The 72,089-nt window shown below is 44.2% G+C and overlaps 1 protein-coding gene across 1 annotated transcript; it reads right to left on the reverse strand.

Annotated features, from left to right (window-relative positions):
- Positions 1-1,938: 1,938 nt before the first annotated feature.
- On the reverse strand, positions 1,939-55,485 carry PLPP6 (phospholipid phosphatase 6). Its single transcript, XM_088482230.1, has 4 exons — positions 55,394-55,485; positions 10,392-10,539; positions 9,178-9,661; positions 1,939-4,636 (listed from the first exon to the last, which is right to left on the reverse strand). Exons 3-4 carry the CDS (start codon positions 9,620-9,622, stop codon positions 4,275-4,277), a joined length of 807 nt encoding a protein of 268 aa, XP_088338356.1. The 5' UTR covers positions 9,623-9,661; positions 10,392-10,539; positions 55,394-55,485; the 3' UTR covers positions 1,939-4,274.
- Between the last annotated feature and the right edge of the window lie 16,604 nt (positions 55,486-72,089).

The following is a 72,089-nucleotide window of genomic DNA, read 5'->3' on the forward strand; positions in this document are numbered from 1 at the left end:
GGAGGCTGCACCATGGATTCATTGGGAAAAGGAAAACAATCCACACAAATATGTCACTATAATCCTCAGACACAGGCTTGTTCAAATGCTCCACAAACATGACAATGAGACTTCATTAACTTTCAGCAGGCTCGGCAAGAGTACTGAGAAGGAAAGAATCACTAACTAACCATTAAACTTTAAGAAACCACCCCAAATATGGATTTAACTAGAATTGGTGCTCTTCAGCTTTTTGGGGGAGAGTCCAGAATCCATGATGGTAATCAGTGAAATAAATCCTTATCGGTACTCCTGAATGATGCAGATATGACAGAGCAACTTCAGATTTCCCATGTGGTAATTAGCTTCAAAACGGGACAGACGAGCGTTTGCGCCCAGAAGTGACATCATGTACATGCCAGTGGCTGATATACACATGCACGAGGAGGGGTCCAATCGCCATTCAACTACAGTCCCTGGGAAGCCACTCTAACCTATTCTGCACTCCTGGATGTCACAAGTACCATGCAGATAACCAGCTTACAGATAACTGTCAGCTAAGAGAAGGGAAAGAGGGACCAGTGGAAGGAGTCACACTATACCTTCTAGAGGTGTTTCCTTTGGGAAGTATTTGAGACCAGAGGTCGCGACAATGGACTGAAGATAGGCAATCTTAACCCCGGCGCCATAATCCAGAAGGACGCCAGCACGAACGAGGTATGTCCGGGGCGTCCTTAGTGTTAACCGCAGGCTTGGAGGTTGGTTAGGTTTAGGCAGCATAGCGGTTTTAGCATTAGGTTTTTCTTTTTTCTGGGGGGGGGGGTTAGGTTAGGCACTAATGGGTAGGGTTAGGGTGCGGAGGGTTAGGCTACAAAAAGGGAGGGTTAGGGAGAGAAGGGGGAAGGGTAAGTATACCGATTCAGTTTCCTTTTCCTGTCTATACTCAGATAATAAGGGAATTAATGTACCTGCTTGAATGATAGACTGAACAAGGCTCAGAAGATGCCCTTGTAAGACATTCAACAACTCATCCCATCATATGGGATCAACTTACTTCATAACTACAGCTTCCAACACAAGCTTTATCACTTGTACTCTCTTCCTATGGATTATAAATCCTTGCAAGTAGGGACATATCTACAATTTTGTAGGCCTGCATTTGGGTAATATTATAAACTCTCCATCTTTGTACAGCAGTATATCAGCTATGTATAATCATTCTAAAGAAAATTGTGTATTGAAGAAACCTAATAAAATAAATGTAGACTGAATGCAATATGTATATACATTTGCTGTACAAAGAAACATATTTGCATTCTTTTTACATCTATTCCACAAAGGGATATTTACAATGTAAATTTAATAGGCACCATAGACAGTATCCACTTTATCCTTGGGGAGTAGAATGTAGTGTTCAACAATATAAAAACAACACAAACTATATAGATAATTCTTTAAAACTCAAAATGATTTCCCCCGTAAACTTAATGCATAAAATGAACACCCTCTAAATATATGGCATAATAAATCACACGCCTATACATACAGCTATACCATAAACCTACAGATAAACTTAAGAAAAATAATATATTTGGTTGTTCGGATTTCTTTGGAACATTAGAATGTTTTGTTTGTTGTTTTGTTAACTTAAATACAGACCAGTGAAATATTATTAACAGTCTTTGACTATTGTCCAAGTAAAGAATACTAGTTTTAGTCATATCTGTATATTTTACTTTTTTGAACATTTCAGAACACCATGGTCTTACTATAATTGCAAAATAAAAATAAATCAATGTTTCAGGCAAATGCAGACAAATACTATCAGGTAAAGTAGAAAGGCTTTTTCAGTACTAATGTCTCAGATGTGGTCAGAGGCGTTTTAAGAGAGGAGGGGGCCCATGTGCAGCCTCCTTTTGGGCCCCCTCCTCTCTGTCAGCGCAGTAGATACTGGCTTCATGGTAAAACTCAGGGGCCCTGCACCCATTATAAATACACCCCCGGATATGGTGCCGTATGCAATAGAAATAAGAATAAAGGTAGTGGGTATATGCAATCACAAGTTACATTTCATAACTGGTACCTTATTACCTTGTGTGTACATACCCACAACATGTTTTCTATCTCCTTCCCAATTCAGAAACAGGACTGGAGCTATAATTTGATTCAAGAATGAGTCACCAGAGTTAGTTTTAGATCTACTGACATGGTTTGCAATGGGATGTAGTCGACATCCGTGCGGTCAGGATGTCGGTGGTCAGAATCCCCGCTCCAGAATCCAGACCACTGACATCCTGATGGAAAGTATTAGGGTTAGGCTGCGGCAGATGCAGCAATCTCACTTTAAATACCCCATTTTATAGAGTCATCACCATGGAGATATAATTTTTCATGCACGATGGAGTCACCTAAATTAGGCAGGAAATAAAATAAAAGATACAATGCAAAAGGTAAATAAACAAAAGAAAAAAAAAATAGATTTACCACTACATTATAAAATACTATTAAATGGGGACATTTGTATTTTAATCAAGATAGAAATAACTAGTCCCCTATTTCCAACAATCAAAAAATATTACTATATGGGCCGAATTCAATTCAGTGCGATGAAGAATAGCCGCAGGAGGGAGCTCCCGAAGCTATTCAATACACCGCACTATTTGGGCAGCTAAAGGATTTCTTCTCGCACCCCCCTGGGGATGCGAGGAGAAATACGACAAAAGTGCCAGGGTGTGCAGCTGTTTGCCGGCTCAGCGTGGCGCTAAAAGATGCATGTCCGGCACTAAAAGCCACGTGCCCGCCACTTTAGTCAGAGAATGCCGCTTACCGCGCCTTAACACCCAGGTTAAGTTGTGAGAACCGGCATTCTCTAGGCGGGTATCCATTACCCGACAGTGAAAAGACTGAACGATATCGTTATCGTTCACTACACTGCAGGGTTCCCACACGGAACGATATGTCGTTCAGTGCAGGCACAATCATCTGCAAACATGCTGAACCTGACGATATCGTCAGGTTGACCAGCATGTTTGTACGATGATAGATGTCTAAAACATGTCTAAAAGACCAAATATTCAAACGATATCATTATCGTTCAATCGCTCATTTTAATCGTCTAGTGGATAGGCACCTTCTGTCTTAACCAATTCCCGACCAGTCAAATTGCGTGTTGTATTGAATAGCTGTGGGAGCTCCCTCCCACTGCTATACATCATCGCATGGAATTGAATTCGGCCCTATGTGACAAATAAAATATAAAAAACTTAGACAATGGAATGATATATTACCAACAATAAAAAGTTGCTTTCATTTCCTAAATTGCACTCAGTGGATCATAGCTAATTGTTGATTGGTTGCTATGGGTTAGTGCATATTAGCATATTGTTAATATTTAACCCCGTTTATGTACACTGTTCCGGTATAGTTTCTGCACTAGAACATCTCATGCATGTCATCATTAAGGCTAACTGGCAATAGTGTGGCAAAAATTCAAGTTATGCTGGTGGAATAAACGTGGTGCAATCATGTATATTAGGAGAGGAGGGGGCCTGTGTACCAGGGGAAGGGGTTTCCTTTCTCCCAAAGAAGCAGAAATACATATATTGGTCTCTCAGACAATACTAATTAAAGTTCACTATTATGTTAGATTGTCATTTTCTCAAAAACACCACCCATAAAAGGAACATATAACAATATAGACATTTTGTTTTTTTTGCTTAGGCCTGAGTGAATGAAAAAATAACTTTAAAACACAAATTTTGATATTTGACATGAAACAAACCATTCAAATCAGCACAGTGATGTTCGACTAATATAGGATACAATTTCTTTTGAATAAAGACTATCACATTGTCTGAGGGTAATTTCAAAATATACTGGAATTAAACATAGAATCAAAACAAAGTGATTTTTATAAAATACAAAATAATTTACCAAAAAACACCAGCTGAAGAAAAAGTAGAGCATATAATTAATATTTCCCTCCTCACCACTTGGATTTTTCTGCAAAAATGTGTGATATCCATGGATCGAAGACCAACACTGCAACAGAAAGAATGCTGGATTGGAGTGCAATGCTTCGTGCAGCTAGTGCAGTCTACTAATCTGGTCTTATATCTGTTAGCCACTTTTTTGCCTAGGCGCAGTATTTGTCTGACCCCTCAGAGATATAGTTGGAGGTCCATGTACAAAAAGCTTCAAGATGTGGTGGGTGGGCAATCAGGTTGTATCCATTGGCAATGAGAATGAGGCTTAGGTGAAGCCACCCAAAAACAAAAATACCACCTCCTGTTACTTCACATATTGAATAGGGCAGGTAAAGTATTTGGTGAGAGCCAGAGGTATTCAACCAAACTATATTGCATATGCCCCATGAAAAATCCAAATAACACATCAGTTACATTGTGTCTCCCCAGCATGATTCTGGACAAACTAACCACAATAGCCCAAAGCATCACAAGGATCCTGACTGGCACAGCCAGTACCAAATGGTTAAGCATGAACCGAGACACCATTGCCGCTCTTGTAGCATGGCCTGAAGGGAAGGAATACTTGTCTACCGAGAAGGTAGCGAACATGTCCATGCGATTTTGTGTAGGTCGTCGACGCTTCACTATTCCTTTCACTATCCCTACAAGAATGATATCCAGCAGTAGTGCTGTGGGAAAGAAAATGTGTTTAGTAAATTAAACAGAAATCATTCATGAAGTACACATTAGTTACCATAGAAGCTTGTTAAAGTATTTGACCCATTGCTCAATTTACAGGACTAATATTACTACTTCTGGATCTCAAAATACAGTTTTTTTTATTTTATTTAGAAAATAGGTAAAAAGAAGACACAGAATTGTTATGTTTCTTATTATCTCCTAGATACTGAAAGATGTATGTCATTACAGAATGCAAGAATTATTACAACTTAAAGAATACAAATTGTTTTACAATTTAATAGCAATTACGTCACAGATTAGCAGAGACAACAGTAGGCTAGGCCCAGGTGAGAAATGACAGGCTTTATAAAAGCTTTTAGTGATATAGACACCTTGCAATAGACATGTTCATGTAGTAGCATCTGCTTGGCAATAGATTTACGCACTGGTGGGGTGAAATAAATGTAAAGTGTATTTAGGCAGAAAACCAAAGCTCAATACAGCCCCTCCCAGGTTCATTCCAGGTAGAAGGGGGCTTACAGGTTATTTCTTTATTTTTAATTACATGGCTGAGCAGTTCCCATAGCTACACAGAATATCAGCAGGAGGTTAGTAAGAGGACCACTTTGTTGGGGTATTGAGCGGTGTCTCACCATTTGTTGCTATGTAAGTATTAAATTTTTTATGTTTGCTTATGAATGTAAATCACATACACTCATGGGGCTGGGTTGGAGAGAGCAGAAAACATTTACAGACTCCGATAAGTGTAAATGACCTCAATCCAGGTGCAAAATGAGGAAATGCACAGCAGCAAACTAGAGAATTTCATGAGAGGAATGCTGCTTCCTATTTGGTAGACTAATCCAAGCTGGAATTCAATTCACATCACGGGCATGTAGCTCCAGGGTTAAGTGCCCATAACTATATGTATAACTATGACAGCATCACGCCCGGCACTTAACCCAGGAGATTTACCTTACTGCCACTAATTTATTACCCGTTATTTATATAGCACACACATATTCTGCAGCGCTTTACAGAGACTATTTGGCCATTCACATCAGTCCCTGCCCCAGTGGAGCTTACAGTCTATATTCCCTATCACATGCAGTGTTCTCCCCAGGCTGTTTTATTGCGGGTGCACCACCCGGCACTTGGGGAGCCTGCAATCGGGGACAGTATCTGGGAGCTGTATAAAAAGTACCAGATCCTACAGACTTTGCAGCTTTTTTGTAATCAGACGACTGGGCCTCTAATAAGAAGAGGAAAATTAATATATACAATGTTATTTAAGTTTAAATCATTATAAGGTCAGGGTTTAAAACATTTTATTATTGCTATTATTAAGGCCCCCATCCGGCTACTTTTTGATGCTACCCAGCTGGAAAAATTTTCTGGGGAGAACACCGACATGCTTACACGATACACACTAGGGTTAATTTTTGTTTGGAGCCAATTAACCTACCAGAATATTTTTGGAGTGTGGCAGGAAACTGGAGTACCCGGAGGAATCCCACACAAGCTCAGGGAAAATATACAAACATCACACAGTTACTAATGCCGAGGCATAGTCGCTGTAAAAGGCATCTAACAGGTTAAATGCCAGACAAGATGCTGTTAGCGCATGTGATAACACAAGGACTAGCCCCAAAGGCTAGCACCCTCAGAAGGTGCAAATTAAATACCACTAGTCCAGGGTTTACCACGTGACCAATTGAATTCCCGCCTTGGTTTCTAGATTCCATTTTATAAAATGTACTAGATAAATAATAGTTGAATCTGATTGGTTGCTATGGCAACACATCCATTTGTTATCTCTAGGTTTAATACATTTCCCCCTAAGTTCCCTGTGTTATTTGCTTTGTTCTTTCAGTTTGCAATTAAGCTAAAGTGACAGGACTGTTGCATGCACTGTCTATCTTCTTGTAGTTCATAACCACAGACAATTATGGGTGCCCTCCTCCACTCCGATTGGCAGAGCAAAGCCAGGTGATCATAACGACTAAAAACTGTGTTGAAGTTCTCCCCTTCCATCAATCGCCACCTAAAGTCTCAGAAGCCTGACAGTGGCAATGTTTTGTTTTTTTTCTTTAATTATCTTAGAATTGCGACCAATTTAATTTCATTAAAAGGAAAATAAAATAAACAGTGACTGGAAAAATTGGTTAGGAGCTATAAGGTCCTTGGCCAACCAGTTATGGGAGGAAGGGACAGGACTATCAGATTCTCTAAAAACCCAATCCTTCCTCATATGTGGCTGATCTTCACCCTAGTGATGGCCATCAAAGTCTGTACCATTGACAGTCGATGGTTTTAAAACATCGGTAAGAAACCATGGAATGAATATTTGCAGACACGGCGATTGGACCGTTGCCGAAGCATTATTGAACACGGCCACCACCATCGATGGTGCGGCAACTGAGACGTGCCATCGATGGCAAAACACTTGCCATAGACCTGAAAACCGAGGAGGGGGTGTGTTATTGTAACATGTCCCCAACATGTCATACTTGGGGCGTGCCAGCACTTAGAGGTGCTGGACTTTCCCCACAGTGAATTGATGCCAGTTAATTGATCAGTCACTGCAACTTTTTCCACCCACGGGACACTGAAGCCCGCGGGTGGGGAAGGCACAGGGCAGGCTGTTTTAGGGAGACACCACTAAAAAGACAGGGCGCATTTTAAAATCAGGCATGGCGCCCCACTAAAACAGCCTAGTGGGAACACTAATTACCTATTGAAAACCAAAGACATACTCTTGCAGCCATTTTACATGTATGGGTGTCCTAGAAGCCACTGAGGGCAGCCATAGGTACGCAACTAACTTCCAATGTCGCAGAACCAGCTCAAAGGATAATAAACAAATAAATCCATAGCAATATGTCAACATACTATCAGCTATATATAAATTCACAGACTGTCAGCCATCCCATGTAGAGGTAACAATAGAAATATAATTAGTGCCATGTCCTCAGACACCTATGATGCAAACTAGAGCTGAACATTATAGAAAAAAATATAATATAGAAGAAAGGAAACAAAACAAATCTTGAATGGACTAAAAATGTTGGCTGCGTTTTTATGGGCGCACCTAGTTATAGGATAGTATGACATGAAGGGATATTTTCCTAACTTGTTGACTAGCAAGCCATCTCTGCTATCTTCTGCAAATTGAAGGAATGTTTTCACTTAGTCTATATTAGGAGTAAGCAAAGTTTTTCTTTTTGGGTGCCAGAGTGTTCAATGTTACAAGCCCCCAAAAATTCCAGAGTGCCACCACTACAGGGGATATGCCAGATGGGCCGTTCCGGCTGCAAACCCCGGCCGAGCAGCTCCGCCTCCCGGCGCTCTGCTCGGCCGGGACACTGAAAGATGGGGGCGGGCAGCGAGGCCACGCCCCAGTGACTTACAGTACGCCCCCGTGAAACATGATCACACCCCTTTTGCGGCGAGGCCATGCTCCTTTTCCAGGTGCATGCATTAGGGGGACTGCCAGGGCTGCTGAGCAGCGCTAGTCCATCCCTGCACCACCATAACAACATATACAAACATTTACAAAACAGATGAACATTAAAAATGTTAGCGGTTTTCACTGTCCTTCCATATTTGAAGCTAGATTGCTCAGATTAAGTTGATCATCATTTGTAGTCTAGACACAAAGACGTACCTCAGAATATTATACTGTTCTATGACGGTGAACAGCTCTAATTGTGGAAGAGTTCACTTACCAAGGGCCCAGGGTACGCTGGATATGCAGGGCACAATTGGATTGTCCAGTTTGTAGAAGGTCTAGTGGGCTGAAACGGTCTCCTCTGTGAGGCAAGAAGGTGGAGCAGATGGGGAGGAGTAACGCAGTGCGCAAAGTAGGAGAGAGATGGACCCCATGGGTGTCAGTCAAACAACCCGAGTGCTATCTAGTTGCACTAGTGCCAAGGGTTGTCTACATTGGCCCTATATCTACAATTATTAATTCATGTAAACTAAATAATTTCCCTACTGTTTTGGCAGTAAGCTCATATAACCTGAATTTGTTTGTGTCGTAATATGCTCATTGTGCTGAATATTCCAGGCAAGGATTTAACAGTAGGTAGCTCTGCTAATATATGTGACTTGGTACTATAGCTTTAGATGTAAATATATTGTAAACTGGTTAGCTATCCCGTGGTCATAATACCAACAGTCAGGATGCCGACGCTGGCATCCCGACGGTAAATACTGGGGTTAGGGGGAGGGTTTAGGGTTAAGCACTAGGGGGTGGATTACGGTTAGGTTTAGGGGCCGGAGAGGGCGGTTAGCTTTAGGCACTAGGGGAGAGTTAGGTTTATGCAGCGGGGAGGGAGGGTTAAGAGTTGGGAAAGGAGGAGGGTTATGATACTGACCAACAGGTGTCAGTATAATAACCCTGTCGGGGTGCCGGCATCGGGATTTTGACTGCCGGCATCCAGTACCCAAACCTAGCTATGCAAATAAAGTAAATATTTTAGCATCTAATTACTTTGCAAACCCCTAGTATGCCTACATAATAATATACTATTCAAATTTCACTTACCAAACAGCAGGTTAAGTATAACCTCTCGTCCAGCCGAGCTGTCACTTTTGTACAGGCAATAGAATGTACCAAAAATCCAGGGTATGCCATGGCCAGAAATCTCCACTAACTTCATCATAGGACGGGCACTGCCCCATGACGAGCCATCCCTTGCACATACTCCCATTTTCTTGGACAACCAAAGGTCAATAGCCAGCAGTGACCTCAGGGCAATTCCAACAAAAGATGGGTTTAATTTCATGCAATCTTCCTCTGGAAGCTGCTGTTGAGATGAATTAGAGCAGTTTGAGTCCTTGCGGTGAACTGGACTGTCCGATGTGCGAAGTCGAGTTAAGGATGGTTCTGAAACACTTGTCCTGTTGGTCAGTAGGGACATGAACTCAAATCTTCCATTGGGATTAGAACTGTTAGGGTTGGCTGCTCTCGTGACTCTTGGACTAGGCATCTCTACACTTTGTACCACTATTGGCCTGTACACTGAAGCCTATAGAAACACAGAATATTTGTGTCATTATTCTTGTCTATGTGACAATACTAGTCCTGTACAGGGTACAGTATGATTAAGGTACACATTAAAATACATTGATAGTATCTAAATGTATATAATCTATAACCTATATATTTAATATGAATTAAAGATACTAATTATACAAAAGCTGGGGTTCACGTGATAGACATAATGGGAGAAAAGCAATATATGGGGGGAATTCAAACTGCGCACATATCGGCCATTTATGGTAGTGCCAACATTGCAAGTTATCCTTCCATCCTTATAGAGTGGTACATTGCACCCCATTGCTTAGAATTAAATTCCCCCATTAGAGTAAAAAATTAAATAAATAAGTGTATTGAAGTCATAAAATTAGATATTAAGCATAATGGTGGCATTAAGTGGATACTACTGGCAGTACAGCCAGGAGATACTCATAATACAAAAATGTGTACTTAGCTCAAGGAGGTGGGGGTGGTAGTGACGCATTATGGGTCAAAAGGAGGTTATCACTAGTAAAATGAATGGAAAGATCATTCATGACACAGAGTGTAAATGATAAGATAAATATGCGTATAGTGGTAGGAGAGACTGTATACAATGAATAACATATAGCAGTATGAATGAGGGGCCGCCTGCACAGTGACGTGACGGGAAATGAATATAACACGATCACAGCCCTCAGTGGGTGACACCGCCGATCGTTCTTGCACACTCCACTGACCTCGGGACCAGCGCCGACACCCGCCGCAAGCACAGTATCCGGCAACAGCTGCAGCCACTCATACACACACCCACGTCTCCGTCTGATGTCACCGGGCGCAGCAGCCACGTCTCACTCACGTAATTCCCTCTGTTGGTGCAGCGAGAGCCTGTACACATGCAAAAAAGAGATTGTAACCATAGTTCGATGGGGATTCGTGTGCAGACACCGGGATATGAGGCACGTAAATCAGCCTGGAGCAAAGAGACACATTGCGGCTGGCATAATCTGCTGCAGCTGTGCTGCGCTGCTCTAATTGGCCCGCAGCCGCCATCTTGTGGATGGCAACAGTGGGCATATCCCCTCTACATAGTCATTTTAGGTGATAATGATATCCCATAAGTTTACGGATAGAGGGGACCGACATTGGCGGAGGCCATAATCATAATTACATAATTACAATAATGACATACCAATTTCAGTAAGCTTGTTTGAAAGCGGATTTCTTCTGATTTCTGCTTAATAAATCTGTTTGTTTTTAAATAAATGAAACATATTTGTACACGGTTAATACATTTTGTAAATTGTTTCCCCAAACATTTCACACTTGTATCACTTTCAGTTTCGAAATTTCCTGGCTTCAAACTGAATTCCTCAAAATTCTTGGTAAAAAAAATCTACACTTTTGATAATGTTCCATATCAAGAAAAAGCTGGGGTGCATATGTCAGAATCTAAGGGGTCTATTTACTAAGCAGTGTTAGGAGACAGAGTGAAAATTGATAAGAAAGTGATAAGGTGCCAGCCAATCAGCTCCCAACTCTCATCTCACAGGTTGTGTTTGAAAAATGGCAGTTGGGAGCTGATTGGCTGGCACCTTATCACTTTTCACTCTGTCTCCTAACACTGCTTAGTAAATAGACCCCTAAATGTAACACGAAAGCTAACAAAACCAATTCTGTGTGTTATTTTCTTTGTTTTTTCAGTCCGCAATGAAAAAACAGCATACAGTACAGTAGCATTTCATGGACAGGCTTGGACAGCTCCAGCCCTGCCGCCGATAGCAGCTCTCTACAGCGCTTGGGATGTCCATTGGATGGTCAACCATCGATGTTCTCCATTGATGGTGACTAGCACCGATGGCATGAAACCATTGATGGTTTCACCAAATGATGGAAATCCCTACTTTTGCTACATAGAGCCGTATTCAATTTGAGCGGACCCACGATACTTTTCCGCCTCCCAGACTTTTCGCCTACATCGCGTGTTTTGTAGGCGGAAAAGTATTGCGCGCGTGCCCGCTTTACCCCCTATTCAATTTGAAAGTATGCGAAAACGGGACCCGGCGAAACTTGAACAGGCGGATAGTACTGTCAGATTTGGGGAAATCAGCCTGACACCCCCCAAAAGATGCTCTGACATGGGGGTTAGCTATGGTAACCCCCGATTTGGCTTGCTGAAGGTATTTGTTTTTTTTAAACGGGTTCAATAGCTGCTAAATAGCGTTTTTGTACAGTATACGTGGTGCAGAATAGTATTCAGGAGGTTTTTTTGCATAAAATAACTTATCCCAGCAAATTTGGGTACTTGAAAATGGGGGCCAGCATATTTAAAAGTTGCTACAGTTAAGTTGAAAAAATCAACTTAATGCAATAAAAAAAACACTTGGGGCATACTTGGGGACCATCCCAAAGTCAAGTTCGCTAGTTTTTAACTTTGTCCCCCAACAATTTTTTTTTTACGCCCCCAAATTCAAAGTTATGTTTTGGGGTGTTCTTAAGAGTTTTTTTTTAAATTACGTCATCGGCGAAAAGTTTCCGCCAAAAACACGCAAAACGGCTTTTCGCCTCAAATAGAATACGGCCCATAATAGTTGGCTACAAGCCAATTAGAGGACAGGGAGTAACGGTGCATCGGAGTGGATGGCTCTAAGTTCTGTGCCCTTTGCTCTGGCTAAAAAATCAACCATCACTGAGTCTCTGCCATCATTCGCCGGGTCGTTAGGTATCATGTAGGATTTTTGTCCTTTCTCTTCTTTGAAATGATTGCCCCTTTAAAACATTGAGCAGATATGTTAGGAACTCGCCTATGCCTGCAAGTCGCAGGTTATTACATTTACCCCCTAGGTGTTGCTTGCACATTCTTCTTGAAATTAATTTTCAAAAGTAGGCATGTATGAGCTACAGTGACACACTGTTGCATGAAGTATCCATCATTTTGGGATTAACAAAATGGTTTTTGTCATACTTGTCTACATTCCAGAGGGGAGGTAAAAGTGGAATGAGCGAGCAGCAGAGGGTCATGATGCATTCACACGGTCAGATTTGTCAGATGTACGATCTGAACGATTTGAACTATGAACGATTTTTGACTGCATTAAAATGAATGGAATCTTCCAAATCTGACTGCAAACACATCAGATGTCAGATTTTGTTATCTGACAAGTGGGAACGCGCATCGTTCATCTGACAAACATGTCAGATATGTCAGATTTTCCTTCAGATTTGAACGATTTTTAAAATCGTTATCGTTCGGATCTGAAGAAAAATCTGACCGTGTGTATGCACCATAAGGCTATGATAAAAGCTATCTGCAAATCACATTATAAAGTCCCTGGACTGGCCACTTCATGCAGGTATTGGGCGGGATCTGGGAGATTGGTCTTCTCTCCAGAGAATTAGCTGCAATCTGTCTACATGATAGTGCTGATGCTGCAGCTAAGCTCTGGATTTCATTTTATAGCATGGGGTAAATGTAATAACGTGCACACTGCAGGCATCAGCGAGTTCCGTGCGAGATACCCAATGTTTTAAGCTGGGCATCCACTATACAGTTTTCTGTCAGATATCTGTCCAATCTGGCTGGTTGGAATGAAACCTGTAAACCTGTAATGTATGGGAGCAAATGACAACCGTTCATTTGCTGACAAACACTGGAAAAAAGCCAAAAATGGTTGTTCCAATAAGTTGGTTAAAACACACAAATTTTACCAATTTTAACAATTTTTTCGTCCTTTTTTCAGTGTTTAAAACCATATGATCGATTGTTATTTGCTCATTTCATTTCAACCAGCCAGGTTGGACAGATATCTGACAGAAAATTGTATAGTGGATGGGCAGCTTAAAAGTAGGAGTCATTTAAAATGCAAAACCAGGTTAATTTTGCCTTTCAAATGACTGCTACTTTAAAACATCGGGCAGTCTCGCACAGAACTCACCGATGCCTGCAGTTCCCAGGCCGTTACATTTACCACACGTTTGTATTGTGCAAGAAACATCCATTTTGTGTTAATGGTTGTCTGCATTAAAGTGGAGCATGTTTACATTTTTACCCTGACAAATAGAAGCATAGTCCTTCATCAAAGCATGGTGGGCCATCTGCAGCAGTTCTATTTGTGACTTTGGACAGACAGAAAAACATCCGACAATCAGTTGGTTACTATGAGTAACAGATGTAAGACTGTATATTTGCAGTCAATGCCCCGAAAACTTGTTTATGGATTGAGGGCCTGATTCAGAGATGGTCGGTAATGCAGATCTCTTTTTAACCCTGCGACAGGCGCAGCTAACCTGACAGGTTCCACAAAGCTGTTCTCGCTCACCTCTGCGCCGCAAGGGGGCATAGGGTCCTGCCCCTCCTAGTACCTTCCTATCTCTAGTTGCTGTTTGAAACCCCCCTATTCAGTTTTCCCGCCGCCTGCTTGGAGTGCAGTAGTGACCTTCCTGGCCTCTCAGGTTCATTGCGCCCGAACACGTAAAACTTTTGAAGATACATATTACTTTTTATTTTCTCACAATTTTGTGTATTTTGCTTATTTTATGAATTAAAATTACAAAGATTGTAGGTATTTTGCGGAAATATGTAGGTTTGTCCAGGTTGGCCTCTTAAGCTGGCCATACACGCTACAATAATCGGGGCAATCCGCCCGATATCCGTGGATTGCCCCGGTAATTGTAGTGTGTGTGCGGGAGACGAGGGTTAAATATTGCTCGGTCGGGCATGCCGGATTGTAAACTGCCGGCCGCATCGGGCAATGTATGCCCAGCTGCGACCAACAGACCGACATTTCCTGTGTTCCTTCCCATGGAAGGAACAGGGAAGTGTCTCCTCCCCCGGGGGCGGAGCGCAGATGTCGGGCACATACACTGCGAGTAATCCCACAGTGTATGCCGCGGACATCTGCGGCTGGCAGGCTGCCAGATAAAATGTCTGTCAGTCTGACAGACATTTTATCTGGATGTGTATGCCCAGCTTCAGGCACACTGCACCTCTTAAAATGTAGTATTTTTTGTTTTACTGTACTTGCTTTACGGTTAATAAGTGTGGTTTTGTGAATCACATTTCCATATATTCTCTCTTTGTACATCCTAATGAAGGTCACTGATCACTTTAACCACTTGCCTGGCACGGTCGTATCAGATACGACCATACCAGTCTGGGCTTTCCCTGATACGACCAGTCAGGAAAGCTCTGTGGGCGGCTGCTGGAAAATAATTTTCTAGCAGCCACCAATCAGAAAACTTCCCGGGTGCGAGTGAGCCCCACCATAAAGGGGCACACTTTCTCTGCGTTTGGTCCTAAGCTCCCCTATCATATTGGGACACAATTTCCCAGAATTTGTTGAGCTTGTAATGGAACCACAGAGACAACGCCCATTTAAAGTCTCCCAAGGCCCTACCTCGAAAAAGGGAGAAGAGTGGAAAAGCCCGGCCAGTCCTCTTTGGGGAGAGAACCTCTGCGCAATTAATGTCTAAAGAAAGAAATCCGCAACACTTTGTCTGGTTACGGCCAGAGAAATATATTTTCAGAGGTGTTATGCCCAATACAGATGTTGCCATGGATGTGTTTGAAAACGACATCCCTCAGGTTCCTAGGGGCCGATCTAGTTCGCCTGGTCCTACAGAAGCTCCGCTGGTGGACACCTAGGCCCTCATTCAGACCCACTCGCGAGCGGCTGTCCGCTCGCAAGTGGGTCGATGGTCCCCACTGCGCATGCGCACGACGGAAGGAGCTCCGTCGTGCGCATGCGCGAGACCCGACGAGCGAAGGACTTTCCTTCGCTCTGAGTGTCTCATCAAAGGGGGCGTGCTGTCGATGGTGACTGACAGCACGCCCCCTTTGGTGGGCATGCCGTGGGCGTGCCTGCCAGACAGAGGCATTCCCAAGGGAACGCCTACCGTCTGAAGCCGGCCCCACTGACATCACTAGTGATGTCAGTGGGAGTGATTTTGGCTCTGATAGAGCCAAAATCACTCCTGGCCTTGCGGTTGAAAAACTCAACCGCAGGCTTTTGCTCGCAGTTTCGATGGTCGCGATGGTCACGACCTTTGCGACCATCATCCTGCACGCTCGTATATGCTGTGGGTGGTGACCCACAGCTATACGAGCATCCAGGAGGATGCTCCATATTAATGGAGGTGGGCCCTGATTCAGAGCGAGCGCTCTGGTCAGAGCGTCCGGCTCTGAATCAGGGCCCTTGTCAGCAAAATAGTGAAAAGGAGCGGAAGCCTTAGTTCGCTATAATCTTTGTGTGTTTTCTTCCCTGCCGGGATGCGCTACCTTGGTGGAACACAACATAAATATACCGGGAGGAGTGGGCGTAAAGCAGCGACCATATTGTATTTGTCACGCTTGCTACTGAGGGGTTCAAAGCAGAGGTCCCAGGTTGGGTAAGAATAGGAGACGAAGGGCCTGAATGTATGATCTCCTCATCCACAGAATTTCGACGTTAGCGAGACCCTATCAATGGTGCGGAGTCTAACCTGCTGGGAGGTGTTCACCAGTGACCCCTACCAATCAGGATATGGGTTTTAGCTGCACCCAGCAGGGTTCTTTGATCTGGTATCCAAACCCCATGGGAATAGAGAAACACACAGAGGGTGGCCCGAGGAATATGCCTCCCAGGAGGTACAGCTGCACCAGGAATTGGTACTTGAGCTACCCACAGGTAGAGGTGTGTAGACACACTATTGCGCTGAAGGAAAGCTCCTTGGTTTTGAACACAGACTGAGGTGGTAAGACGCCTTGTTGTTCCAGAAGGAGACGCTAAGTTGTAGACAGGCTGAGGTGTTATGACGCACTGTTGCGCTAAAGGTAGAGCAAGATTTGCCCACAAGCTGAGGTGTTATGATGCACTGTTGCGCTGAGGATAGCACGTAGTTGGCTCACTGGCAGAGATGGTAATACTGAGTGGCACACAGGCTGAGATGGAATGACGCTCTGGTGCTCTGAAAATAGCACAGGGTTAGCACTTCGGCAGAGATGGTCAAAACGCACTAGAGAAGACACGGAGGTAATCTCAGAGGAACCTGGAACGAGGACTCAGCTAGCATACACTAGGAATGACAAACATTGTTCAGGCAACTTTCTGGAGTCCTTCAGGCGGTTATATACCCACGGGCAGCAGTTGATAGGAGAACAGCGTCAGCTGACCGAAACCTGTGCACGGAGTTAAGGTACATCCTTTTAGGGAGCACCTTTACCGGTTCTTGACCAGCACATGTCCACTGGTACACTTGTGATTTGTCAGACTCAAAATTTGTCTAGAGCAGGTGTGGGCAATAAACAGCCCTCCAGCTGCTGTTGAACTACACATCCCAAAAGTTTTATCATGGCCATTTATCAAAACTGTGGCATTGCATGCTGGGATATGTAGTTGTACAACAGCTGGGGGCCACTTATTGCCCACCCCTGGTCTATAGCACTTTATTGTGTATGCAGCTGTGTGCAATACAGAAAAAACAGTGGTGGCATCCTGCACTGGTAGGAGTACAGATAAAGGGGTAACCTACTAGTAGGTGGGCACTTGTAAGCTGCACCTGCTATTGTGGTCCTTCTGAGATTCCAGCTGTCCCTTCAGCCTTGAGTGTAGCTTTCTTCCTGGGAGGCATTCTTATTTCAATACCAATGGAGGCTTTCTAAAAAATGTGATGACCCCTTGGCTCGGTGGGGTCTGGCTCATCTGGTAGCTGGAGATACTGCCAGTGGCGATCCGTGCTTAAGGCTGGTCAAATACTGTAGCAGTGCAATGTGTACACAGTGTCCTATTTGGGACAGTGGCTATCCAGAGTGGTGGTGTGCCTTTGTGGATGTAACGCCTGGTAGGCGGTGTGGCTTCAATGTAGAGCCTTTTTCAAGGAGGTCAAAAGTGTAAAACTCTAGGTGCCTCGTATTAGTAGGGCTTCCGGGTGTTATGCAGTGTCATATGTTGGCACTGTGGCCAATGAGAGTGGCACCTGGGGAAGCCGTCTTTTGAGGATATTGTATAAATGGAAGAGAGGCAAGTGAGTGTGTGTTTACAGTGACGTGCTCTGCGATGCTGACCGATGCCGCTTTCTTTTTTCAAGTGTCCTATAGTGTGGCAGCAACCGCCCCTCCAGCTACCCTCCCCATGAAACCAAGACATTCTGGCATCCTGAAGATTGTCTTCGGGATACCGGGGCACTGACCTCAATTCCAGCACAATCCTGGGAAAACCGGGACGTATAGCATCACTAATATAGACCTATCAACTTCTAAAATATTTCTTCATTTTAAAAGGAATTATTGAAAAATATTTGAGCAAGAGGTATTAGTTTGTCAAGATGGAGTTTTATTTAGCAGTACTAGGCAGTTGATGCAAAGGACATGTCAAATACTGGGCCTGATTCAGAGCTGAACGGTCTGACCAGAGCGCTCGCTCTGAATCAGGACCCTCCTACCTTTCTTTGGAGCGTCCTCATGGACGCTGGCATAGCTGTGGGTTACCACCCACAGCTATAGCGAGCGTCCATGATGATGGTCGCGATGGTCTTGACCATCGTGACCATCGGGCTTGCGACGGAGACCCTGCAGTAGGGTCTCGCTGCCGCAAGCCCTGGAGTGATTTTGGCTCTATCAGAGCCAAAATCACTCCCACTGACATCACTAGTGATGTCAGTGGGGCCGTCCCATGGGAACGCCTCCGTCTGGCAGGCACGCCCCCGGCATGACCACCAAAGGGGGCGTGCTGTCAATCAACATCGACAGCACGCCCCCTTTGGTGCGAGACCCGGAGCGATGGTGAGCCCGTCGCTCGCCGGGTCTCGCGTATGCGCACGACGGAGCTCCCTCCGTCGTGCGCATGCGCAGTGGGGAACATCGACCCGCTTGCGAGCGTCCTGCCGCTCGCGAGCGGGTCTGAATGACCCCCACTGTACCATACACTCCTTAAGCAGTGGCAAGGAAAATTATTTCCTAACCTAAAATCTTCAAATGTATTTATCACTTTCCATCAGTAGATGGTGCAAGTAGCAAATGTGCAAATTCTACTTTCAACAACTACTACTGATTCAATCAATATGCTTTGTTTTAATACATTATGTAGGTTAATGGGAGAGTTTAGGAACCTGCGCTTCACTCGATTGCTGCTATGTAGTGATAAATAGGAGGGTCCCTAGAGATACCCCAAAAATTAATATAGAATAAAAGATGTCACTAAGAGCAATCACAGAGATGAGAGAACATCAATGATATAAGGTCACTTTCCTGTGTCCCCAAAGTCGCCGACAAAACGGTGTTTAAAGGGCGTGCATAATTAGCAAAGTAGCGTCATTATACACGTCACCTGCATGTATTTCAGCCCGCACTGATCGCAGTGCTTGTGGCGGGGAAAGGCAACCTCAAGGGCTGCGAGCAGCTCCGATGGCTGTCGATGTTACAGATTAATCCTAAAATTCCCAGAGATGTCGTGTGTTGCGAGTGGCAAGGGGGCGTCTTTATACACTTGCGAGCGCACTTTGCCGTAGCTCGCTAAGACATAGAGGGCGTCCTTACGCGATGCAGTGCGAGCACTTCATTTAAATATCCAGCCCCTTTTCACCAGCGAGCGACCGCATCTTGTGAACAGGTCTGAATGAGCTCCTTTGGCCATATGATATATGTTGTGTTTTTGGAAACCAAATGAGATTTTAAGTTGAATTAAACTTGTTGTACTTCACCATTCTGGATCTCTGTCTCTCCTTTTGTTTACATATGGATGTTGGGAGAATAATGAGTGCCTATTTCCTATCGTAATACAAGTGGAACTTATTGATATCCATCCATCCAGGACATTATACGGGAACAGATGTTATTACATACCCTGTGGGGTAAACTTTATATTGATTATATTTATTTTACTTTTCAATATGATATATAAGTGACCTTATATTATTGATGTTCTCTCATCTCTGTGATTGCGCTTATTGATACATCTTTTATTCTATATTTGTTTTAATACAGTTAGGGGTTGATTCACTTGCAGGTGATGTCCGTAATGTGCCATTGCACTGGTGTGGAAACGCCCACAGCGGCACAGCAAAGCATCCCTATTACACCCTGATTTCACCCCATAGAGCTGCGTACAAAATCACCAATCACAAGGCTACCCTGCAATTGAATCAACACCTCAGTGTCCAATAGCAACCAATACAAAATTGAGACTTTTGGATGCTTTATCTACTGTACACAAATTATGTAAACTTTTAAAGTTGTGGTTAAACAAACTTTGTCTCAGATAGGTGAGACATTTTGGTTATTGTCTTGATCAACATTTTATCTAAACCTTATTTCTACTTCAGGGTCCATAGGGGGACCACAGGGTTGACCTTGGGGTATAGGTTGGGAACCAAATCCGGGCACCACGCAGTTAAAGCTTTCAGCTCCCAGGATGCACTGGGTCCACTCTCCCTATAACCCCGCCCCCAAGCCAGAGGCCAGTTTAGGTTGGTGCCCGGCCAGAGTCGGGTCACAGTTAACGCAGGAGGGCTGAGTAGCAGCCCCTAAACTTATTTTATTTTATGAGTTGAAGGTTTTCTATTTCCTTTTGTACTCTTAAGAGCAGCAGCGTCGGACTGTCCATAGGACGTCCAAGTTGCCGCTCCTCCACCCCACCGGTGCCGAGATGCCAGTACCAATCTGGGGATCTCGGCGGGACCCCAGAGTCTGTAGTAGCCGGATTCTGCGGGTGCCCAGGACTGCTGCCGGATTGACGGGGACAGGTAAGGTCGCGGATCACTGCTTGCGGCCCACCTGTTCAGGGTATCCGACTGCTCCTGTATCCGGACGACCTCCTGCTCTTAGCAGGATCACCAAGATACTTTAAGCCCATTCCCAGTTAACCATTGCTTTCCTTCACAAGCCCGAATAGTTTATCAACTGGGAAAAAGTCCTCCCTGAATCCCTCACAGGGCATGATTCATCTGGGAGCCCTATGGACTTCATAGAAACAGAGATAACAAAGGTAAGTTCTTACCATATCTATTGTTTTACCCAATGTAAAATGTATCATCACATTGCCAATGTTAACTGCCAATATACAGTAACCTTCCTGCATTTATAAAATTCTTTGTACTGAAGAGGTCAGTGAAACTGTATGCTCTAGGAGCTTTTCCAATACTACAGCATTTTACTAGAGCCAAAATGTTTTTTTTATTGATGTATTTCATTTAATTACTAATATATTTTTTATATTTCATAAAGTTATTCCTAGGACAATCTTTTTTGGGTTACTTTGAGTGAGTAATCATACTGACTATTAACTAAATTTTATAGTGACATTGAAGATGGAAATAGATTAGTTTGTAAGTGCATTAATTCTGCAGGTAAAATTGCATGTCACGAAGATTCCATATTATTTTACCTTATTCAGCCAACACTTCAGCTTTGACCTTAATAACCTATTCTTTCAGATCGAAGTAACTTGGATAGTAAAGGTGTATCTCTATAGCTAACTCAACTAAGTGGCTCTCTTAAGTGGGAACATTCAGCGACACAGACCCATGCATGACAAAGCACATTTCTGTGCATTTGTTCACTCATACCCATCTCATGATGTGTGCAGTTATAACTCAACAGTATATGTCCAGGTTTATATCAGTTGTAACAAGTGGGTATACTTACTCTCCCCAATAGTGTAGGGATCGAGTAGAGATGTGGCTTGACAGTTAGTACTAAATACAATATTAATATACATTTGTGCACAATATAATTCCCAGGTTACTGGGGTTTTTTTGACCTGGGTCAGGTACTCTAGGGTTTCTTTTGTTTGCATGCATGTATATGCATTCATATGGACACTGATGCATGGGTTAGAACTGCTATGCTTCTTTATTCAGCCATTTGCAAACTATAGACATACTGTACACAAGACTACACCCACTTCCTAGCATTCCCCATGGTCCTAGGGACCGTCACTGAAGATTCAGGCTTTCACATACAAGTTAGGGAGTGTCTACAAACATTAGGCATATCTAATACAATAACATCACAGGGTTGGCTTTGTTTTTTTTGGAGATACTATGGAATTAGGCGGCTGTTTGAAACTCCTCATGCAGATAGTAGTGATTACAGGTAGAATACGAAGCAGACTCGCTTTGCGGCCTGGAGTGCAGAGAACTGGAACAGGAATACTTGATACATGAGGAGATATTATAGTCAGGATCGGGCTTGTAAATACAGCAGACACTGAAACATCAGAAGGCAGGTACTGTGAAAAGTCTTTAGCAAGGACCATACACAACTGGAGCAAGATATAAGATAAGGTTAGACCTGGCACTTAACTGCAATAGCTGTAATATTTGTGATGTAAATTGCACTGCTAGTAGCGAATGCTGGCACTGGATGTATATAGCCTGGAACTTGGTGTAAAATTTGCAATGAGTAGTGCAACAACTGGAATCTTGATGTAATACTTACTGTGAGCAGTGCTCACACAACCTTGAATAGATGTTTGGTACTAGTTGTGAATCGCGCAACGGATGCTGATACTTGCTGTAAGTAGTGCACAGCCTGGAGTGAATCCTGGCACGTTAAGAGTAGCACACAGCTTGGAGAGGATGCTAGCACTTGCTCTGAGTAGCGCACAGCCTGAAATGGATGCTAATACTTGCTGTTAGTAGCACACAGCCTGGAGTGGATTCTGGCACATGAGGAGTAGCGCACAGCCTAGAGTGGATGCTGGCACTTGCTGTGAGTAGCACACAGCCTGTAGTGGATGCTGGTACTTGCTGAGACTAGCGCACAGCCTGGAGTGGATGCTGGCATGCTGGGAATAACGCACAGCCTGGAGTGGATGCTAATGCTTGCTGTAAGTTGCACACAACCTGGAGTGGATCCTGGCACATGTTAGGAGTAGCGCACAGCCTGGAGTGGATGATAGAACTTGCTGTGAGTAGAGCCCAGCCGGTAGTGGATGCTGGCACTTGCTGTGAATAGAGCACAGCCGAGAGTTTTTGCTGGCACTTGCTGTGAGTAGTGCACAGCCTGGATGGGCTGACTGCCAGAACAGGTTTAAATAGGGCGATCTGGTCCCTCATAGGTTGCACAGGTCAGATGATCAGATAGCAGCCTCTGGTTAGTGGCTAGTCAGTCAGGTGATAGCGACCACAATGGCGGTGTCCATGCTCCAACAACTTGGGAGAAGACTCTGGAGGAATGCCAACAACCCAGCTTGTTGGCAACCATGAAACATATAGGATGTCTTCAGTGGCACACAGGAGCACCCATGGCTTTGAGGTGACACCGCCACATCAGGTAACAGGGCCTCAAACCCCAATGTGTGACAATAATAATGTAATAAAGTGTGATATATAAAAGACAGAATATTGCTTCTACAGTTAATAATAAATGTGAAAGTTAAACTTACCCTACAAGTATAAATAAATAGAAATATTCCGAAAAAAACCAGAAACACACATTTTTTGCATTGTTCTAAGGACGTAGGTTGAAAGCTCCCTCACTTACTGGCTGCAAATTCTATGCCCACACCCCTTATCTCTCAAAGTGCAAGACTTTAAATATTTTTAATGGATCCCATTTTTGACAGAGCAGAGATATTTCCAGCATCTGAGATAATCCTGGAACCAGCTAGTTTATTCAGAATCCAGGCTAACCGTGATAGGGCAAGTGTATCCAGGATCCAGCAGGTGTATCACAATCCAGTGCATCCAGAAACCCACGAGTGTATCCAGGAGTGACCATGCGAGAAGCTAAAACCATTATTACTGCCAAAAGGGGAGCTGCATATAGATATCTGCTACACATTTCTGGGTATTAGTACATTACTTACTCTCGGGGAGATGCTGATAGGGCCTACCATGCCCATCTAAATTGGAGACTTGCCCATAAAGCCTAGCTGGGTTGGGCACTTGATCCCAGCGTTGATAATGCTGGTGGTCGTAATCACGATGATGGAAATCCGGACGCATGCAGGTAAGTATTCTAACCCTACCCCTATCCCATCTGTCCTGCGGCCTAACCTTCCCCTTTGGCAGCCTAACCATTCCTGTCCCCCGCAGCCTAACACTAACCGTCCCCTCCCACAACCTAACCCTAACCTTCCCCCTAGTACCTAAGCCTAATCCTGATACTCAGTACCTGGATCGCAGCCGTTGGGATCAATCGCATCACCTGCATCAAGGATAGACCTAGTGCAAGTGTGTATGGATGGGGGCAGTGCGGTGGCATAGATGCAGCTGATGCTGAATACAGATGGAAATCCATATTTATTTCCAAAATCTTCAAGCTGTTGTGCTTGATATATGTGTAACTCTGAATCAGACCCTAATTGGATAAACGTATAAGGAAAGTAAGCTCATCAATTATTACTAAAGACCACTAATGAAACTAATGATGGGTACACACTGGCAGATATACTGATCAATTGATCGACCAATATATCGGGTGCGTGTCGGGCCGTGTGTACCAGCAATATGTCTGTGAATGACGTCGTTCACAGATATATCGCATCAGCTCTGCTGCACAGCTAATGCCCAATATATGGGCAAATATATCTGCTCAACGTGCTGTGTGTATGGATGGTCTACCGACCGTACCCTTGCAGCAGGGGCCACGGGGAGGGGGCACAACATGCCTGTCCCCAGCCACCGGGACCCACGTCCAGAAGACCGATGGTTGTTCAGTGTGTATGAATAACCATCATCTGCATTGTTTATATATATATATAATATATATATATATATATATATATATATATGAACTCCTAAACAGGCGGCACTCTGGCGTCTTAAGAAAATACACTAGACCCCCCGGAATCTAGTGTATTTTCTTAAGAAGCCAGAGTGCCGCCTGTTTAGGAGTTCCTATATTGGATTTTCCGTCCCTGCACGGGCCTGGTAATCGAGGAGAAGGCACCGGCGCATCTTCAGCAAGGAGCATAGAGTGCCGGCTATATTTGATTTATTAATATATATAAAATGCATGTGTAAGTATATAATATTGTAAATTAGTAATAGATTCTAATATTGTTTGTGCAGAAGCGCTCTTACACTATTTAAAAGACTATACCGCAAACTTTTAGCATTGAAATAGCAATCTGTACCACGCCTCATACATCTACTGGATTCAGACAGCTATGTAATTCAAAACTTAAATATTGACCATAGTTTATAATTCAACTAAATGAATTAACATTAAGTACATCCTATTCCACTTATATACAAAACCATTCAACATTGTTAGCCAGCAGATGTCTATTAAGTTCAAATAAAAACCACCAACAATTATGTGCATATTTTGAGTTACACTGTAGGGGGGTTAATAATAGATTCAGAATGTCCAAATGCAATTAAAATGATGACTATGGTACAGATCATTCCTGCTTGCACTGGGCAAGGTATCAACATATATGGTGATTTTGTGATTTCAATACGTAATTTATGACATTTGTAAAGAATAGTAAATATATAGCTACAGATAGATGACATGTAAAAGCTCCGATCACCTGTCATCATATGTACAGTCTTCACCAAGCTACATAGAATTCTAGATAGCAACCCACACTAAACACACTAAACACAAACTTGTACATGTATAAATTCTTTGGACATTCAACACCAAATAAATCATATACACATCACACATCCTAAATCATCCTAGGAACTCGTAAACAATTTTTTAGAATCTTTTAGGGCTCTATTTACTACAATCCGCATATTGAATGCGGATTGTAGTGTGATATTACCGAGTGAATTCGCATTGCGAATTCAGGTAATATCACAGGGATTTACTATAAATCCCTTGCAGGGACAGAGCTTGCGATAAAGCTCTGTCCCTGCGGATCCCATCCGCACTCTAGTCGCGGTATTTTCGGAAAAAATACCGCGACTAAGAGCCCGCGCATGCGCCGACCGACCACCGCTACTACCCCCCACCGACGCTAAGCCCCGCCCCCGGCACTAAGCCCCGCCCCCCGCGATCGCGGACCCCCGCGACCTCCCCTCCCTTCATTACACTTACCTGCATCCTCCTGGCCTCCGGTGGTCTTCTCCGGGCTTCCAGGTGATCTCCCATACTGCACTGGGGCCCGATCACCTGATGACCGGGCTCCAGTGCACTGTGGGAGACCAGCTGACCGGAGAGGAGCCATCACCGGAGGCCCGATCACCGGTCCCTGGATTCAGGTAAGTAAAAAAAAAAATGTTTATTTATTTTTTTCTTTTTTTTACAGCAATCAGCTTTCGGTCTATTTAGACCACATAGCTGATTACTGGTACCGGCTCCCGCCTCTGCTCTCCCCGTTAGAGCAGAGTGGGAGCCCGGTAAACGGGGGAGACCCTGGATAACGCCACCTCCAGGTGGCGTTATCACAGGGCTTCCCCCGGTATTTTTTTACAATTTATTTTTTAGTAACTTGCACACAGATCACATTTCCCATTACAATTATGGGAAATGCGATCTGCTTTACTAAAAATAAGTGATACTGGGGGTTGGAGTAGAATTTTACTAATTCTACTCCAATTGCCCTGTAATAAATACAGGTGAAACTAAAATAATGTGAAAAGGGTGTGAAAACACCCTTTTTCACTTTATTTTAGTAAAAATAATGTTAATAAATAGAGCCCAATATCTTAATACTCTAAACGGGATGTAGTCGGCATCCCGACTGTCAGAATACCAACAGAGGGGGAGAATTAGAGGATAGGGGGATGTTTAGGGTTAGGCACTAGGAGGAGGGTTAGGGTTAGGCTGTGGAACAGGAAGGTCAACGATGTGTACCCAGCCGATGACTCGTGCAGTATACCGGCATCAACAAGTGCCTACACACTTGCCGATGACAGGAGCAACGGTGCGATAGCGGGGGTCATGTTACATTCGGCAGCATGGCCCCCGCTTACAATATCGCCAGTCAGACCTGCATGCAAGTCCGATGGGCGATGTTGCTGACGAAGTGCGGGAGAGCGCATCATCGGCGACATAGCGGGTACACACCAGTGATGTGCTTTGAGGTCAATGACTGGAGAGGCACTGGCTAGTATCAGAGCATTATACAAAGGTGCAACAGTATATAGTGGTGGAAACTTGTTGTGTTTTGTCTGTCCTGGACCTCAGCCGGCGGCAGTGTGTTTGCCCTTCTGCTCCATGGGAGGTTTCTGCCCCCTCACCTGAACTCACCTCAAGACACCTGCGTTATGGTTTGACAGGTGTACCGCTCCGGTCAAACTCCCCACCTGCCACTGTCCCCGGGCCGATGGCGCCCACTGCATGAGCCCTGCTCAACCCCCCCCCCTAGATACACCACTGGCCCTGCCTCCTAGTCCTCAAAAGCAGACAGATACAGTATGTCCGATATGCCCATGTGTTGAGGAGAGATTGTCAGAGAGTCCCCAAGCAGTGCTGGGAAAAGGTACTATAAGCCTTATTGCAGTGACAAGTCACACTCAGGACAGGACTAATTACAGACTGAGACAGAGAATAAACCTTGGCAGAACTTGCAGGGAATAGTAAGTACCTGCACTGTAATACCTCTACTACAGTGCAGTGTTAATAATCCCATTAAAATCTAACAAATTTTAGTAGTACCTACTAACCAGATCCACCATCTGGCAAACCGCTGCTGAACTGTATTACACTAGTGTTTCAAGGTAGCTTTGAGAACTGTACACATTTAATTTTTCATACCGTCAGAGGATATAAACTTTCATAGAAATAGGTGATTTCATGTGCTTAATAAGGTTGATTAGAATTGTGATTGCATAATATTGTTGTGTATCACGGTGTCTCTATTTGATGGTAACCATAGAAATGTTAAATTGTTAGGTTGTGTGATTTACTAAGAGTGCTAAGTACTACAAAGTGACCAGACATAGGGGCCTATTCATCATTACTTAAAAATCGATGGTGGTAATTAGGTTTAGAATTCGCATTGAGTTTTACCTAATTACTGGAAGAATTCATCATTCCTCCTCTCCATAACTATCTATTCCGAAAAGCTGTCATTTTTGTGATGACAGCTTTTCAGAAAATAGATACTTTTCCCTGTCTACACTAACTTACCGCAGCTGTAATCAGTGCTGCCCATGCGCCATTATGTTCACAAAAGCAGCGCATGCGCAGCACTGATTACAGCTGCGGTAATTCTGTGTTCGTCCGCCACCCCCAATCCCCATTCCCCCCTCCGCTCCCCTCTCCCACCTACCTGGCCGCCTGGCTGCAGCCACGGACCCCGACCTCCCATCTGAAGATTTATTTATTTAAAATAAAAACTTTAATGTGTTTTTTTTTTACTTTACTGTGTTCTGCCGGAAGAACACAGTCAGAGCAGCAGCCGGAGCCGGAGGAGGGACCAGGGAGCGACGGAGGGAGCCGAGGAGGACCTGCTCACGTTGAAAGCAGGTAAGTATAACCCGTTGTATGCCACCTGAGAGCTGCATATAGTCAGGGCCGGATTAAGAGGGGGCGACAGGGGCGGTCGTCCCTGGGCTCCCACACACGGAGGGGCCCCCACTAGCAGCGGTGCGCTGTCTGTGCCCGCCGCTAATGTCCCCTCCGCTAGTGTAGTGTAGACCGCACAGTGAGCTCGGCCACACTACACAGTGACATACACACAGCCGCCGGCGGCAGCTGTGTGTATGTTACAGCAGCCGATGAGAGTCAGACAGACTCTCATAGGCTGCTGCACAACGGAAGGGAGCCGGCTCCCCCCCGCAGCTGGTGATGATGGGAGAGACGTCATGACACTGACGTCTCTCCCAACTGTGCAACAGAAGAGCCGGGACTCGCGTCAGGAGCGAGGATTCAGGTGAGCTTTTTTTTCTGTGTGTGTGTGTGTGGGGCACTGTCACTGAATAGGGGGGAGGGGCGGGGAGCGTTACAGGCGTCCCTGTATAGGGGGGCAGTTACAAGGGTCACTGTATAGGGGGGCCATTTCATGGGGGCACTGTATGGGGGGGTGTTTGCTACTGGGGGCAATGCATAGGGGGGGCGCTACTACTGGGGCACTGTAAAGGTGGGGACTACTACTGGGGGCAGAGCATGGGGACTACTACTGGGGCACTGTATGGGGGGACTACTACTGGGGGCACTGTATGGGGGAGGACTACTAATGGGGGCAGAGCATGGGGGGACTACTACTGGGGGCAGAGCATGGGGGGACTACTACTGGGGGCAATGCTTTTGGGGAATACTACTGGGGGCACTATATAAAGGACACTGCATAGGGGGGATTACTACTGGGGGCACTGTATAGGGGTGGACTACTACTGCGGGCAATGCATAGGGGGAACTACTACAGAGGGCAATGCATAGGGGGGACAAGTACTGGGGGCACTGTATAGGGGTACCACTACTGTGGGCATTATATAAGGGGCACTGCATAGGGAAGACCAATACTGGGGGCGCTGCATAAGGGGCACTGTATAGGGGGGACCATTACTGGGGACATTGCATAAGGGGCACTTCTACAGTGGGCATTGCAATAGGGGCATTAAGGTGAATAGAAAGAAACAAAAAATCCTAGGGTGACGAGAAACGGTGGTATATAGGGGCCCCCACAAGTTTGTTGCCCAGGGACCCCACAGACCTTAATCCGGCCCTGCATAAAGTAACACCATCAAATTCCAAAAATACATAATTTTCGGTATTTGATGAATAGCCTATTTTCTACATCCCCATACTTGTATGGGGAGTGTGGAATTTAACGCAGGCGGACTTAACCAGGAGATATCGGTGATATCTTCTGTGTTAAGTCTGTTAATGAATACTATTGCATTGTAACCAAAATATTGAAATATTTGTGTGAAAAATCGCTTCTTGGTTAATTGAACTGATCTTGTTGAATAAATACATTATTTTATTTGCCATTATTGCCTGTATCTATTTGGTAACATTCCGGAAAAGCCCAAGGTGATCCAGAGACAGAGTACTTGGTAAGGAAGCACCCTAACACACCACTCCAAGAACAGTACACCCTTAACAGGGTGTTACAATAAACATGTTCTCAAATGTGAAATTATCAATCAGTCTCCTTGGGTGAACCCTTCCTCCTTACCTCTCTATAGAGATGTGGAAAAACCTGCACAGTGGGTGGAGACTTCAACTACCAGGTAAAAGATAACCCCATGACAGGAGGCAGGGCCGGATTAAGGTCTGTGGGGGCCCCTGGGCAACAAACTTGTGGGGGCCCCAATCAATAAAATGACAGTATATATACTGTAGATATGTAGATATATGTACACACACACACGCATATATATATATATATATATGTGTGTATGAAATAAACATTGGTGTTGGTGAGTACCCTTTTGTGTGGACATTTTCTATATATATATATATATATATATATATATATATATATATTGTGATAAGATCACTGGTAAAGTGGTCTGTGGCAGGTACATTTGTCCCAGATTCCTGTCTTATGTGTTCTAAACCCCCAGGAGAAAGTCTGCAGTGTAGCAGGCTTGAGTCTCGGATTTTTGAAAAGCCGGTTTGGGACCTGGGGGTTGTGGGTGAGAGGAGAGGGAGGGCTCCACCCATGGCCACTCCAGGTTTTGGTTCTCGCAGCCTGGTAACAGGCTTGTTAGGGTTTCCACCTGAGAGTGGCCAATATAAGCCTAGTGTGTTTAGGGCTGAGTGTCTCACCTGGGAGAGCAGACAGGGAGTTTGCTCAGAGACACTTGAAAACCTAACTGTGAGTGTTGTGCTGTGCCTTTGTTGCTGGTGAGGGCATTAGGCCCTGCCAGGTTCTGGTAGTGAGGGAACCACCTGTGAAGTTAGTGCCCCGACAGGGCTAGGATTTATGTTATGTTTTCTTTATGTTATTTCTGACACTGTACAATAAAGACTGGCGCCGACCAGCTTGTACTCGCATCCAGACTGGTGTGCTGCTTCCCTGCTGCTGTGTGTGTGTGTAAGGAAGGAGACCTCTACCCAGGAGAGGGACCCCTAATCTGACTGTGTCACAATATATATATATATACAGTACATATATATATATATATATATATATATATATATATATTGTGATAGGATCACTGGTAAAGTGGTCTGTGGCAGGTACATTTGTCCCAGATTCCTGTCTTATGTGTTTTAAACCCCCAGGAGAATGCCTGCAGTGTAGCAGGCTTGAGTCTCGGCTTTTTGAAAAGCCGGTTTGGGACCTGGGGGTTGTGGGTGAGAGGTGAGGGAGGGCTCCACCCGTGGCCACTCCAGGTTTTGGGCCTTGCAGCCTGGTAACAGGCTTGTTAGAGTTTCCACCTGAGAGTGGCCAATATAAGCCTAGTTTGTTTAGGGCTGAGTGTCTCACCTGGGAGAGCAGGCAGGGAGTTTGGTCAGAGACACTTGAAAAACCTATCTGTAAGTGTTGTGCTGTGCCTTTGTCGCTGGTGAGGGCTCTAGGCCCTGCCAGGTTCTTGAAGTGAGGGAACCAATTGTAAGGTTAGAGCCCCGACAGGGCTAGGATTTCTGTTTATGGTTTCTTTATGTTATTTCTGTTTTGCACAATAAAGACTGGCGCCGACCAGCTTGTACTCGAATCCAGTCTCGCGTACTGTTTCCCGGCTGCTGTGTGTGTAAGGAAGGAGTCCTCTACCCAGGAGAGGTACCCCCTAATCTGACTGTGTCACAATATGGTGAAGAATGCGGGCATCCACACACACTGAAGTTGCAGTGAGAGGAAAACTTTCCATTTAAAAATTAAAGGGACAGACACCCAATTTGTGACTGTGGAAATAACACTGTGTCCTTGGAGTCCCATAGAGGAGGCATCAGCCAATGCTCAGAGAGGCAAGGTTCAGCTTCCAACCTACACCCCAGGACAAAATGGAGAAAATTATTAAAGCCTTGCTCCAAGCTACAGCAGCTCAGCAGGAATCTACCAGGGCTCAGCAGCAAGCTACAGCAGCTCAGCAGGAGACTAACAAACTTCAGCAGGAATCCACCAGGGTGCAACTGTTGGCCTTGGAGACAGCCCAGACGCAACAACAGGTTTCCATCGAGGAAAACAGCCAGGCCATAAAAGAGGTGGTACAGCACCTGATCGCCCTACCCAGAGATGTTAATACTGGTCCTCCCACCCCCACTCACTCCGTACGAGCCAGTCACTTCCTCCAAAAGATGACTTTGGGCGATGATGTGGAGGCCTATCTCACCGCATTTGAAAGAACGGCCGAAAGGGAGAGTTGGCCCAAGGAGCAGTGGGCAAGTCTGGTGGCACCTTTTCTGTCTGGGGAGCCACAAAAGGCCTATTTCGACTTATGCCTGGCTGATGCCAAGGACTATAAAAAACTAAAACAGGAGATCCTAACTCGCTTGGGAGTCACCACCTTTGTTCGTGCCCAACGGGTCCACCACTGGGAGTTCCATATGGACAAGCCTCCACGTTCACAGATGCATGACCTCGTCCATCTGTCCTCAAAATGGCTACAGCCCGAGACGCTGACGGGACCACAGATCGTGGAAAGGGTCATGATGGACCGGTACCTGCGATCGTTACCTACGACTCTGCGCAAGTGGGTGAGCCATGCAGACCCTAAGTCCGCGGACCAGTTGGTCGAGCTGGTGGAGAGGTACGTGGCGGCTGAGGAGCTGATGAGTATGCCCCACTGAGCCCCGATGGCGCACCGGCGAACTCCCACAGACACTGGTAAGACTGTTCCGGGGGAGAAGGGTGCTGGGCGGTGGAATGTACCTAAGACTGAGGGTGTAGAACCTGGAGACAGGCCTGCCAGGCCAGGAAGGTTCTTGCCCCGTAAATGACTAGACATTAATATGACTCAGTGTTTCCGATGTGGTGGCTTTGGCCATATTGCCGCTAATTGTTCACTTACAACTGAACCTATGCAATGTGATACTGCTCATGTCTACCGCAGGGGGTCTTTCTTTGCACAGACAGCCTGTACGGCTGACCGGCAGGCTGAGACTGATAAGCACATGTGTGTACTCACTGTAGATGGCAACCGAGTAGAGGCACTGTTAGACTCTGGTAGCTTGGTGACACTTATGAAAGCTGAGCTGGTGAACCCCTTGAGACATAAGGGGAAAACTGTTGGTGTGACCTGCATACATGGGGATACTCGATATTATGTTACTGCCGAGGTGAACATCGAGACACCATGTGGCTCTGCTATAGTTTCTGTGGGTTTGGTGCATGGTCTGATGTACGATGCAATATTGGGGAGAGACTTTGCTCACTTCTGGAGGTTGTGGGAAAGCCGTTTTGTTCCAGAAGTGAACAACCCCGATCCATTTGAGAAGGTTGTCGATGTAGTGGAGGAGGGAGTTTCTTCTGAGTCAGAGTTATTCCCTTTTTCTACTATGATTGGCGAACTAGAGAATGCGGAGCGTGACGGTGGCCCACCAACTGATGTGCCTCCCACTGAGGTGGGAAGTGTTGTTGGGCCAGTTGATCATCTGCCTGATTTAGAGGACAGAAGAGAGGTCTTTGCCGTGGAGCAGTTGAATGACTCTACTTTGGTGAAAGCCAGGGAGAATGTAAAAGTAGTTGATGGTAAACCCGTAGATCCTGATAGTCCTTTGTCCTATCCCCACATGGCAATGTGTCAGGATTTGTTATATCAGGTGACTAAGAAGGGGAAAGATGTTGTGGAACAACTAATAGTTCCCAAAGCCTACAGAAGAACAGTGTTGGATCTGGCCCATGGTCATATAACGGCAGGCCATCTAGGGGTAGAGAAAACCACTGAGCGAATAATGCAGAGGTTTTTCTGCCCGGGCTCCATAAAGAGGTATCTGACTTTTGCGCATCCTGCCCTGAGTGTCAGTATCATGCTGCCAGACCACATTTTAAAAGTCCACTAGTCCCGTTGCCTATTATAGAGGTGCCGTTTGAAAGAATAGCAATGGATTTGGTTGGACCTTTAATAAAGTCTGCCAGGGGCCACCAGTATATTCTGGTCATAATGGATTACGCTACTAGGTACCCGGAAGCGATCCCGTTGCGCAATACGTCAACTAAGACCATTGCCAGAGAGCTAGTTCATGTCTTTAGCAGGCTGGGTATATCTAAGGAGATACTAACTGACCAGGGTACACCGTTTATGTCAAAAGTCATGAAAGAGTTATGCCGCCTGTTCAAAATTGAACAGTTAAGAACTTCGGTTTATCACCCCCAAACCGATGGGCTGCTCGAGAGGTTTAACAAGATGTTAAAACACATGCTTAGGAAAGTGGTCGACAAGGATGGTAGGGATTGGGATTACTTATTGCCGTATTTATTGTTGGTCATAAGGGAGGTTCCCCAGTCCTCCACCGGGTTTTCACCCTTCGACTTGTTGTATGGGAGACACCCAAGGGGGTTACTAGACATTGCCAAAGAGACATGGGAGGGGCAGTCTAGTCCTTACAAAACGGTGATTGAGCATGTTTCTCAAATGCAGGAGAGAATTTCTGCGGTAGTGCCGATAGTGAGAGAGCACCTGGAACAGGCTCAACAGGCACAGCAGAGGGTATACAACCGCAATGCTCGGTTACGCAGCTTTGCTCCTGGGGACAGAGTGTTAGTATTGGTTCCCACTGTGGAAAATAAACTTTTGGCTAAATGGCAAGGGCCCTTTGAAATCTTAGAAAGAGTGGGACAGGTCAATTACAAAGTTTACCAGCCGGGGAAAAGAAAGCCGGAACAGATATACCATATAAATCTGTTAAAGCCCTGGAAAGATAGAACGGTACTGTGGGCCGTCCGAGCCCCTCCAGTAAATCCAGGGCCCTTAGTTCCCGAAGTGACAGTGGCAAAAACCCTGTCGGCAATTCAACAACAAGAGGTCAAGGAGTTTCTGATCAGAAATAGGGTGCTGTTCTCTGACGTACCTGGGAAAACCTCGGTCATTAAACATGACATAATCACTGACCCAGGGGTTAAAGTTAATCTAAAGCCCTATAGGTTACCAGAAGCACAAAGAGAGACGGTGTCGAAAGAAATTAAAAATATGCTAGAGTTAGGGGTTATTGAAGAATCACATAGTGAATGGTCAAGTCCCATTGTGTTGATTCCAAAGCCCGACGGGAGTGTGCGTTTCTGCAATGACTTCCGAAAGTTGAACAGTGTTTCAAAATTCGATACCTACCCGATGCCAAGAGTGGATGAACTGATTGAGAGACTAGGGACGGCAAGGTATTTAACCACTCTTGACTTAACCAAAGGGTATTGGCAAGTACCGTTAACCGAGAGCGCCAAACAAAAGACAGCTTTTTCAGCGCCAGAGGCCTTGTTTCAGTACAAGATGTTGCCCTTCGGGCTACATGGGGCACCTGCTACCTTCCAAAGAATGATGGACTGGATTCTAAGGCCCCATAGACGGTATGCGGCTGCTTATCTGGATGACGTGGTCATTCATAGTCCTGATTGGCAGTCTCACTTACCCAGGGTACAAGCAGTGTTGGACTCCATCTATAAGGCAGGTTTGACAGCCAACCCAAAAAAGTGTTGTCTAGGCATGGAGGAAGTAAAATATCTGGGATACACCATTGGCAGAGGCCTGATAAAGCCTCAGCTCAATAAGGTTGATGCCATACAAAACTGGCCACGGCCTCTGAATAAGAAGCAGGTGAGAGCCTTCTTGGGAATTACGGGGTACTACAGGAGGTTTATACCCAACTTTGCCACCATGGCAGTCCCACTGACTGACCTGACCAAAGGCAAACAAAAAGTCATGGTAGAATGGAGTCCTGAGGCAGAGAAAGCTTTTCAGGAGTTGAAAGTAGCGTTGTGTTCCCAACCAGTCCTGATGACTCCTAATTTTGAAAGGGAATTCATAGTACAAACCGATGCATCAGAAGTAGGTATAGGAGCGGTCCTGTCCCAGAACAAGGAGGGTGAGGAACACCCTATTTTCTATCCAAGCAGAAAGTTGAATGTACATGAGAGAAACTATGCCACAGTGGAGAAGGAGGTGTTGTCCATAAAGTGGGCATTAGATGCTCTCAGGTACTACTTGGTCGGAAGAAAGTTCAAATTGATCACTGACCATGCCCCTCTGAAGTGGATGTCTGAAAATAAGGACAGTAATGCGAGAATTACGAGATGGTTCTTGGCGTTACAAACTTTTAAATTTTCAGTGGAACACAGGCCAGGAAGCCAGCTGGCCAATGCAGACGCGTTGTCACGCGTTCATTGTTTGGGGGCTTCAGTTCCGCCCCACAGGTCGAAACAAAGGAGGGGGATATGTGATAGGATCACTGGTAAAGTGGTCTGTGGCAGGTACATTTGTCCCAGATTCCTGTCTTATGTGTTTTAAACCCCCAGGAGAAAGTCTGCAGTGTAGCAGGCTTGAGTCTCGGCTTTTTGAAAAGCCGGTTTGGGACCTGGGGGTTGTGGGTGAGAGGAGAGGGAGGGCTCCACCCATGGCCACTCCAGGTTTTGGGCCTTGCAGCCTGGTAACAGGCTTATGAGGGTTTCCACCTGAGAGTGGCCAATATAAGCCTAATTTGTTTAGGGCTGAGTGTCTCACCTGGGAGAGCAGGCAGGGAGTTTGCTCAGAGACACTTGAAAAACCTATGTGTAAGTGTTGTGCTGTGCCTTTGTTGCTGGTGAGGGCACTAGGCCCTGCCAGGTTCTTGTAGTGAGGGAACCAATTGTAAGGTTAGAGCCCCGACAGGGCTAGGATTTCTGTTTATGGTTTCTTTATGTTATTTCTGTTTTGCACAATAAAGACTGGCGCCGACCAGCTTGTACTCGAATCCAGTCTGGCGTACTGTTTCCCGGCTGCTGTGTGTGTAAGGAAGGAGTCCTCTACCCAGGAGAGGGACCCCCTAATCTGACTGTGTCACAATATACAGTACATACACTTATACTGTGTGTATGTGTATATATATATATATATACACATACAGACAGTATAAGTATGTATACAGTGTATATATATATAGTACATACATACAAACTTGCAAATGCTCATATATTTATAGTATTGTGTGGTGGTGGGACAGCGGGCTACCTTTCCGCCAGCTCTCTGACTGCTCTTCTGCTCCACGCCCAGGGAAACGCTGAGGCAGCTGCTATGCCCCGCATGCAGTGCAGGCAGCCTGGGCTCTTCTCTGAGACCAGTCAAAGTCTTGCAAGATTTGACATCATAATCTCACGAGACTGTGACTGTCACTGTAGTGAGTCACTCTCCTCAGCAGCCGCTGTGTAAGGGAACAGCTGAGCTGCTGAGTACCGCAGCAGTTGTAGTTACTAGAAGCGCCCGGGGATCGAGGACCGGGGACAGTGTGTGGGGGCCCCCTATATGTGGGGGCCCCGGGAAGACCGCCCCTGTCGCCCTGCCCTTAATCCGGCCCTGACAGGAGGTTACCAACTTAACTGTACACCCGCTTGATACCACTCTTATCATTTTTACCAGGGTATAACAGTTATAATACTTACAAACATCTGTATGGATTCTGACTGTCGGGACTCCGTACTGTCACAGCACCGCCGAATCGTGGTCGCTCTTACCTGGTCCAGCGACGCTGGAGTCCTGGCTGGCATGTGACAGCGGGCGGGAGATCCCCGGCACCGACTGTCAACTGCTCCTCTTCTCCCCCGGCGGATGTGTGCAGGCGGCCGCGGCTTCCTTAGGAGCGCGCGTGCCGCTCTGCTAATAGATTTAAAGGGACAGGCACCATAATAGGAAGCACTGATTGGGGCTAGTTTTGAACTCTGACCTATATAAGGAAGTTCCTGGGAGCACTCCAGTGCCTGAGTATAGGCTCCATTACCATACTCCAGCGTTCCTGTCATATCCTGATTATTGGTTCTGACCCCTGGCGTGTTCGTGACTCTGATTCTGCCTGACCCCTGGTTCTACCTTGATATCTGGTTCTGACCTCGGCTATTCCCTGTGACCCGTTTACGTCTGCTCCCTGGTACCATCTCGTCCGTTTGGTTTTGACCCGGCTAGTCGACTACCCTCAAGTCTCCTGTATACTGACCAAGTTGCAAGCACTTGTATAGGGAAACCTAACCTGAGGGCTGCGATCTGTGTGTCGGACGCAGCCAAGTCCATACCTTCTTGCGAGGGTCCCTGGTGAAAACCGCCGGACATTAGACTCCGCGCCTCAGGAATAGGTCTAGCCAATTCCCTGAATACGGGTAGCATCTACAACCTGCCCATGAGTTTGTGACACATACCCAGACCCTCTAAATAAACATGTAGATGTGTGAATAAATAATATAGTATACAATATGTATGTGACATTACAGATATAAAGAGATTTGTGCATAAAATATAACTGTTTTCAACTTAGCATAGCATAATAATGTACAAATCTTCATATTCTTATACCAATGTATTAATGTATAAAAAAGCTATTTGTATAGGGGGAAATATAATAAACTGCAAGATGCAGGCTTTGGTGATATTTTTTTAAGACTGGCCATTTTTTAAAAACAGCATTAGTTTAAAAGGCAAAACCAGGTTAGGTTTTCATGTTGCAGTTATGAAGTATCTTTCCTATTTTAATTTTAAGACACTCAAAATATAGATATTAATACATTGTGAAGTACTGTGTTTAAAGCAGCCTACTATCTTACTTTGTAACCATGTATTGTTTATTTGTTATGTATTGCTAGCTAGTCTATTAAGAAAAAAAAAAGCTAGGGCCCGGACACATTGTGCAATTTCTTAGCTTTTTATAATATTATCAAGAGTTCCATGGTCACACTGATAGAGTTTACTGTAGAGTATTTTTATTCTTGACTACACTCTTACCCTTAGGAAAATGGTACTGATTAATTGCTCCGACCTGAGTTCTCCCCTGGACACTGTTCTCTGACGGTTGGCTGAACAACATGGCAGAGTCATGCATTGCAATTTATGTATGAATGAAAGAAGTGAATCCTTATGTGGTTCCATGCAGCTTTATATTCAGTAGGTTTGGACCAGAAATTGCATACTGGCACCAAAATACTTGTTTGTATAAATCACACAATCAGTTTCTACAGTAGCTACATATCCTCCCAACAAAAAAATATTTGAAATGTGACCTCTTCTAATGGTTCAAACATTGTTTATACCTTGCAATGTCACATACTCCCTGGTCCTGGACTGTACTTAATGTAACAATACAAAGATCCTAGCACATTTATCAAGACATAGATTGTGTATTATAAATGCCAAGGATGATAAGAGCACATTTCAACAGCTTTCATACAGCATGATATGTGATATTCCAACTAGATGGAATTGTATTTTGCCTTTGCTCGTGACATTGCATGAACAAAGAAAATACACCAATGATGGTATTTATAACTGCAATACTGTAGTGAAACAGCTGTCTTGTGATGCAACTTGTTCACTTTGCACAAATGTGCTTGTTGTATTTTTTAAAGCTAAGCCCATGAGTTTGCATACCAATTTAAGTGGATTGGAGTGTTCCTTTCCATGTACAGATTAGGTCCATGAGTGTGCCTAATTCTGTACCAAAGATTAGTGGGAAGAGATTATATAAATGGGATAAACTGGGTATAGGATGCAATTACCACATTCACTGCTTTACAAGAGGGCACATAGCCTATTTCTGCCAGAAAAGGGACTTGCTTGTGATAAGGGGTCTAAATGTAATAGGGTGAGAGTTACTCAGTAAGCTCATACACTATTACATTGGTTGAGTTGTATTTTCAAAATGAGAAAATATCTGGACGAAAGTTTAAATCGTGAGAGTTTTTTGAGTCAGAAGGCGAGATGCAGCAACCTGAGAAATGCAGTCAAACCCCCAAAATGCGGGTTTGACCGCATTTCTCATATGCACCAAGCCCCGGAATGCAATGCACTCCGAGGCTTAGTTGTGGTGGGTAATGCTGATTCAGACCCGCTCGCAAGTGCTATGCGCTCGCAAGCAGGTCGATGGTGGCCCAGTGCGCATGCGCACGATGGAGCTGTCTCCGTCGTTCGCATGCGCGAGGCCCGTATAGCGACGGGCAATCAGTCGCTCCGGGTCTCGTACCAAAGGGGGCGTGCTGTTGATGTTGAGTGGCAGCACGCCCCTTTTGGTGGGCGGGCCGGGGGCGTGGCTGCCCAGACAGAGGCGTTCCCATGGGAACGCCTACCGTCTGGGGTCGGCCCCACTGACATCACAAGTGATGTCAGTGGGAGTGCTTTCGGCTCTGTTAGAGCCGAAAGCACTCTGGGGTTTGCGGCAACGAGACCACAAGGGTCTCGTCGCAAGCCCGATGGTCTTGACCATCGCGACCATCTTCCTGGCCTCTCACTATAGCTATGGGTGGTCACCCACAGCTATGCGAGCGGCCAGGAGGCCGCTCTGAAAAACAAGAAGGACGGCCCTGATTCAGAGCGAGCGCTCTGTCAGAGCGTCCGGCTCTGAATCAGGGCCTGAGGCCTCTTTGCAGGGATATATTAAGAGAGTAGGGGGCCAGTGTGCAGTCTCCGTTCTACCCAGTAGCCAGCAGCGCACGGAGTGCAGCAGTAGACTCTGGGGACTATTCTGGTTTGGGGAGGGGGGAGGGAGCAGCAGATCAATAAAATGTATGGTTCTTAGCTCCTCTCTCCTACACAAAAGGGCTTGGCTGATTTTTCCCAGTTTGGGAATCCATGACACCATCCTGCCAGATGGGTCTCTGTAGGCCTGATATGAAGGAGTAGCGAAACCTATTTTAGCTAAGCACCAAGGGCATGTAACTGCCACCTTAGTGACACATTTTAAGACTGAAGTATTAGAAAGCCTGATCGCTTACTGCTGATCTGCCCACCCCTCCTTCCTGCCACCATTTTTTCCTCTATCATTCCTTATTTATTTTTTAATTTATTTATTAAGTTATTTATATTGTCCCATCGCATTCCATTGAGCTTTTGAAATGGGAACAAACCAGTAATAATATAAGACTGGGTAATAGCAAACAAAGAGGTAAGAGGGACCTGCTTGCAAGCTTACAATCTATAGGAAATAGTAATTGATACATGAGAATAAGTGCTATATATTGCAAATGGTCCAGCCAGATTGCAAAAGTTCATTTTGGGATACATGATCCAGTCACTCACAATTTATTTTAATAAATGATGATTGCTTTGAAATACCAATATTGTGTTGTGTTTTTCCTCTTGTATAAGTTTGTCAGAGAGCTGACCAAGGTCACGTAGCTGGCATCTGCAATTAGGAATTTAGAGAATTTAGCATTTTGAACAAACATAAAGCTTTTTTTTGTATTATAGATGCTGTGATAAGATCAAGCTTGGGGTGCCCTCTCCTGGGGTAGATGGGCACTTCCAAACACACAGCAGCCAGGAAACAGCACACCAGTCCAGGGTTTCTGTGACATTAGCCAAAGCTAGTTTATTGTGCAGAAAGAGAAAACATAAAATAAAATCCTAACCTGTCTCTGCTCTGACTAAACACAGAGATTCCCTCTCTCATCAGTGGTAGGACCTAATGCCCCTACCACAAACATAGGCATATGCACAGTACTCACGGTCATAAATTACTATGTCTTTTAACAGGCCTGCTGCCTCTTTCCTCAGGTAGTGAGACACCTGACACACTTTCGTCAGCCTCTTACAGGTGCAATTGCTAATTAGTCTTAGAGATTGAGGGCGAGCTCTTAATGGTTTGTAGCCATACATGCCTACCCTCCCGGTTTTCGCGGGAGGCTCCCAATTTTTCGGGTACCCCCCGCACCCCCGGAAGGGTAGGCATTTCTCCCGCATTCTACCCACTTCCTAGTGAAGTGGGCAGAATTAGGAGAATACCCGCGGCAATCGCGGGTCTCCGTGAAGGGGGCGGGGCTTAAGCTGTGATTCTGCATGAATCACAGCATTTGGCCCCGCCCCCTATGTAAATTGTGCCCAATCGCGGCAATTTTACCGCGAGGGGGCGGGGCTTAATGACGCGAATCGTCAAGCCCCGCCCCCGTCGGCCCCCTGCTGCTTCTCTTACCCGGGCTTCTCCCGGAAAGAGAATGTTAAAGGTAGGCAACCCTGATTGTAGCCCACCCTCACTCTCCACCCATAATCCCAGGAACCCTTATCCGGCTTTTACTAAAGCCCAAACAATATAAAGTCTATTTTACGATCACAGACATTTTCCTGGGTTTTTTTATACATATTGGTCAGAAACCTGGGACAAATATATCTCCCGTGTATGACCTTACCAGTGCCTTTGTCACAATACATACAAAAAACTAAGTGGTTTTCACTGCTTACCATACTGTTTACTATAACGTACAAAACCTTGTTGTTTCTATCTAATAATTCGGTGTATCGTATGTAATATTTATGCACTCACAAGAACAGTGTCTGCTTTATACTAACCAAGTTATGAGAATACATGGCAGATTATCATGTTCATCTTTATTTGGACCATAAAGCCAGCACACAGAATACCAGTGGCAAACGCAGGATTTTGAAAGGGGGGTTTCCAATACTTGGTTACTAAAGTAACGACAAAAAAAATCTAACCACATACAGGCAGCACTCCTCGGGTACTCGATAATCCAATCTTGTTAATCCATTACTGTGCAATGTTTCAGATGCATTTATTACATCTTTCGTCAATGCATCTAAAACGTTGCACAGTAATGGATTAACAAGATTGTATTATTGAAGAGTGCTGCCTGTATCTGATGTATTTTGTTGTAAATTCAAGACTGAGTGGTCTGCTTAGTTCTTATGTATACTCTATATAGACTGTTGTATAGTCTGGCACTCACGGTCTCATTCAGACCCGCTTGCAAGTGCTGAGCGCACGCAAGAGGGTCAATGTTAATGCCCTGCGTGAGCGCAGAGGCTGCACCGCACGTGCGCAAGCCCCGGAGCGAGAGAGAAATTCTCTCGCTCCGGGGCTCACTACAAAAGGGGTGGCTATCGATGGTGATCGACAGCTCGCACCGTTTTGTAGGCGGGGTGGGAGGGTGGCTGGCCAAATGGAGGCGTTCCCGAAGGAACGCCTGCCGTTTGAGGGCGGCCCCACTGACATCACTCGTGATGTCAGTGGTGAGCTTCCGGTTCTATTAGAGCCGAAAGCTCACTGGGGCTTGCGGCAGATGAGACCCTACCACAAGGGTCTCGTCGCAAGCCCCGATGGTCGCGATGGTCTTGACCATCGTGACCATCAACCTGGCCGCTCGCTAAAGCTGTGGGTGGTCACCTGGCTCATTACAGAGAAGCGGCCGCCCTCATTCAGAGTGAGCGCTCGCATTTTGCGAGCGGCTCTGAATGAGGTCCTCAGGTTGAATTGAATAAAGTTCAGGGGTGCCCTCCCATAGTTTAATTATATGGAATATACCATGTGCAGCTGTTCATCTCCTCCAATAAATAAAGAGGTGGCACTGAGTCCTCCATTACAAACATACACAATGACATAGACACGCACACAGACACACACACTGACAAAGCCTACACACATACAATGACACAGACTCACACATTGACAAAGCCTACACACATACAATGACACGCACACTGACAAAGCCTACACATACAATGACACACACACTGACAAAGCCTACACACATACAATAATACACACTGACAAAGCATACACACGTACAATGACACACACACTGACAAAGCCTACACACATACAATGACACAGACTCACACACTGACAAAGCCTACACACATACAATGACACACACACTGACAAAGCCTACACACGTACAATGACACACACACTGACAAAGCCTACACACATACAATGACACACACTGACAAAGCCTACACACGTACAATGACACACACATTGACAAAGCCTACACACACAGATACACACCGAATGCAGCGAGTTAAATACAGTGCTGGCATCAGTTATTAAAGATCCCCCCCACTGACAAACCCCTCCCCCCGCCGGCACCCCCCACATGTGAACATTACACAGACCTGCGGTGCGGCTCTGGGAGAGAGTGCCAGGATTATGGGCACTTTCACTCAGCGGCAGCTCTCAGCCTCCCTACAATGCTGGTGCCTCCATGGGAACTGCTGGGGAGGAGCTGCAGCTCCCCCTACAGCCAGCCCAGCCAGGAACAGCCTGAGCTCTGGCTCATTTCTCTACAAAAAAAGAATAAATATGTTGTTTAGGCACGCTGCGCGGCAATGGAGCGGCGGGCAGGGGGAATTTCTAGGTACTTGGAAACCCCCCCTGCGTGCTCGTATGAAATACCACTAGTTCTGTGCTTTAACCAATTGCAATTTGCATACTAACAAACTGATCATATTATGCACTTAAAGAACCAGGAACCCTCCATTATCTCTAGACAATTTAAATTTCCCAGTATTATATGGTTTGGCAGTACAGAGCAAAGTTTGAGCATTTGGATTTATGAAGTAACCACAGTCCTGCACCTTAGTTTTATTAATTAATTTATTTTTACAATATATATATATAGCCCTGTGGCCTATTCTATCTACGGACACCAGTCTAGTATGCTTTAAAAATAATAGACCACTTTCATGTTACAACAGAGGTAAGAACATCAAAGATTTCATTGTGCACTCGGACATCACTGGCTTTGAAAATAATCAAGATTCAACTAAGCAGATAACGTTTCTGAGTAAACCGCCAGGATGTTACAAATGCCTCGGATGTACAACATGTCAGAATATGATCACTGGTCCTTCTTTCCAACATCCGTCTTCGGGTAAAACGTACAAACTCAAACATGTGTTAACATGTACTTCCAATCACATTATCTATATCATTGTATGCCCCTGTGGCCTTTTGTACGTGGGCAAATCGGTACGAATGATGAAGGAACGAATGGCCCTACACAGGTCGGCCATAAGGGCGGCCATTTCGGGAAAATCATCAGAACAACCTGTCGCTAGGCACTTCGCAGAAAAAGGCCACATATTAAATCAATTGAAGCATTTGCTGATCGACCATGTCCCCAAAACCCTACGGGGTGGGGACAGAGCAGGCAAACTACTACAGGTCGAAGCCCGATGGATGTTTGAACTTAATTCTATGAGTCCATATGGGCTAAACGAGAAGTTATCCTGGAATGTATTTAAGTGATTTATATATTATGAAGCAGTTACACTAAACATTTAGTCGTATTTCCATGTTACACTTGTCCACTTACATCACTACATCATTTAGACACATTACATTACACGTCATTTCATTTTTTACTTTTACTTCTCATACACATTCACATTGTTACATTTTTCTCAGTTTGACACACTTATTTGTTTTATTTCTATTTTTTTCACTCATATTTTTTAGTGTTTTAGTTCACCCTCCATGCACTAGCACATAATTATACACATATATTCAACACCATTATTCCCATTTAGACTTCACTTTTCATGGTCATCCGATTTATTGCTCATTTCTACCTTTAATACTTCATGTTTACATTCATATACACAGTCTTCTTGTGATAGCTCGCTATATTCATTTTGTTCTATACTACCGTATAACATCAAGTCTTATACATAGTTTTTTACATTGATAGTAATGCATTTTATGTTCAGCTATTTATAGACGTCTATTTCTTTTACATATTTTGTTCACCGTTTGATTTAACGGCTTTGTAACACACCTTCCTCTGGTGGTTAGTCATTCTTGTCACTTTCTATATCATCTACCACGAGTCTTATTATTTTTTTCACAGGCGATCCGATCACCATAGTGACCGGACGCCGGGTACGTGGTGACGTCATCTACACAGGCCGTTCTGGCAATCAGTGAATGACTTCCTGTTTCTCCTCCGGTGCGTGCACGCTGCGGTGGCTTCTTCCTATTTAAGGTCAGTTATTAGTTTTATATGTTTACACCTTGATTAAGGGACATGTGAGTCCCGAAACGTCGGATCATGTATTGAGTGCAATACACCTTTGTATTTTTTTCACAAATCCTTGAGTGCCGCTGTTTGTTTCCAGTTTCGTGTATCCATTTCTACTCCAGAAGGAACCAGGGCCACCTATCCCAGTTGGATTGAGTGCCGATCCGAATACCCGTTTATATATATATATATATATATATATATTGATGTTTTACTATTACATTTGTTATCAATTATTTAAGCTTTGTCAGTGCTTCTATCTATTTTTGCTGCATCACCATTGTTCCGTTCCTTTATCCAGGAGGATCAGAGAGACACTTTGAGAGTTATTTTCCAAGTATTTATACCAAGTACATTGTTAGAGATTAAAGATGGGTACACATTGGAGCAATGTCGGGCTGATATGCCATTTCATAATGACAAATCACCTATATCACTCAGTGGGTACGGGCAGTCGCTAGGTTTGATGTGCTGCGCATCAAACCTAGTGATATCGCTAGTGACTTGTGGTATGTTAATGCAGGACAGAATAGTGATCGTTCTGTTGTTCATGAGGTCGTTCAAGTGTATACGGGCAATCCCCATTCATGGGCGTTTTGTCCGATGTCGTAGCGAATGCCCACCGCTCCAGTGTGTCTTTACACCTCATGAAGACTTCTGTACATTGACTATTGCATTGTTTTGTTCCCATTTTTGAGCTTCATTGTCTTTACCTTTTCTTGTATTTGTTCTATGTTAGGATTTTTGGTGATTTTCATCTTTTGATATTTATCTGAAGCTGCATTTTAGGTCAGAGTGCTCAAAAACTGGTGTCAATTGTATCTGTATAGTATTTTTGTGTCATAAGTTCAGCAAACTGGATATAGCATCTGTGTGACTTGGTGCTTATATTCTGTAGGTGAGGAGAACTTTGTGTAGGACTTTACAAGTGTTTTTATTTACTGTGGTGGTGCAGCTGAGATGGCAGCTCCAGTGAATCTTTCTTTTCTGGCAATGACTCCACAAGCTTTATCCACCTCAGCGTGTAGAAGAGAGGCTAGACCCATACACACAGTAAAACGCATAATCAAGTAGGTTTATTAAAGGGGGTAAGAGGACATGAGTCCATAGAGGGATGCTGTATGATGAAAATAATGATCACCATACATACAGTATGACAGTACATTGCAGCACAAAATGGATACAGCAAATATAACAGTTGTTTGCAATATGGTGACAATGAAGCAATATGCAGTGGGTAGTGAAATAGACTATCTTAACTGCTGTAGCAGCTTGCATGCTATGACTAGGGAAAATGTAGTATCTCAATGATTTAGCTATACTATACTCTAAACTAGGGGTGTGCACCGGCCACTTTTCGTGTTTTGTGTTTTGGTTTTGGATCTGGATCTTTCTTCGTGTTTTGGATCTGGATTGGTTTTGCCAAAACCACCCTTCCGTGTTTTGGGTTCTGGGTTTTGTGTTTTGGATCTGTATTTTTTTGAAAAAAAGCATAAAAACAGCTAAAATCACAGAATTTGTAGGTTTTTCTGCTCCTATGCTATTATTAACCTCAATAACCTTAATTTCCACTCATTTCCAGTCTATTCTGAACACCTCACACCTCACAATAGTGTTTTTATGTCCAAAAGGTTGCACCGAGGTAGCTGGATGACTATGCTAAGCGACACGAGTGGGCGGCACAAACACGTGACCCATCTAGGAGTGACACTGCAGTGGCAGGCAGGATGGCAGTTAGAAAAACTAGGCCCCAAACTGTACATAATGCAAAGAAAAAAAGAGGTGCAAGATGGAATTGTCCTTGGGCCCTCCCACCCACCCTTATGTTGTATAAACAGGACATGCACACTTTAACAAATCAATCATTTCAGCGCCAGGGTCTGCCACACAACTGTGGCTGAAATGATTGGTTCGTTTGGGCCCCCACAAAACAAGCTGGCAATTAATGTGTCCCTGCACAAACTGGCTCTACGGAGGCAAGATGTCATCCTCATCCTCCTCATCCACCGATTCCTCACCCTCTTCAGTGTGTACATCCTCATCCTCACAAAGTATTAACTCGTCCCCACTTGAATCCACCACCACAGGTCCCTCTGTACCTTCTGGAGGCTGGTCTCCCTGGAAGAGCTGATAATTCATTTTGATGAACATCATCTTCTCCACATTCTGTGGAAGCAACCTCCTACGCCTTTCGCTGACAAGGTTCCCGGCTGCACTAAACACTCTTTCGGAGTACACACTGGAGGGGGGGCAACTCAGGTAAAATAGAGCCAGTTTGTACAGGGGCCTCCAAATTGCCTCTTTTTCCTGCCAGTACAGGTATGGACTGTCTGACATGCCTACTTGGATGCTGTCACCGATGTAATCCTCCACCATTCTGTCAATGGTGACAGTATCATATGCAGTGACAGTAGACATGTCAGAAATTGTTGCCAGGTCCTTCAGTCCGGACCAGATGTCCAAACTTGGTCCTGCCTGCCCTGCATCACCGCCAGCGGGTTGCTTAGGATACCTAAGTTTTTTCCTGGCAGCCCCAGTTGCGGGAGAAAATGAAGAAGGAGCCGTTGACGTGTCACGTTCCGCTTCAGCTGACAGTGTGTTCACCAGCAGGTCTTTGCACCTCTGCAGGCTTGTGTCGGCCGGAAAGAGAGACACCACATAGGCTTTAAACCTAGGATCGAGCACGGTGGCCAAAATGTAGTGGTCTGATTTCAACAGATTGACCACCCTGGAATCCTGGCAAAGCGAATGAAGGGCTTCATCCACAAGTCCCACATGCCGAGCGGAATCGCTCCGTCTTAGCTCCTCCTTCACTTTCTCCAGCTGCTTCTGCAAAAGCCTGATGAGGGGAATGACCTGACTCAAGCTGGCAGTGTCTGAACTGACTTCACGTGTGGCAAGTTCGAAGGGCTGAAGAACCTTGCACAACACGGAAATCATTCTCCACTGCGCTTGAGTCAGGTGCATACCCCCTCCTTTGCCTATGTCATAGGTGGATGTATAGGCTTGTATGGCCTTTTGCTGCTCCTCCATCCTCTGAAGCATATAGAGGGTTGAGTTCCACCGCGTCACAACCTCTTGCTTCAGGTGATGGCGGGGCAGGTTCAAGAGTGTTTGCTGGCGCTCCAGTCTTCGGCACGCAGTCGCTGAATGGCGAAAGTGGCCAGAAATTTTTCGGGCCACCCAAAGCGTCTCCTGCACGCCCCTGTCGCTTTTCAGAAAATTCTGCACCACCAAGTTTATTGTGTGAGCAAAACATGGGACGTGCTGGAATTTGCCCAGATGTAATGCCCGCACAATATTGGTGGCGTTGTCAGATATCACAAATCCCCAGGAGAGTCTAAGTGGGGTAAGCCACTGGGCGATGATTTCCCTCAGTTTCTCTAAGAGGTTGTCGGCGGTGTGCCTCTTACTGAAACCGGTGATACACAGCGTAGCCTGCCTTGTAACGAGCTGGCGTTTCTGAGATGCTGCTACTGGTGACGCTGCTGCTGTTGCTGCGTAAGGTGATACATCTACCCAGTGGGCTGTCACAGTCATATAGTCCTTAGTCTGCCCTGTTCCACTTGTCCACATGTCCGTGGTTAAGTGGACATTGTGTACAACGGCATTTTTCAGGACACTGAGGACACTTTTTCTGACGTTTCTGTACAGTCTCGGTATCGCCTGCCTAGTGAAGTGGAATCTAGACGGGATTTGGAACCGGGGACACACTACCTCCATCAATTGTCTAAATCCCACTGCACTAATGGCGGATACCGGACGCACGTCTAACACCAACATAGCAGTCAAGGCCTCAGTTATACGTTTTGCTTCAGGATGACTGCTGTCGTACTTCATCCTCCTCGCTAAGGACTGTTGGAGGGTCAATTGTTTAGTAAAAGTAGTGGTGTTCCTACTTCCTCTCTGGGATGATGAACGACTCCCAGCAGCAGCAGCAACAGCAGCAGCGGCAGCAGTAGGCGTAGCAATGCAGGATCCTCCGGAGGAATCCCGGATAGGAGAGTCAGTCATGCCAGTGATATGGCCTGCAGGACTACTTCCGATCCTGACTAAGGAGGAAATTGACGAGGAGGGAGTTGACGGTGTGGTTTGCAGGCGCTTGGATACAACAGGACAACGGGATTTAGGTGTCCCTGGACTGCTTACGGTCTGAGCCAAAGTTTCTGAACTTGACAGTAACTTTTTATGAACGCGCTGCAGGTGCCGTATAAGGGAGGATGTTCCTAGGTGGTTGACGTCCCTACCCCTACTTATTTCACCTTTACATATGGTACATATGGCAAGACAGTTGTTGTCCGGATTTGGATAGAAATATTGCCAGACCAAAGAGGTGGAATGTTTGGTCTTCTGCCCAGGCATGACCGTGATGGGCTTTTTCATCCCACGGACAACAACTGTCTCCCCCGGAGCCTGATTTAAACAAACCACATCACCATCAGAATCCTCCTCGCCAACTTCCTCCTCAGCGCCAGCTACACCAGTATCCTCATCCTGTTGTACTTCAACAGTGACATCTTCAATTTGCATATCAGCAAGTGGACTGTGGGTGCTCCTTTCAGCACTTGCAGGGGGCGTGCAAATGGTGGAAAGAGCCACCTCTTCCCGTCCAGTGCTGGGAAGGTCAGGCATCGCAACCACCACCACACTTGGACTCTCTTTGGGGATTTGTGATATCTTCTTAGAAAGCACAGTTCTTCGCTGTGCTTTTGCCAGCTTAACTCTTTTGATTTTTTTAGTGGGAGGAGTGCTTCCATCGTCATGTGAAGCTGAACCACTAGTCATGAACATACTAGGGATCGACCTTAGCCGTTCCTTGCCACTCCGTGTCGTAAATGGCATATTGGCAAGTTTACGTTTCTCTTCAGCTGATTTAAATGTCTTTTTCAAGGTCATTTTCCTGAACTTTGCCATTTGGGATTGTATGTGCCCTCTACTATGACATTGGGCATCGGCCTTGGCAGACGACGTTGATGGCATGTTATCGTCTATGTCATGACTAGTGGCAGCAGCTTCAGCACTAGGAGGAAGTGGTTCTTGATCTTTCTCTATTTTATTTTTATCGGAGAAAGTTTGGTCCTCCATTTATGTTATATCGATTTGATATATACGTGCGGCTAAACACAGAAAATAAATTTTTTTTTGGTTCGGACTGGAGTGTACTTTGTGGGTTACAGCACCCTTTAACGGTCAAGCCAGCCGGCCCTTTACTTATGACACAGGCGCACGCTTGGCACTACTTTGTTGATGCACGTGCGGCTACTGCGCACACAATTCACAAACACAGAAAATAATTTTTTTTTTGGTTTGGACTGGAGTGTACTTTCGGGGGTTACAGCACCCTTTAACGGTCAAGCCAGCCGGCCCTTTACTTATGACACAGGCGCACGCTTGGCACTACTTTGTTGATGCACGTGCGGCTACTGCGCACACAATTCACAAACACAGAAAATAATTTTTTTTTTGGTTTGGACTGGAGTGTACTTTCGGGGGTTACAGCACCCTTAACGGTCAAGCCAGCCGGCCCTTTACTTATGACACAGGCGCACGCTTGGCACTACTTTGTTGATGCACGTGCGGCTACTGCGCACACAATTCACAAACACAGAAAATAATTTTTTTTTTGGTTTGGACTGGAGTGTACTTGGGGGTTACAGCACCCTTTAACGGTCAAGCCAGCCGGCCCTTTACTTATGACACAGGCGCACGCTTGGCACTACTTTGTTGATGCACGTGCGACTACTGCGCACACAATTCACAAACACAGAAAATAATATTTTTTTTGGTTTGGACTGGAGTGTACTTTCGGGGGTTACAGCACCCTTAACGGTCAAGCCAGCCGGCCCTTTACTTATGACACAGGCGCACGCTTGGCACTACTTTGTTGATGCACGTGCGGCTACTGCGCACACAATTCACAAACACAGAAAATAATTTTTTTTTTGGTTTGGACTGGAGTGTACTTTCGGGGGTTACAGCACCCTTAACGGTCAAGCCAGCCGGCCCTTTACTTATGACACAGGCGCACGCTTGGCACTACTTTGTTGATGCACGTGCGACTACTGCGCACACAATTCACAAACACAGAAAATAATATTTTTTTTGGTTTGGACTGGAGTGTACTTTCGGGGGTTACAGCACCCTTAACGGTCAAGCCAGCCGGCCCTTTACTTATGACACAGGCGCACGCTTGGCACTACTTTGTTGATGCACGTGCGGCTACTGCGCACACAATTCACAAACACAGAAAATAATTTTTTTTTTGGTTTGGACTGGAGTGTACTTTCGGGGGTTACAGCACCCTTAACGGTCAAGCCAGCCGGCCCTTTACTTATGACACAGGCGCACGCTTGGCACTACTTTGTTGATGCACGTGCGGCTACTGCGCACACAATTCACAAACACAGAAAATAATTTTTTTTTTGGTTTGGACTGGAGTGTACTTTCGGGGGTTACAGCACCCTTAACGGTCAAGCCAGCCGGCCCTTTACTTATGACACAGGCGCACGCTTGGCACTACTTTGTTGATGCACGTGCGGCTACTGCGCACACAATTCACAAACACAGAAAATATATTATTTTTTTAGCACTTGGGGGGAGCACCCCTGATGGACAGAGCACCCCCTGGACAACACTACAGCACTCCTTTAGGACTGGGACACTGCACAGGACTTTGGAGTGGACACAGCCCCTATGGAGAACTGACTGCACAACACAGTCCAGCCAGCCCCTATGGACTTTGAAGTAGTGGACACAGCCCCTATTAACAACAGCAGCACAGCACAACACAGCCAGCCCCTATGGACTTTGAAGTAGTGGACAACAGCAGCACTACACTACACTACACTACACAGCCCTAACTCCCACCCTCCCTCTTCACTGTCCACAGCCGAGTGAGAAAATGGCGCCGACGTGTGTACCTTATATAGGATCCAAAACCCGCGAGACTCGGAAGGCGGGAAGATGACGTTTTGCCTCGATTTCAGATCCGAGTCAGGCGGGAAAAGTCGAGCCTGACTCGGATCGGACTCGGATCGGGGGGGCTCGGGGGGGTTCGGATTTCAGAAATCCGAACCCGCTCACCCCTACTCTAAACACATAATAACCTTTACAAAACACAGATATAAGGTAATATTGAAACAGATTATTACTCAGCAGAAGTAGCAAAAATCTCAAACTGATCAGTTATGTATGTTACAGCAAGCACAAAGTTCTGTTGTAGGAGTACTCTGTTTCTGAATGGTCACTGTCCTATAACATGCATGTAATGCACAATAGGCAAAAGTAGTAGTACTAGCATATAGTACTGGTCTTTCCTGATTCAAGAGAAACAAAAACTTTGGTTTTCCTAAAACACTTCTGGTTTAAGTCACTGCCACCAATAATGTTTTACTTCTAAAGTTAGGCATGAAATTTGAGCCAGGATTACTGTTCTTACTCAAATACACAATAACAGAGCATGCTTATGGATTACTAAGAAAAAAGTACTTAAAATAAAACCAAGGGGTTAAAAAAATAAATAAAACAGTAAATTAAAATGAGTTAGAATTTATATATATATATATATATATATATATATCTAGGGGGTGTTTTGCAACCCATCCCCCATGTCCACAGACCCCAATTATAAAATTATTTCCCACCCACTAAAGGCAATAGACCCCACAGGGGTTATAAATCCTAATAATAATACCCCCTCACACCCCATTAGTAGTAAAAAATATCCTTGTTTTGTAGAGCAACCTTAAAAAGCCCCTTTTGTTTGCCCCCTCCTACTACCCTGTGACCAGTATGTTTTTTATAATTATTTTATCCCCCCTCCAGCATCATATTTCTCTATACTACCCCTCCCCCACCCCCACTTATTGTAGATCTCCACTTGGTTACCCCCACAACCCTCATGGGCATACACCCCCCTCCCCCATATGTAGAGCGCAGCGTAGCATGTGTCAGGGGAGACTGATGATCGGTGTCCCCAGCTGAAGCTGATCTCTGCACTTGCCGAGATCAGCCAAATAGTGTTTGGAGTGAAGTTCCCCTCCTCACACTGCGATCCCGGGCATTCTGGGGCGCGATTCCGGAAGTGATGTCGGCGGTCACAGACCACTGCATCAATTACAGGGGTCTGGGGAGTCAGAGGAGATCCGTTCTGCACAAGTGCAGAACGGATCTCCTCTGCAAAGCCGGGGAAAGCAGCGGGACAGCGAGGTCACATGTGATGTGACCTTGCCAGCTGAAGCACTTTTGGCTGCGGTCGCATCACAGATGACATCGCCAGTCAGTTAATCCAGTTTTGCATTTGTCTAAAAAATTGGAACATTTTGGGCAACACTCCTCTTTTGTTCAAATCTAGGAGTAAAACATGACAAACTTAATAACAAAAAATAATTTACAGTTGTGGTGCTATGCACTGCTTGTGTTGTGCAAATGGGAAACCCAGTAAGGCTTTTGAGAGCCATGTCACAGAACATTACAGTTATAACACCTTTGGCATATCAGACAAGCGTATAAGGTAAAAGGAGATTTGTTAGATTTTTTACTTTAATAGTAAAATACTATATGCTTTCAATCAGGATTTTTAGTTGTTTGTTTTTTGAGTAATACAGTAAATCCTGTCCTTTTCCTATTTCATAATATATATTGCAACAACTTTAACGCTTGCTATAATTAAAATTGTTCCTATTTTTAATAAGTCAAGGGTATATTTCATATACATGTACTCTTGCTATACGTCATTATGCATAATTCATATTAATGTTGATTTATGTAATTTGGATGAGTCATTTTCTTTCACCTTGCTAATAATAGAATATTGTTTCCTATATGATGTGCTGTTATATATTGATGTTGTTTGTGGTTGCTACAAAGCTATATAGAAAAGGCTATTTAGGCTTTACGACTACTTGTTAAGCCAATTTACTTTTAATAAAACAACCTCTATTTGATTTGAAGATTGTTTTATTTGTATCATTTAAATTTTATTAACAATAATTGCTGTCTCTCCAAGAATCTTCTGTTATACCTCTTTTACACCGGAGCTAAAACCCGGGTTATTGCAGAGTTAACCCGGGCAGCTCCTTGGGGTAAAGGGGGTGAGGGTTGGATCGCCAGGTCGAGTGACCCGGCAATCCAACCCAGGTAAATAGCAGGGTTTAACACGGGAGTAACCCGTGAAACCCTGCTGTGTGTACGGCGCACTCCAGGTCTTGATGACCTGCAGTGCGCCGCAAGCCAGCAGATTGGTCCGGTTTCAGTGGCACTTGGAGATGACGTCATCTCCAAGCGTCCACTTTCACGCCAGAAAAGCCGGGTCTATGCAGACCCAACTGCGGTGTGAGCGGCGACGGCTAAATTCCGGGTCTGATCCGGATAGGAACCCTGTTCCAAATCTGGGTCAGACTCGGAATTTGGGTGGAAAAGGGGTATAAGTCATCATTGCTATTACAATAGTTAACCCGACAAGTCTCTGAAAAAGTCCTTTATTGGATAAATAGTTTGACAGCTCATCGTCTTATTAACCCATCTTCACTCTGCACTTTAGATTTGTGTGAATAAAGGTTTGTTGATCTGAAGAATGCACAAAAAGAAGAAGTACAGGTGCTCAACTAAAAATTAACTAATTGTATATAAATAAATACATTTTTGCAATGAATAGAAGTTTTTGGCATAATCTTGGACAAGGTTATGCGCCTACCCACCACATCCGGGTAACCTCTGTCGGGTAGGTCCCTAACATACTAGGGTTCAAATCCAGAGCGCAGGACACCTCCAAACTGGCCCAGCTAAGCCGCCCCAGGGCACCGCCATAGTTAGAAAAGTGAAGTGTAAAAGAGATAGTTAAGAGCAGCCACTGCTGCATATAAAGAATTAAAAATAAAAAAGTGAGGTACATGTATAATAAACAAACAGTGAAGGGTTAATATGTGTTATAAAGGAAAAATGTGTTATAATAGGTGTCCTGAAACAGATCAGCCAAAGCAATCCAAGGGGACCCACACCCCAAAAATGAACCAAAGCTGCACTAAACAGTGTACATTATTTGCAGGACTTACCTATATTGTGCCTCTGACTGGTGTGCATATTACATTGCCAGACTCCATGCTCTAAACCAATGTAATAAGGGTGCTAGTCTGAGTGGAAAGTGTCTCAGGCTTTCCAGGTGTGCAAAGCAATGCACTGATTGGATTCATATAGGAAATGGACCTCAGACTGCACACCTTGAACATATATATACATAATTGGAGGTTCTACCTGTGGAGACAATTGATATAAGCACAAAAAGAAGAAATACAGGTGCTCAACTCCAAATTAACTGATTGCATATAAATAAATAAATTTTCCCCAGTCTTTAATATATTCAATGAAGTGTGGCTGCTTCCTTAAACTTTTAAACAAAGTTAAAAGCAAGGATAATGGTGACATAAGAAATATTATCCCCATTTTTTTCCTTTGTTAAAAACCATAATGCTTTATGCAGCAGGGATATGAGAGCGACGACAAGAGTGAGATTAATTTTAATGCAAAGTTCACAAATGCATGTACAGATGGGCCCAGCTAGTTTGTTGCTCATAGCGCGACATTCAGGTTTCTGAATCGCGCCTTGGAACATTGCCTGATGGCTGTACTGTGGTGCACTGTGGCGTTCTACAATGTAAGAGAATCCACGGCATGTAATACACCGCTTAACCGCTGGGTGGCGAGTGCTCCACTGATGTAATTTGTACTACTCAATACCATACTGTAGAAGTAGATGGATATCCCTGACAAGCGGGCCAATCACATTCACGCAGTGTATTTGATGTTTGCACAACCAATCTTTTTAATAATATCGCAGAAGCTCGTTGAACGTAAATCAGTACACATACAGTACTGTGGGGTTGGGGTTTGGTCAAAAGGTCGACAAATAAATGGTCGACACATGGTATTTTTTTCTTCACAGTACAGAGAACAAACAAGAAGCCTGGCGCTAATAATTGAATAATAATATCACTAATTGATTAATATAAATAATACTAGTTAAGCAGCAAAGGAATAGGTAATTTATAATGAGTATGTAATTTTTTCCATACCTATCTTCTTTTGTATTATTAGCACAAAGATATATATTGTATTTTTTTTTTTTTAGTTAGGGATTGGTCAAAAGGTCGACACATAAATGGTCGACACGTGATTATTTTTATACATTTTATTTTAGAGTTAGTGTTTGGTCAAAAGGTTGACACAAATATGGTCGACACATTATTTTTAAGATTGAAATACATTTTTATGGTTAAGGTTTGGTCAAAAGGTCGACACAATAATGGTTGACACAGAATTATTTGTCTTTAGGGTTTGAGTTAGGAAATTCATAATTCATCTCATTGAAAGCTGTGCGTGCGTCTGACCCCTGTCTGAGCCCCTGAATCCCAATACACTGTAGGTGCGTCTGAGTTGTCTTTGAGCCCCTGAAACACGACACTCGAGCCCCTGCACCCCATAACTGTATGGGTGTGTCATTGCAGGGTTCTGGGGAATTGTGGAACAATGGCCCTGATTCAGACCCGGACGCAAGTGGCCGTTCGCACGTACGGTGTACGTGCCGAAAAATGTAAATTCAAGCGCTCGCTCGTAATTTCGTACGCAGCTAATCTTCCGCCCCATAGTCTCCCAACCCCATCTCTAGCTAACGAGCGAGCCAAATTGCGACCATACATCTCCAAATTTGCTTGCAGGGAACGCTCGCACAAGTACAAACTGGAAGTGGGCCTGTCAGATTTCGATTACCTGCTCGTTCATTCTGCATACCTACTTCAATCGTAGCATGCCAATCAATATATCAATTCACTTAATTGCTCTTCACATGTTTGCCAATCTTTTTTTTTTCATTTTCAATAAACTTTACTCTTGTCCGTGTTTTTTTTTCCCCGCAGAATACGTACGGTTTAAACAATGGTTTACTTTATCCCAAATACATGTTTTATCCAATTTTCCTATTGTTTTCCGTGTTTTGTCTTACGCATATTTTACTTGTTTCCTTTCTTTATTTAAATTAGCTAACGCATGTCACTGCATTAAGCCTATCATAACTCACATTAGTTTTTTTAGCCTGTAGAACACATGACTCCTACACTAACCAATAGAATGGTTCCTGTTAATTTTCCAACTACATTAGCCAATCAAAATTATTATCTGGTCTTTATTAAAACCGTTTTTTTATAAATACACCATTGCTATCATGAGAGCCTCTGCGTTCACCAGGCGGGAGCTTCTTGTACTTACGGAGGTTATGGACCGGCGGATAACCAGCCAGCCTCCCCCATCAGCAATCGAGAGAAGCGTTCCGCCTATGCGGAGGTTCGCCGCCGCCTGCGCTCCTTCGGCTCACGCCGACAGATCGGCCAGCTCGAGCGCAGGTGGTCCGATCTGCAACGGCGCACTCCACGTTTGCTGGCATGTTTTAGACAGCGTATAGCTGAAAGTAAGTGTTTTTTTGTTGAATCTCATGGTTTTTTTTGCGGACCTATCTGCGTGCGCCTGTTTTCATTCTTGCCCTGTTTCTTTATTTAATACATATCTGCGTGCGCCTGTTTTCATTCTTGCCCTGTTTCTTTATTTAGTACATATCTGCGTGCGCCTGTTTTCATTCTTGCCCTGTTTCTTTATTTAGTACATATCTGCGTGCGCCTGTTTTCATTCTTGCCCTGTTTCTTTATTTAGTACATATCTGCGTGCGCCTGTTTTCATTCTTGCCCTGTTTCTTTATTTAGTACATATCTGTGTGCGCCTGTTTTCATTCTTGCCCTGTTTCTTTATTTAGTACATATCTGCGTGCGCCTGTTTTCATTCTTGCCCTGTTTCTTTATTTAGTACATATCTGCGTGCGCCTGTTTTCATTCTTGCCCTGTTTCTTTATTTAGTACATATCTGCGTGCGCCTGTTTTCATTCTTGCCCTGTTTCTTTATTTAGTACATATCTGCGTGCGCCTGTTTTCATTCTTGCCCTGTTTCTTTATTTAGTACATATCTGCGTGCGCCTGTTTTCATTCTTGCCCTGTTTCTTTATTTAGTACATATCTGCGTGCGCCTGTTTTCATTCTTGCCCTGTTTCTTTATTTAGTACATATCTGCGTGCGCCTGTTTTCATTCTTGCCCTGTTTCTTTATTTAGTACATATCTGCATGCGCCTGTTTTCATTCTTGCCCTGTTTCTTTATTTAGTACATATCTGCGTGTGCCTGTTTTCATTCTTGCCCTGTTTCTTTATTTAGTACATATCTGCGTGTGCCTGTTTTCATTCTTGCCCTGTTTCTTTATTTAGTACATATCTGCGTGCGCCTGTTTTCATTCTTGCCCTGTTTCTTTATTTAGTACATATCTGCGTGCGCCTGTTTTCATTCTTGCCCTGTTTCTTTATTTAGTACATATCTGCGTGCGCCTGTTTTCATTCTTGCCCTGTTTCTTTATTTAGTACATATCTGCGTGCGCCTGTTTTCATTCTTGCCCTGTTTCTTTATTTAGTACATATCTGCGTGCGCCTGTTTTCATTCTTGCCCTGTTTCTTTATTTAGTACATATCTGCGTGCGCCTGTTTTCATTCTTGCCCTGTTTCTTTATTTAGTACATATCTGCGTGCGCCTGTTTTCATTCTTGCCCTGTTTCTTTATTTAGTACATATCTGCGTGCGCCTGTTTTCATTCTTGCCCTGTTTCTTTATTTAGTACATATCTGCGTGCGCCTGTTTTCATTCTTGCCCTGTTTCTTTATTTCGTACATATCTGTGTGTGCCTGTTTTCATTCTTGCCCTGCTTCTTTATTCCGTACATATCTGCGTGTGCCTGTTTTCATTCTTGCCCTGTTTCTTTATTTCGTACATATCTGCGTGCGCCTGTTTTCATTCTTGCCCTGTTTCTTTATTTCGTACATATCTGCGTGTGCCTGTTTTCATTCTTGCCCGGTTTCTTTTTTTAGTACATATCTGCGTGTGCCTGTTTTCATTCTTGCCCTGTTTCTTTTTTTAGTACATATCTGCGTGTGCATGTTTTCCTGTTTGCTTTTTTTGGGGGGGGGGGATTTTTTAAAGGCCAAAAATTCAACAAAACTTTAATTGTTATCCATCATTTAGGGGCAGAACGCAGACTACGCCGTCATCGCCAGCGACGAATTCGGCCTCGTCCCCTATCCCCAACTACCAGCCAATCCTCCTCTCCCCAACCTACCCCTAATTCACCCTCCAACCCAGCCTGGCCAGACCCGGACGCCCCTCCCTCTAGGATATTTCCCATTCCTCAAAATTCCCCCTCCCCTCAACCCCCCTCTCTCTTTTCATCACCCTTCCCTCCAACCACCCCTCTCTTTTCCACCCCCTCACCACCTTCAGAAATAACCCCTCCCACATCAGATCTGCATTGGCCTACCTCCGAGGAGGACGATGGTGGGGCTACAGGTCCAGCCGTCATTGTGAACGGTATGTTTCCCTTTTAATTTTTTTTGTTTTGGTTTTTGGTGGATGTTATCCTTTGCCTGTGCATTTTTCACTTTTTAGTTATTTCTAATGTTTGTTATATATATCTTTGTTTAAAAATGTCTATGATGTTTTCCCCTTACACATATCACACATGTCCAAACACTCATACTTGTATCTCTTGTTTACGGTACCAACAAATGTAGTTTTTGGGCGTACTTCTCAATTTTTTATTTTTTATTTTTTTTTTGGATTCATTTTTTTACATTTTCTTTGGCAAAGAATTTTGGTTTGGAATTATGTTTTAAAAAATTGGCACTTTTTATAAAGTCGAATTTGCTTTTGAAGTTGTTTGTAAACCAAAATTAAGGTTTCATTTTATTAAGCACCTCAATTTTTTAACCCACAGAGGACCAGAGGCGGCTGACCGAGGTAGCAGCTTGTGTGCAGAGGCTGAGGGGCCATGTTATAGGCCTGCTGGTGGTCCTCGATCAGATGTCGGGGATCCTGCGCCACTAATTTATTTTTTTTTCTCAAAAATTTAACATGTTTTCAAAAAAAAAATTAAAAAATTTGGTTTAAAGTCTCATTCCTTCTCTGTAAATATTAGATTGTTTAACCTTACATAAGTCGACTATTGCAGCAAGTTTTTTAAAGTAATGTAACTTAGATTGTAGAAAGCTGAATAATGTAAGCTGGCACATTAAACACCTAACAATACCAAGAGGTTTGTAGAATTACCAACATTTGTTGTTTCAATTTTTTGGGGGGTAAGGTAAATATTAAATGTAACCAGCTTAGGCCGAGATTAGAAAACATACTGATTCACCATAATACCTTTTGGTGTTTGTTTTTAGCCCCAAAGCATGGTAAAATACTGATCATTTTTATTCATTACAGGATTAGCCATTAAGCTAGTGTTCCTGTTTTGAACCAGATTACACTTGCATGTAATTTCGAAATGAATTGTTTGTTTAAACATCACAAAAAATTTTTTAATCACAAATAAGAAGCACAAAGTGATTTTTCACAATCAGTACACACAGTGAAAACACTCTCAAAAATACAGCCTACACCCCAAAAAAAAAAAAAAACATCAAGAACTGTTTTACGAAGTAGCATGCCAACATGATTCCACAAATGAGGCGATGACAAATTTGTTCCAGAAGTTATATCCAATGTGTCCACATGATGTCAATTTTTAGGATCAGGTAGTAGTCATCGTTTTTCCAAAAAAAATTATGGAATAAAACACAAAAAGATGAAAAAAAATTGTAAAATTTTTAAAACAATTATTACATGTCTACATTGTGTCATATAATTTCATTTGGGACAATAATTACCTAAAAAATCTGGCCACCACAGCATCGCGTATGGCCCCCCCCACATACTGACCTCCGACCAACCTCGGGGGGGCCATCCTCAGGCGAGGCATCCTCTGGCTGCATTGGGACACCACTCCTTATGGCGATGTTGTGAAATATCCCACACAGGACCACAATTTTCGAAACCATATCCGGCAAATACATGAGCTCGCCACCAGAGCGATGGAGGCATATGAATCGGCCTTTTAAAAGGCCGATACAGCGCTCCACCACTTGCCTGGTGGCTGTAAGTGCGGAATTATACTCACTTTGTGGGCCTGGTGTGGGAGCCAAATAAGGAGTGAGCAGCCAGGGCGTGCAAGGGTAGCCACTGTCTCCTGTGAAAAAGAATGTTCAAAATCAGGATCACTGTGTATCAAGCTTTGCGGAAGATGGTAGCGCCTTAACACCTCATCATCTGGCATTCCAAAAAGGGTGACACGTGTTCTATATATCTGGGGCCTTGCACGCCTACGATGCCTACGCCTGGGACGAGATTGAGGTTGGTCGGCTTCCGGCAGCATGGCCAAAATAATACAACCAACATCAACCTGAAATGGTAAGTAATGTAGTTAATGTATGTTGAAAATAAAATTTAGAAAAAAATACTTATCTTTCCGTTAAAATCCAAAGATGCTTACATGCCGGGGTATTGTCATGATTGCAACAACCTACATTTCAACAGAAAAAAAATAGTTAAGAATTTTGGGTGGTCATTTTGTAATCTTAATAATGTTGAAAATGGGCAAAAATATAGGGGGGGGGGGAACACACATTTTGAAAAATTGAAAATCTACATTGAGAGGACTTTAAAAATTTGCTAAAAACAAAACCCCCAAAAATTAGAACGCTAAATAGTTCGCATTTTTACAAGGGGGAAGAAGCAAACAAAAGTGCGCTAAATAGTTCGCATTTTTACAAGGGGGAAGAAGCAAACAAAAGTGCGCTAAATAGTTCGCATTTTTACAAGGAGGAAGAAGCAAACAAAAGTGTGCTAAATAGTTCGCATTTTTACAAGGGGGAAGAAGCAAACAAAAGTGCGCTAAATAGTTCGCATTTTTACAAGGGGGAAGAAGCAAACAAAAGTGCGCTAAATAGTTCACATTTTTAACATCCCAAAAAACCCCCAAAAAAACCTGAGTCCAAAATATGCGAAGAACAATACATGAACATTTTAAAATCCAGTTATAATCAAAACTTACCAATACACGATAAATAAGTCACAGTCCAAAAACGTCATTGGGGCACAGCCAAAAAAAAACTACAAAAAAACATACATAATATTTTAAGAAAAAAAAAACTATTTTGTAGATCCGTAATTTAAACAAGGATGACGGGAAAAAACTTACTCCAAAAATAAACAACCAATAAAATAACCACACCACAAAATGCGAACGGAAAATTTCCAAATAATACGCCTCGCAACCAACTCCAAAAATCCACCTCCAAACACTACTCCCTCCAACAATACACTCCGAACCACGCAACCTCCAACAAACAACACCCGCCACCTCGACTCGAGTCGCCAAAAGCCATAAATAGTGTTTAGTTTCCCGCTCAAATTAAGGACGGATCATAGGAACGCACAATCAATGATGCGTTCGAATAATAAGGACGCATGTATAAATACGTCACGGAAAAACACAAACAGTCTGGTGTAGTTCAAGTTTTAACAAGCAAAATGGCTACAGACCAGCCAAACAATGGCCAAGAGGCGGCCGGTAAGTATTTCTCTCATTTCTATGCAAGGATTATTTAGAACCAGAATATAGTGAAAGATTGACATCTAAATTTAAATTAATTTAATGTAAATAGGTGTTGAGGATGACATGGAAGAGGCTGCTGGGCCCAGTATTCCGGCCAAAGCTGGCAAAAAGAAAAGGCAGCCACAATTCACAAGAAAGGAGATGGAGGTTTTGATTCAGAAGTGTGTGGACATCCTGCCAAAGGCAGACAGGAATATGGGTGTAAGCCAGAAGTGGAGAATGTGGGAGGAGATAGCCAGTGCTGTCAATAGGGTGGGTGATTTTGTCCGTCTAGCCCGGGATGTCAAATGCAGGTTAGTTAAAAAAAAAAAGGATACAGGGCCAAATAATGCCAACTTTTTCACCCACAGATGGCAAGACTTCAAATATCGTCTGAAGCAAAAAATGGCTGACAGGGCTAGGTATGCAAGGGGGACAGGTGGGGGTCCCACCCCTGTGTCATTGGAGCTGACTGATTTGGAAGAGCTGGCACAGGGGTGTGTGCAGGCTGTGGAGGTGTTTGGCGTGTCCAACATGGATACGGACATGCCAGACTTTGCGACTCCTCATGTTGTCCCAGGTAAATGTCGTGATGTAACCAACTCTGAAATGTTTTTGAGACAATATGTAGATTCTAATGTGACTCTTTTCTCTTTTTTCTCACAGAGACACAGGCGGATGAGTCTGCTCCAGAGGGGAGCCTTGGCCGCAGAATTTCTGCTGGCTCTGCAGGGGAGGAACCAGTACATCTGGCTGAGGACCCTGCAGAAGCCAGTCCAGGGCAATCCCCCTCGCAGGCAGTGGCACTCCTCACAGAACTCAATTTTAAATCGGATTACCATACGGAGATTCTGCAGAGGATGGACGCCTGTCTGCTACGGGTGGCTGAGGCCCTGGAGCAAAATGCTGCGGCCAACGTGACCATTGGTCAGGCCCTGGCTGAAAATACCAGAGCCAACATCAGAATAGCCAATGCCCTGGAGCAGCTCGTTCGCCAGCACATGGTGGAGCCGACCTCCCTTCCTGCCGGAACATCAGGATCCTCCACCTCTGCCCCAACAACAGCCATTCCTCCAAATGTGCCTAGCCCTGTGCCTAGTCCAGAGGCCACAACATCTGCCTCTGGACAGGCCAGCCAGAGGACATCCCGGACCCGGTCTGGCGCCCACCCTACCCCAGCCGAACGGGGAAAAAAACTATGACAGCACTGGCTACTTTTCCCACACTCCTTCTGTGCTTGCCCCATATTCCTTTAGGGCCAAAACTTCCCTCTCCTTTCTTGTGAATTGTTTTTACTGTGTTTTTTTAAGTTCGCCAAAACTGGCAATATTTTTTGCATAATTCTTTACGATGACCAAAAACTATAATTTACAAATGCACATGAAATCTTTAAAAATGTGTTGATGAAATAAAAAATTTGACTAATGTTCTCCATTGTATTGTGACATTATTTGAAAAATGGTTTAGAGTTAATCATGGCCCACAAGCCAAAAACGAAAACCAAAAAACAACAACAAAGGTTTAAAAAAAAAAGGGTTCTTTAAGGAACACTTTGAAATTAAAAAAAGGATGCAAATTCTCCGGGCCAAAGCAAAATGGTAAAATACACACAAACATGATGACATTATTGTTACAATATCACAAAACCAAAAAAACATTGGAAAGAACATTCCTAAAAATGTACGCTAATTGATTGTGTAATCCAGAAATTAGCAGCTGAGATTTTCACCTGCGTACGGGTTTGTGCTAACCCAAAAAACTCTTTTCAAAACACATTACAAGCTGGTTTTCAATTCAAAGTTGATTGTTTTTCTGACAAGCCGTGATAAATTGATGAAACATCGAGAAGGCCCGGACCGGAGGACAAGCCCATCGACATTGTGGTCGAGTAATCCACACCCCAAGCTGTGTGAGCAGTTTGAACGGAAAGAGGATCAGCCAGTGACGTATGACTTGGTACGAACACATTTGACGTTCGCATGAGCTAATTTATATACGCCCCAAAAACGCCTCGCAACGCCTGCGTTTTCCCATCTCCACCCCCGTCAACGCCCAAAAATGGCCTGTTCTGTCAATCACATTTCACATGTCATTTCCTGTTCGCAATTTGACGAACGAGACAAAAAAAGCTCGCAATCTGCCGAACGCACATGCGCAGTGTTACACCGGTGCATGCGCGGTTTCACAACATCGGAACGCAACGAGTGTACTGATGCTAACGAACGGCTCTGAATGAGGGCCAATGTTCAATACACTACAGCAACATTATTGAACAGGAAATCATGTGGTCTTATTGAAAACTGAAGTTGCGTTTGAGTCCCTGAACCCCAACACCTGTGGGTGCATCTGAAACTCGATTAGTGCGGATGCATCCACCACTGTACATTATTAAAAAAATATAGAGGGATGAATCTACAGTAATCATGATTACAAAATAATATTGGGCTGTGGTGAGATTTGAATCCTGGACCATGGCAATGTAAAACCATCCATCTACTGAATCCTTGTACTATCTACCCATCCGCTGCCATTAGGGAGGGTGCAGTGAGGGAAGTATAATAATAAAAATGTGTCTTCCTTTCAAAATATTATACTAGTACATGTAAACACAGTACCCGAGCAGTTACCCGAATATAAATTCATCCCATCTCATAGAAAGCTGTGTGTGCGTGGGACTCCTGTCTGAGCCCCTGAGACAAAAATATATATATTTTTAAAAGTACAGGGCTCACACACATGTGATGATTTAAACTTTATTACACATTCTTCTACAACCCTGATTCCATGATGAATACGCTGTACTATAGTGTACCGAATCACAGGTTCTGTCTGCCAATCATCAGGCGGTGATACAGAAAATGCATTGGATATTGGACACATGCACAGTGCAGTTTAGGAAAAGAGACAACTGGTGAACAAAAAGTGCTAAAAACAAAAAAAATCTATCAATCAATGTGTCTTTTATATTTTTCTGTGTGTGCGTGTTAGGCTTAACCGCAGTACCGCACAAGATCCAGCCCAACTCCAGTCGTACTAAAAGCAAAAAAAAATCAATCAATCAATGTGTCTTTTATATTTCTCTGTGTGTGCATGCGTGTTAGGCTTAACGCAGTACAACACAAGATCCAGCCCAACTCCAGTCATACTAAAAGCAAAAAAAAATCAATCAATCAAAGTGTCTTTTATATTTTTCTGTGTGTGCGCGTGCATGTTAGGCTTAACCGCAGTACCGCACAAGAGCCAGCCTAACTCCAGTCGTGCTAAAAACAAAAAAAATCAATCAAAGTGTCTTTTATATTTTTCTCTGTGTGTGTGTGAGTGCATGTTAGGCTTAACCGCAGTACCGCACAAGACCCAGCCAGCAACGCAAGTTGCAACCTAGTGCTGCCCGACTCCAGTCATGATCAATCGTTGCTCTGGGGCCAAGTTCTTCTGGAGCTGACAAAAAATAAAAATTATTACTTGTCTTTTTTTCTAATATTTTTGTGTGTGCGCACGACTGCACGTGTGTGAATTTTGTAACCGCACCTTGGCTACTCTATTGGTGATTGTGACACTGCTTCAAGACTGCAGAAAATATGGAGGGCTGTCACATGACAGGAGAGCAAGGCCAAGAACCACATGCTGTAGCTGCCGCCAGCAGTGCAAGGCCATCAACTTCCTCGTCCTCTATAAAGGCCCATGCCCCAGGACTTAAGTCACGCCATCGATATGGTAAAGCAAGTTTTACTGAAGTTAAGAAAAAATAATTGAAAGGATATTTGTCTTTAGTTAAACAAAATATTGGCAATATGCCATTCACTACACAAAGTGGCAAGGAAAGGATAAGGGCTTGGCCTTCTTTCTTTATGAAGACTGCTGATTCTGATCGCCCTTCTGCTTGTAGTAGTAGTAGTGGTGGTGGTCCAATTAAAAATTTGAAAATTGTTAAGACAGCTCCAGAAAAACCAACTGTGTGCGCTGAGAAATCAAATTCACAATTTCCCGAGGAGAGTGCAAGTGTGTCCGCGGTTGCCATGTGTGAGCCCAACCTCAATACTAGTGTACTGGAGGATCCTCCAAGTTCCAACATTTGTGTGCCCTCTGTAAATGTGGGGAAATGCAGTCAACGTCTTGCACACGTAGTCATTGAGGATGCTTCTGTGAAATTGCACATGGAGGAGGAGGATATTTTGGTAGTTGAAGGTGCTAAGGATGTTGAGGATGTTGATGATGAAGATGTTGGTGATGAGGATGTTGATGCCGAGGACGTCCTTTGTGTAAGTAAGGCAACAGCTGTTGCCCATGGTTTGAAAAAGCCAAAGCCCATTGTTGTCATGCTAGGACAAAAGACAAAAAAATCTACTTCTCACATGTGGAATTATTTCCATCCCGATCCGGACAACAGTTGTCAAGCCATATGTGACCGTTGCCATGCAAGAGTGAGTAGAGGGAGGGACCTAAACCACCTAGGAACCTCCTCCTTGTTACGTCACTTGGAGCGCATTCATCAAATATCAAAGTGTATGTCGCCAAGTTCCAAAACTCAAATCATAACAAGTCCAGTGTCACCTACCTGCTCCCTCTCTGTGGGTTGCAAGTGCCTTCGATCTCCAACACCTGCATCATTATCAATATCCTCATTCGTGATCGGAAGTAATTTAAAAAAAACAATTGACTATTAAACAGTCCTTTGATAGAGGAAGTAAGTATAACAGCTGTCACCCAGTTTCACAGCGGATCACTGACACCATGACGGCTGTGCTAGTATTAGATGGTGAAATAATAAAAAATGAGGATGATTGTGTGGAGGAAGTGCAAAAGGAGGATGAGGGGGAAATTTTTGTACTATCTGACACTAATGTGGATATTGATGATAAGGATGTGGTTTGCGTAAATCAGCCACCAGTGGCAGCAGTTCTTGCTAATGATAAAAAGAAAGCCAGAAAAGCAACATCTTGGGTGTGGAATTATTTTAATGTAAATTCTGACAACAGTTGTGAAGGCATCTGCTCCATTTGTAAAGCCAAAGTTAGCAGAGGAAGGGATGTTAACCATCTAGGTACCTCCTCCCTGTTACGTCATTTGCAGCGAGTTCATGCAATTTGTTTAACAAAATTATAATAATTTGTAAATTAATATCAAGCAGTCCAGTATCAGCTACCAGCAGTTTGGACCAGCACATGCAATCTCCACCACCAACACCCTCATCATCAACCTCCTCCTTAATAATTGAAGGTAGTCCTTCCAAAAAATGTTTTGTGGGGGCCCAAACAAACCGAGGAGTTCAGCCACGAAATTGTCAGTCCTAATGGCTAATGTGCTTGGTTTGTTAAACTGTGCATGTCCTTTTTAATATCCCACATAAGAGTGGGTGGGAGGGACAATTCCATCTTGCACCTCTTTCCTTTACATTTGGCATAATTTGGGGCATTGCCGATTGACATTATAGTTTATTAAACTGCCATCCTGTCTGCCACTGCTGTGTGGCAATGTTTCATAGATGTCCTATATTTTTTTAAACTGCCGTGCGTTTGTGCTGCTGCTCTGTTGCTTACTTTAGCCATTCAGCTCGCTGCAGCCTTTGGCCTGTATTGGTGAAAAATAGTGAAATCAATATTGTGAGGTGGTTAAAAATGCCTAGAAATGCCTGAAAATTATTGTTATTAAGGTTAATAATACTGTAGGAACAAAAACAGGCCCAAATTATGTGCTTTTAGCTGTTTATATAATTTTTTGGAAAAATTACAGATCCAAAACCAAAACCTAAAAACAAAACACCAAGGAAAAAATCCAAAACCAGATTCAGATCCAAAACCAGGGGAGATCCAGATCTAAAACCAAAACATAAGGGTCGGTGCACATCTCTAGTTTTAAGTGATAGTGTCACAGTTTACTCATCACATGATTCAATTATACAATCTTGTTACATTTAGTGTAACCAGTATGTATTACACCATCCACTGTCACCTATTGATTGCTTACAAATCCCATAACAGGAATGATATAGATGCCAAGTACAGGTACAGGGATTTTGGGCCTGATTCAGCAAGGAACGCAGTTGCGAATATGCACGCAATCGGCCGATTGTTACGTACTGCACATGCGAATGCATCGCAGTGCACGAACTAGCCATTGCAATCGTGACTGCGATCGCAGGGACTATGCAGACCCGTCACAGAGTGATTGACAGGAAGTGCCGTTTGTGGGTGGTAACAGGGGGGTGGTCGGCTGAACGCAGATGTGCCAGTGCATTTGAACGCCGTTGCAGGGGTGTGCATAAATTATCCATTGCGATACCCTACGCAGCCTGAGGCCTGATAGTGTGCATGGAAGTTAGCAAAAAGCTAGGTCAGGGCCTGTGCAAGTGTGCGTGAGGCTGCGATGGTACTCGATTGTACCGATGGTTTTGCTATTCTGCTAAACATTACGGATGTGTGTAAGGTAAAGTAGGGGTCCTTATGTTGTGCTGAGTTTGCATTGTGAACGCAATGGATTAGCATACTATCACAGTTGAACTCCGTGCGTACACAATATTTCGATCTGTACTGAATCGGGACCTTTATTTCAACCTCATATTTTTTATATATTAATACACTGTAGATGTAGAAGATAAATGTTTTCTTGCTGTAATTCTATTGCATAGTGATTTAAGAATACAAGATAACCATTTACTGCATAAGAATGCAATTATAACAAGCTAACTAAACACAGTTAGATATTACTAACTGTCAAAATCATTATAAGGTTATACATTGTGTGCTGAAGAATTATAGCAAGAAAACATTTATCTTCTACTGTGTATTAATATACTTATATGAGATTGAAATAAAATCCATGTACCTGTGATTAGAAGTACTTGGCATCTATATCATTCCTGTTATGGGATTGGGCAACAATTGTATCAATATTTGACAGTGGATGGTGTAATAGATACTGGTTACACTAAATGTAACAAGATTGTATCTTTGACTCATGTGATGAGTAAACTGTGACACTATCACTTAATACTGCAGATTTTCCCCATGAATATAACACACACAACTTGAGGACTTTATTATATACTTATAAATATAGACAGAGCACAGCCTTGTTTTAAAAAAAAAAAATGTATTCACATAATTTCCCTTTCTTTATCACTTTACATCTTTATAATATGCATTTATTTTATATGTAGCTTTAAATGACCCTATTCAAGGGCATACAGTGATGATATAATTAAATATGAAGTAATATAGAGCAATAGGTAGCATATTTATTACAAAAAGAAATAGGATGCCTGTGTTTTAGAGTATACCCAATAAAGATTTAGGGCCTGATTCAGACCCGCTCGCGAGCGCTGAGCTGTCAATCACTCTGTGATGGGTCTGCATGGTCACTGTGATCGAAGTTCTGATTGCAGTGGCTGATTTGCGCACTTGCACTGCAATGCGTGCGCATGCACAGTGCAAAATAATCATCCAATTTTGTCTATAAGCAACTGTGATCCTTGCCATATCAGGCCCTGAATCCTATGCAAAATAAGAAATGCAATGGCAACCATGATTCAACACTGAGTGTTACAGATAGCTGCAGAAAAAATTGTTGGTATATTGATTCAGTTGCAACAAGACATTTCAACTGCAATGAGGAGTGGTTCACCACTTTCACCAATTGTGACCCTATACAATCAAAGGCATTGGCAATCAAGTACTTACAGCTACAAACGTTGGACGAATTAAAGCCTGCATGAAAATTGGAGCAAGATCAAGAGTTACTGAAATCCTAGATGTGCTTTATGTAGCAGAGATGGAATCAAATCTTGTAGCCATCAGTACCCTAGACTAGAGAGACCACTACTACACTAAAGTAAAGTGTATTATGCAAAACAGAAGATGGACCATCATAGCTACAGGCACAATGTGTCAGCAATCGTGCATCCTTAATATACAGCACTGTTATGTGATGACAACAACTGAGTCACAGTCGCTGGAACTCTAGCATAGAAGACTTGGTCACTTTGGATACAACAGTGATCATAAACTGCAAAATGGGATGATCGCAAGAATGACAGTGAGTGACGCAGAAACCTATGTGTGAATTTTATCAAGTGGGAAAACAAAGTAGCCAGCCATTCCCCAAATCAGCAAGCAGAGCTACAATTCCACTTAGTAAATACTTATGTGTGTGGTCCAATGTAAGTAAAGTCAGTAAGTACAGATACTTGTGATGTTCAAAGATGACTTCACAAGAATGACACACATGTACTTCAGAGAGAAATCTGTAGCAAAGAAGATTGCAGACTACAATCGACTTGTAGAGAATCAAATTGGTTACAGACTCAAGACCCTGAGATCTGATAATGGTGGAGAATACCTAAACAGAAAGGTGGAACTTCTCTTGAGAAAATATGGAAAAGACCATCAGTTGACCATTGCCTATACTCCTGAGCAAAATGATGTCAGCGAATGAGCAACCTGTACACTAGTGGAGAAATCAAGATGTTTGCTAAAGGCAGGTCTTAAAGTGGTCCTGGAGAGGTGGTGGAACTCACCTCTCCCGCTGCCTACTCCCCACCCCCCTGCCACGCTAGTCTGACAGGCCAAAACAAGTGTGAAAATAGGGCCTGATTCAGAGTGCTCGCTCTGAATCAGGGCCCTCCTACCTAAAAATGGAGCGGCCCCCTGGCCGCTCGCATAGCTGTGGGTGACCACCCACAGCTTATGCGAGCGGCCACAAAGATGGTCGCAATGGTCAAGACCATCGCGACCATCGGGCTTGTGACGAGACCCTGCGGTAGGGTCTCGCTGCCGCAAGCCCAAGAGTGCTTTTGGCTCTATCAGAGCCAAAAGCACTCCCACTGACATCACTAGTGATGTCAGTGGGGCCGGCTCCAGATGGAATGCGTTCCCATGGGAACGCCTCTGTCTGGGCAGCAATGCCCCCGGCAAGCCCACCAATGGGGGCGTGCTGTCACTCACCATCGACAGCACGCCCCCTTTGGTGCGAGACCCATAGCGACAGCTTGGCTGTCGCTATGCAGGTCTCGCGCATGCGCATGACGGAGCTCCCTCTGTTGTGCGCATGCGCATTAGGGCACCATCGACCCGCTTACGAGTGCTCAGCACTCGTGAGTGGGTCTGAATTAGGCCCACAGTTCTTTACACACACACACACTGTTGTGTATAAAAAACGGTAAAGTGAATGGTTGGGGGACGCCTCGGCCCCCAGAAGCTTTGGGG

This window comes from Taudactylus pleione, unplaced genomic scaffold, assembly GCF_031769625.1.
Source record: "Taudactylus pleione unplaced genomic scaffold, aTauple2 ptg000283l, whole genome shotgun sequence".
Taxonomy (NCBI): domain Eukaryota; kingdom Metazoa; phylum Chordata; class Amphibia; order Anura; family Myobatrachidae; genus Taudactylus; species Taudactylus pleione.

Excerpts from the sequence above, each read along its gene's own strand:
- PLPP6 (XM_088482230.1), bottom strand. The coding sequence starts at position 9,622 with ATGCCTAGTCCAAGAGTCACGAGAGCAGCCAACCCTAACAGTTCTAAT. Across the intron at positions 4,637-9,177 it reads TATACTTAACCTGCTGTTTG|CACTACTGCTGGATATCATT; the intron begins GTAAGTGAAATT and ends TCTTTCCCACAG.